General features: G+C 38.7%; 4 protein-coding genes across 6 annotated transcripts; 1 reads left to right on the forward strand and 3 right to left on the reverse strand.

Annotated features, from left to right (window-relative positions):
* Nucleotides 1-12,151: 12,151 nt before the first annotated feature.
* LOC142520330 (uncharacterized) lies at nucleotides 12,152-12,808 on the reverse strand. The gene has a single exon (XM_075623331.1). It carries the CDS (start codon nucleotides 12,806-12,808, stop codon nucleotides 12,152-12,154), a length of 657 nt encoding a protein of 218 aa, XP_075479446.1.
* Nucleotides 12,809-37,685: 24,877 nt separating this feature from the next.
* On the reverse strand, nucleotides 37,686-41,673 carry LOC142520592 (putative methyltransferase PMT2). Its single transcript, XM_075623638.1, has 6 exons — nucleotides 41,441-41,673; nucleotides 40,247-40,896; nucleotides 39,602-39,812; nucleotides 38,683-39,364; nucleotides 38,363-38,440; nucleotides 37,686-38,276 (listed from the first exon to the last, which is right to left on the reverse strand). The coding sequence occupies exons 2-6, from the start codon at nucleotides 40,886-40,888 to the stop codon at nucleotides 38,054-38,056; spliced, it is 1,836 nt and encodes a 611-aa protein (XP_075479753.1). The 5' UTR covers nucleotides 40,889-40,896; nucleotides 41,441-41,673; the 3' UTR covers nucleotides 37,686-38,053.
* A 15,906-nt stretch (nucleotides 41,674-57,579) lies between these two features.
* Nucleotides 57,580-58,008, reverse strand: LOC142520331 (uncharacterized). Its single transcript, XM_075623332.1, has one exon. The coding sequence runs from the start codon at nucleotides 58,006-58,008 to the stop codon at nucleotides 57,580-57,582; it is 429 nt and encodes a 142-aa protein (XP_075479447.1).
* Nucleotides 58,009-58,435: 427 nt separating this feature from the next.
* Nucleotides 58,436-60,566, forward strand: LOC142520936 (serine/threonine-protein phosphatase 7 long form homolog). Of its 3 annotated transcripts, none has more exons than XR_012814032.1 (4): nucleotides 58,436-59,351; nucleotides 59,429-59,541; nucleotides 59,625-59,712; nucleotides 59,784-60,566. XR_012814032.1 is itself a non-coding variant. In XM_075624099.1 (3 exons), the coding sequence occupies exons 1-3, from the start codon at nucleotides 58,593-58,595 to the stop codon at nucleotides 59,626-59,628; spliced, it is 876 nt and encodes a 291-aa protein (XP_075480214.1). In that variant the 5' UTR covers nucleotides 58,436-58,592; the 3' UTR covers nucleotides 59,629-59,775. The 3 variants fall into 3 exon arrangements, 1 of the variants encoding a protein (XP_075480214.1); XR_012814033.1 differs by having other exon boundaries at nucleotides 59,446-59,541; XM_075624099.1 differs by lacking the exon at nucleotides 59,784-60,566 and having other exon boundaries at nucleotides 59,625-59,775.
* Nucleotides 60,567-72,089: the final 11,523 nt, after the last annotated feature.

The raw sequence follows: 72,089 nt of genomic DNA on the forward strand, positions 1-72,089 counted from the left end.
AAATGAGGAAGTGAATCTGGGATCTCTGTCGGATACGATCGAAACTGGAATACCATGAAGTCGGACTATCTCTCGGATATACAACTCTGCATACTGAACCATGGTGAAAGTCGTCTTAATAGGCAAGAAGTGCGCTGATTTGGTAAGACGATCTACAATCACCCAGATGGCATTCGATCCTCTGGCTGACTTCGGCAAACCGGTCACAAAATCCATGGTAATGTTCTCCCACTTCCACTCGGGAATAGGAAGAGGCTTGAGCAAACCTGCTGGTCTCTGATGCTCGGCCTTCACTAACTGGCAAGTCAGGCACTCTGATACAAAACGCCTGATGTCCTTCTTCATCCCTGGCCACCAATACAATAGCTGCAGATCTTTGTACATCTTCGTACTCCCAGGGTGAATGGAGTACGGGGACGTATGGGCCTCTGATAAGATGTCTGCTCGGATAGAATCACTGCTAGGAACCCATATCCTATCTCGGTATCTCACAATACCGTCGCTGACTGTATACAAAACACTGCCCTTGGCTTCATCTCTCTTCTTCCACTGTGCCAATTGCTCATCTGCTGACTGACCACTGCGAATACGGTCCATAAGGGAAGACTGAATGGTCAAGGTAGATAGACGAGGAACTCTACCTCGAGGATAAGTCTCGAGATCAAACCTCTGTATCTCAAACTGAAGAGGTTTCTGAATCGTCAAATGAGCCATCACTGCGACTTTTCTCCTCAATGCATCCGTAACTACATTAGCTTTACCCGGGTGGTAGCTAATGTCACAATCGTAGTCTTTCACAAGCTCCAACCAACGCCTGTGACGCATGTTCAGCTCCTTCTGCGTAAAGAAATACTTGAGGCTCTTGTGGTCGGTAAAGATCTGGCATTTCTCTCCATACAGATAGTGCCTCCAAATCTTCAAAGCAAAAACTACGGCCGCTAACTTCAGATCATGGGTAGGGTAATTCTTCTCATGAATTTTCAGCTGTCGAGAAGCATACGCTATCACTCTCCCATGCTGCATCAAAACTGCACCTAAACCAAGCTTCGAAGCATCGGTATAAAGGACAAACTCACCAGATCCTGACGGTACAGCCAAAACGGGTGCTGAGATAAGAGCTTGCTTCAAAGTATCGAAGCTCTTCTGACACTCCTCGCTCCACACAAATTTCACATTTTTCTTGGTCAGTGCTGTGAGTGGAACGGCAATGGATGAGAATCCCTGAATGAACTTCCTGTAATATCCTGCCAACCCAAGAAAACTGCGGATCTCGGATGCATTCTGAGGCACAACCCAATCTCTGACTGCTGCAACTTTTGCGGGGTCTACCTCAATATCACTGCTAGAAACAATGTGGTCTAAGAACGCCACCTTCTCTAACCAGAATTCGCATTTACTGAACTTTGCGAATAATTTGTGCTTCTGCAATGTCTGCAACACTGTGGTCAGATGCCTGCTGTGCTCCTCCCGACTCTTGGAGTAGACGAGTATGTCATCTATGAACACTATCACAAAATGGTCGAGATACGGCTGAAATACGCGATTCTTGAGATCCATGAAGATCGCTGGCGCATTCGTCAGACCGAACGGCATCACAAGGAACTCGTAGTGGCCATAACGAGTCCTGAAAGCAGTCTTGGAAACATCAGCATCTCTCACCCTCAACTGGTGATAACCAGAGCGCAGATCAATCTTGGAGAAAATCGAAGCTCCCTGCAACTGGTCAAACAGATCCTCAATCCTCGGAAGTGGGTATTTATTCTTCACTGTAACCCTGTTCAACTCCCGATAGTCAATGCAAAGCCTCATCGAGCCATCCTTCTTTTTCACAAATAAGACCGGCGCGCCCCATGGTGAAAAGCTCGGGCGAATGAACTCCTTGTCGAGAAGTTCCTGAATCTGCTTCTTAAGCTCTGCCATCTCTGTCGGTACTAGTCGGTACGGCGCTTTGGATATCGGAGCCGTACCTGGCATAAGCTCAATGGAAAACTCCACCTCTCTCTCGGGTGGCATACCAGAGACGTCTTCGGGAAAAACGTCTAAGAAATCTCTGACAATCGGAACATCTGAGGCTGAATGGCTGGGTTCCTCGGGGACAGATAAAAAGGTCGCTAGAAATGCCCGACACCCTCTATGCATGAGCTTCCTGGCCTGAACATACGGAATAATGCGCGGTAAAGGAAAGTACATGTCCGGCTCAAATAAGAACTGCTCCATTCCAGGCGGTCGGACAAGGACAGATCTCCGCTGGAAGTCTATCAACACTCTGTTCTTCAATAGCCAGTCCATCCCTAGGATAATGTCAAGTTCCGGCATCGGTAGCACGATCAGATCCGCATAAACAAGATTACCGTGCAGCTCCAGGTCTATATCTCGGATAACATTGGTGGCTGCCATCTCCTCGCCTGACGGCAACACTACTGAAAAGGCTATGTCTAGCCCAATGGTCTTGATCTTGAGAAAGTTAGCAAAGACCTCCGAAATAAACAAGTGAGTGGCCCTGAATGTATCAAGGCCTTGGTAGCGGAACCAGATATAAAAATTCTCCCTGAAAGAGCGGAGCTCTAAGTTGAATCCAGTAGTTACAAGAACTAAACTTATAGACATGCAATGGTCAAAGTTCTTCTAACTTAAATCTCCAAAATACTATTGAGTAGAGCATGCAATCCTATCACAGTTCTAAGTTCAATCTTAATCCTTATTCCCAAAGCACGGAAATTCAAATAATAACTTAAAGTTTAAAGGTACCTGTCAACAACATAGTCTCAGGGTTGGTTTCCGCGGCATGGAGAGCAAAAACTCTGCCTTGGTTAGGCAGATTCCTCTGAGGGCACTGCAGCAACATGTGGTCTGGACTGCCACACTTAAAACACTTTCCTGAGCCAGACATACATGCTCCAGGATGGCGGTGTGAGCACCTGGGGCAGACTGGGTGCTCATAAGTCCTCGGGGCTGGGCGTCCCCGCTGCTGTTGCTGTTGCTGGCCTCTGATTCGAGGCGGTCCATAAAAAGGCCTCTTTTTCTGCTGCTGATGCTGATGAGGAGGAGGGCGGTGTGGTACCTGGACTGGGCGCTTGCCATGGCGATCCCTCTCGATATCCCGCAGATCCTGCGCTGCGGCTAGAGCTTTGGATACAGCAATCTCATAAGTAGCAGGGTCAGATACCCTAACATCCCGGCGCAAGATCGGCCGTAAACCCACTAGGAAGTGCATCAACTTGGCTCTGACATCATTCGCGATCAGGGGCACAAAGTAACAGCCCCTCTCGAACTTACGGATAAACTTCGTAACCGTCATATCCCCCTGTCTCAGACTCATGAACTTGGTGGTCAGCCTGGTGCGAACCTCCTCAGAAAAATACTTGGAGTAGAAATCTTCCGTAAAGCGGGTCCATGAAAGTGTAGCCAAGGTCAGGGCTACTGACGCTCCTTCCCACCATAAGCGGGCATCTCCACTGAACAGATAGGTGGCACAACGGACTCTGTCTGCATCTCCCAGCTCCATGAACTCGAAGATAACCTCGAGGGATTTGATCCATCCCTCAGCAACCATGGGGTCAGATGTCCCAGAGAATTCCTTCGGGCGCATCTTCATGAATCGCTCATAAACAGCCTCGGGCCCTGTCGGCCTGGCTGCGGCTGCGGCTACGGCATTGTTCCCCGCAAACTGTGCGAAGAACTGTGTCATCCCAGCTAGCATCTGGGCACTCATGTCCGGTGGGGGCGGTGGAGGAGGTGGTAGGTCTCCCTCCTGTCTATGCTCCTCTCTGTCCTCTCGGCGAGGCTCCTCCCTTCTATTGCGCTCTAGAATACGTCTAGGGGGCATACTATTCCAACATAACCCATACGTAACTAACATGCATAATTCCATAATTTATTTTAAATGAACACTGAAGTACTGAAAATCTGGAAGCATGCTGACAAAATAATTCATGCTTTAACTAAAATGCTGAACAAAATGCTGAACTGAAAAACTTACAGACCGAAGACGTGGCTTCGTGAGCTTCTCGCGGTCAGTAGTAGTGAAACCCTATACAGAACCACCGCTCTGATACCAATTGCAAAGGTCCTAGAACTTCTTGCTTGAAAATTTGCGGAAAATTAAAAATTTTCTTTTTAAGAGAACTTAAATGGCCTCATTCATAAAATCACTGGTGAATCAAGTTCAATATTTCAAAATATTGCAGCGGAAGAAAATAAAGTTTGCCAAAAATCACAATTTAAAAATATCCAACGACTGATAAAATGTTTGCGGAATAAAATAACAACTGCTGCTCTGAGGTCCTCGGGTGCCACTACTGCCGACCCAAGCTGGCTCACTGGTCCCCGCCCTCGGCCCTGGCCTCATCAGTACCTACAACAATCAAGTCTAGTGAGCCTAAAGACTCAGCATGCATATATCGCAGGTAATGAGTAAAAATCTGAATTAAAATATGCATGTGATAACATATCCTGTCCTGAGGCATGCTGAAAATAATCTGTACTGAGCAATTATAATACGTGCATAACTGAACTGATAATCACAGTAAAAAAATGTTTGCTCCTTAGAGCCTGTACTGAAATAACTGGTAAAATTTTCTGTTGAGATTATGTTTTACGCCTGTGGCCACTGCACTAAGCTGAACTGATCGGTAACTGGCTACCGGGGAGTCTGAAACTGAACTGAGCTGGCCGGTCACTGGCAACCGGGTGATACCAAACTGAACTGAGCGGTCACTGGCGACCGTATAAAATAATACTCCCACATAGTGAATGAACCACAAGCCATATCGCATAAATCTCAAAAATAATCATTTTCTATTTAATGCACGTAAAATAATTAACTGGCATAATGAAAATGTCCCGTAATTTTACCAACTGGATTGGATTGGATCGTCCCAAGGCTCGCTGCAACCTAACTGTGCCATGAAAAATATGCAATAGCTTAAACTTGACCAACTATGCAATTTAGTTCAAAAGATGCGACTATGACGCCTAATGACTTCGCATTTAATCATGACTCCGAGCCAACCTGAACCGACACCGAACCGACGTATAGTCATGATTAAAATACGCTGAAAAATCATAAAATAATGCTCCTAAAATGATAGGGTCGAAATCTAGGTGGAATGAAGGCCAAAACACGAAACGCTCTTTCGAGTGTCAATTTGGCACATCGCACCGTAAATTCTCGTACGACCTCAAAAATGATCCGAATCACAAACGGTAAAAAACATGACCTTCCCAACTCAAAGGGACACTGTCCAGTCCAAGGCCATAGGCTAAAAGCCAACCGAGAACTCGAACGAGCCACCGAATCAACACCGCAACTTGCTGTAAAATTCCAGCAACTGTATAATCGTGTAACTTGTGTTGTTTTCGAGACTACCGGCCATTGGGGCATGAACCACCGACCAGAGAGTCTTACCAACATCCCAAGGAGTGATTTGAACCATGGCTAAGGGCCCTAGGCCAGCCACAACCCGCATCACACCATAACTCAACCGAAACTCCAACCGAGAACCAACGTGCATGCGTGTGTAGTGTTTTGCTTAGATCGATGTCTTGGGTCGTTCCAGTGGCCATTTGATTGACCATGGCACGATCTAGACATATAGGGGCATGGTATGAACCGTGGCTAAGGGCCATAGGCCAACCAAGATCCATACCAAGCAACCAAAACCGAAATACATATGCTGAAAATTTGAAGGGGCCGAAGGGACATGGGGGCTGTTGTGATGTTTTTATTTAAAACCGAGGAGCCATGGACCAAGCCACCAAAAGGGCGAATTAGTCACGTCTTAGACATGATAGGGGAGTGGTCCAACCATGGCCATGAGCCCTGGGGCAGCCAAGATCAGATCCTTTCTCCTAGACAACCAAACTGAATTTTTGAAAAGCGTAAATGTATAGAAGTGAAGTTGCTGTCAATTTCTGAATTTCCAGCGACAAGGGGCTTGAACGAACGGACCAATCTAATCCTAATGCATCCTATTACGTGTATAGATGTCGCCTTGGGAGCCTGGAGTCGAACCAATAACCTGAAACCACAAAACTCAGAAAAACGTGAAGCTTGGTAAGGGAAGGGCCGAAATCTGCATGCTAAAATTTTCTGAAAATTTCTGTCATGTTTCGGTTTTTGCACATAAAAGATGATCACGTAATGTTAAATAGATGATAATAGGACTTGATTGAGGTTTTGAAAGAAAACTAGACATGCCTGGTTTCGTTTCGAAAGAAAACGAACGAAACGACGACGACGCGGCACGGAGGAGTGGAACGTTTCTTTCCTTTCTTGCTCTCGGGTTTTTCTCCCTTCTGTTTGGCTATGAAACTCACGACTTTTACCTCTGAAATACTCTAAATTTCGGTGGAGAGGGAGAGGGATTGAGTGGTTATGAAGGTGAGGAGAAGGGTGCACAATATAAGGAAGATCCAAGACCAAGTCTCCAAGCATTTGAATTTTGAATTTGAATTGTGGTTTGCTATCAACTCTTTGTTGGATGCTTCTAGAGTATAGTGGCCGAAATATAGAGCTTATTAGACTAGGATGATGCTAAATATTTACTTAATTAAGGTGGACTAAAAATAGAAAGATCATTATGCTAATTCAACCAAGAATGGGTCAAAGGGTGGTGAGTTGGCAAATGCATTGCCTAGCAACTATGGGGTGGGCCGAAATCCACTAATAGAAGGAATGGGGAGTGTTGTTTATTTACTAAATTAATAACTCTTAAAAGCCTCACTAATCCCTTAAATAATTTAGTGAATAAAACCATTAATTATGCAACTTAAATGAGCTTATTTCTTAATCACCTCAAGCATCTTAAATTAAATCCGCAAACCTCCTTTTTAACTTAAATGAACTTACTTGCTAGCTAAATTAACTTCTGAAAATATTTCTCGAATCTTAAATTCTATCTCCAAACTCCGACTCCAGTCCGGCCTCACTGAAATAACTGAAATGCTAAAAATCAAACTACTGAACTGAGATAATAAAATAATTAACTTCAAAGAAATGCATTTAAATAATCATGCAATGAAGTCAATTAAATTTAAAACACTAGAATTATGCATGGCCTATACGTCTACTTATTACGGGTTCTACAGCTACAGAGGTATTCGCGCATATGCGCGACCAAACTCGCGCATATGCGCGCATAGTTCTGCCCGCGCGTGCAGTTTTGCGCGGGTGCGCGCCTTGCTTTGTCCGAAACGCTATTTTAGGTTTTGAATTAGCAAAAATGGTAAACCAGAAAGTTGTAGATCTATGTCTTGGCTTTCATTTGCCACTGACCTCACTCAATTTGGATATCGGATGCGAGATTTATGCTCATTCTCCAGAACTGTGTCATTGTAGGAACTACAACGCACACGATACACTTCGAGATGATTTTGCCCATATTTCCAAATGGATTTGGACAAAAATCAAAACATGAAAGTTTTAGTATTATGTATTATCTTTCCAATGAAATTGGCTTCATGTCATTTGGACCAATACTCTGTTAATTATGCTAAAAACCATAACATGTGTCACTTTTCTGTTGCGGTTCATCACATGTTCCAAATACAAATCAATTTCTAATATAATCTTTCATCCTCACCACCTATTTTCTCACTTTCATTGTCATGATATACATCATATACTTAATCACATGACAATTTCTTGAATTATCGATAATCAACATATGATTTACGATAATTCGATACACGGTCCTTACAGGTGTAGTGCCCTGGGCTTATTAAGAACCAAGGAGCATGTCCTGGGACTTGGGAATGGTCGAGGTGTGGTGCCCCGAGCCAGGGTGTAGTGCCCTGAGCTTATCTTTAATATAGTATCTCCCGGGATAAGATAAAAGAAACACTCATAAGACTTTTTCTCTGAGAAAATAGATCTTTCATTTATTTCTTCTATCAAATAATTACACCTGTCGTGCATAGTACTTTTTCAAATTAAATACATTCCAAGGCCTTTTAAGAAGACAACCTTGGGCATCTTCTAGATAAAAAGATCTTGTACTGACCCTCCGAGTGATCTTATAGGGTCCTTCCCATCGTGCTTCCAATTTCCCAACATCCCCGGCAGGATTGACTTTCTTCATGACTAAATCTCCTATTTGGAAGTCTCGGATCCGAACTTTTCTGTTATATGATTTCATAACCCGACTCCGATATGCTTCCATTCGGATGAATGCTCGGTCTCTCTTTTCTTCCACCAAATCCAACTCCATAGCATGGCTTAGATCATTATCATCCGAGTAAGATTCTACCCGGGAAGAAGTTTGCCCGATCTCAACTGGAAGGACTGCTTCAGAACCATATACCAAGTTGAAAGGAGTTTCTTGAGTAGGTGCCCGGGGAGTAGTTCGGTAAGCCCAGAGAACACTGGGTAATTCTTCCACCCAATCTTTTCCTTTGCCTTGTAGCCTGGTTTTCAGTGCTTGTACAATAATTCTATTGACAACTTCTGTTTGGCCATTAGCATGAGGATAGGCAACAAAGGTGAAAGATTGAGTGATCTTCATTTTCCGGCACCACGACATAATTTCCTTGCCCTGAAACTGTCTTCCATTGTACGAGATCAGTCTTCTGGGCACTCCAAACCGGCACACAATGTTCTTCCATAGAAATTTTAAAACTTCCTGCTCAGTGATTTTAGCCAAGGGCTCAGCTTCTACCAACTTGGAAAAATAATCAACAGCTACTAGCGAGAATTTCTTCTGAGCCCGGGCAATTAGGAAAGAGCCTATAATATCCATGCCCCACTGATCAATGGGGCAAGATGTCCAGATAGGCTTCATGAGAGTGGCTGGGCTATGTCGAAAATTTGAATGATGTTGATAGCCCTCACAAGCTCGGACCACCCGAGCAGAATCTTGACTAAGATTTGGCCACCAGAACCCGGAAAGCATTGTCTTCCGGGCCAAGGATATTCCTCCGAGGTGCACAGCACAACACCCTTCATGAATCTCTCGGAGGACATAATCCACCTCTTTCTCTGATAAGCCTTTCAAAAGAGGTCCCTGGAATGATCTCCTGTACAAAATATTATTTAAGAGAACAAACCTGGGAGCTTGTCTCTTAATCTTTTGAGCTTGAGCTTTGTCCTCGGGTAGTTCATTATTCATAATGAACTTAATCAGAGGTTTCATCCAGGAGTCCTCGGGTACTGGTAATATTTCTTCCTCGGTGGAGAGGATCAGCCGAGAAATATGCAAGACATCCCTGGTGCTAACTTCTGACAAAGAAGCAGCCATTTTTGCCAGAGCGTCTGCCTCGCCATTCTCCTCCTGGGGTATTTGTTCAATACTCCAATCAGCAAAGATTTCTGCTAGGGCTCGAATGAGCTGTAAATATTTGAGCATCCTGTCATCCATAGATTCATAAACACATTTTATTTGTTGAGTGATGAGCTGCGAATCAGAATACAGGATAATCCGGGAAGCTCAAACTTCCCGGGCAGCTCGGATACCGGCGAGGACAGCTTCATACTCGGCCTCATTATTGGTTACCCGGAAATCAATCCTTAATGCCAACTTAATATTTTCTCCCGGGGGAGATATTATTATAACCCCTACCCCACAACCCGCAAGGCTAGATGCCCCATCCACAAATATTCTCCACACTTTTTCTTCCTCGGGTTGAATCATCTCGGATAAGAAATCTGATAAGGCTTGTGCTTTGATGGCAACCCGAGGTTTGTATTCAATGTCGTATTCTCCCAACTCTACTGTCCACTTGATCATCCTCCCAGATACTTCTGAATGAGTCATGATCCTGCCAAGAGGGCTATTGGTAAGAACAATGATTTGATGTGACAGGAAGTAAGGTCATAGCTTCCGGGCGGTCATGATCAAGGCTAAAGCAATCTTCTCTATTTCATTATAACGGAGTTCGGGGCCTCTGAGAGCATGGCTGACATAGTAGACAGGATTTTGATCAGAGCCTTCTTCTTTTATTATAACCGAGCTGACAGCACACTCCGTAGTAGACAGATAAACAAATAGCTTTTCCTCGGGCTCAGGCTTCACCAATACAGGGAGCTCTGCAAGGTGAATCTTCAAGTCCTGGAAGGCCTGTTCACATTTCTCATCCCACCCGAATTGTTGGACCTTCCTTAGAACCTGAAAAAAGGGATAACTCCTGTTTGCTGACCGGGATATAAATCGAGACAAGGAAGCGATCCTCCGGGTCAGCTTCTGTACTTCTTTGACAGATCGGGGAGATGTCATGCACAACACGGATTTGACTTTTTCTGATTTACCTCAATCCCCCGGTCTGTCACCATGAAACCCAAGAATTTTCCACTATTCACACCAAAAATGCATTTGGTAGGGTTGAGCTTTATCCCGTAGTGCATTAGAGTGGCAAAGGTCTCTTCCAGATCAATAATGAAATTTGCGACTTTTTTAGACTTGCCCAGGATGTCATCCACGTATACCTCCACATTCCGGCCCAGTTGCTTCTCGAAAACTTTGTTCATGAGACGCTGGTAAGTAGCCCCTGCATTCTTTAACCCGAAAGGCATTACAACATTGCAAAATGTACCTCCCGAGGTGATAAAGCTGGCTTTATCTTGATCACTCTTGGCCAAGGGAATTTGATGATACCCCTGGTAAGCATCCATGAAACTCAGTAGTTCAAAGCGCGAGGTGGAATCCACCAGTTGGTCAATCCTGGGCAGGGGGTAATGGTCTTTAGGGCAAGCCTTGTTGAGGTCGCAGAGATCTACACACATTCTCCACTTCCCGGTGGACTTAGGTACCAGCACCACATTCGAAACTCATGTAGGAAATTGAATTTCTCGAATGTGGCCGGCCTTCAGCAGCTCTTTCACCTGTTCATCAATAAATTTTTTCTTTTCAGGACCAAAGTGTCTCTTCTTCTGCTTTATCGGGTGAGAGCCCGGGAGAATATTCAATTGATGCTCCGATATCCGGGGTGAGATCCCTGTCAACTCCTGTTGGGACCAGGCAAACACTTGAATATTATCTTTTAAACAATTGATCAGACTAACCCGGGTGGATGTACTGAGTTCCCGAGCCACCCGGATTTGCTGCCCTGGTCCGACTTCTATCATCTCCTGCTCCTCTTCAACCACAAAATGAACATCTCCCTTCTCCAATACTATTCCTTCCATTTCATCAACTCTCGCTTTTTTCCCTTCCCTCCTGATTTTGCTCTGATCAGCCCGGACTGCCTCCACATAGCATTTTCGAGAAGATGGCTGATCTCCCCGGACTTCTCCTACCCGGGCTCCCACAGAAAATTTGATCTTTTGGTGGTAGGTGGAGGCCACGGCTCTTAATTCATTCATAGCTGGCCTCCCCATAATGATATTATATGAAGATGGGGAGTCCACTACAGTGAAAGAGTTCATTACTGTCTTTTTGAGATCTTGGGAACCTAGAGTAAGTGGCAAGACAATCTATCCTTCTGGGTAAACCTCATGGCCAGCAAAGCCAAAGAGTGCAGTTTCTACAGCTTCTAAATGATAACCCTGCAAATCCATCTGCACAAATGCATCTTTAAAAATTACATTTACAGAGATGTCCGAGTCAATAAAGACTCTCAGAATGTCATAATTGCCACCCGGGCTTGGATAATCAGGGCATCATTGTGAGGCAGATTCACCACCTTCAAATCCTCCGGGCCAAAACTGATGATCGCCTCGTTCCTCCTTGTTCCCTCTACCTCCATACATTCCCTCCTACTTCTTGATTTTCTTGCCCGATTGGAGTCTCCATCAGTGGAGCCTCTTGATATCATTTTGATTAACCCCATGGCAGGAGGCGAATTCTTTTTTCTCTCGGGCTCGGGCTCCCTCCTTTCCCCGGGCTCATTCCTTACATTTCCCCTTACATCTCCTCCCCGGGCATTAGATCCTGGCTGCCGAGATGTCCAAGGCAACAATCTCGGTCTTTTGTTGGCTTGACTGGGTCTCGTGGCGAGAGGCAGGGCATATTCTCCCTTCAATGTTTTACAATCCTCGGTGTTGTGGTAACACACTTTGTAGAGAGTGAAGAATCCTCTCTTATCGGGCCGAGATAGTGGATAATCCGAGGCCAGATCTCTACTGCATTCCTGGACCTCCCTCTCCCGGGCAATCTTGAGGGGCACATGATGAGAAAAATGCCCTGAATTACCCCTTCTCTGTCCTTTCTCCTCGGGCTTAGATACCCGATCTCCTCTCTCCTTCTTCATAGCCTCTCTCTTCTATATTGATATACTTCTCTGCCCGAGACAATAAGTCCTCGAAATCCCCGGGCACCTTCTTAGTTAATGATTTGAAAATTTCACCCTCCCTCAAGCCTTGGGTGAATGCGATAGTCTTTGTTTCAGTGGCACAAGTGGGGACATCCAAAGCCACTCTGTTGAATCTTCTGATATAAGCCCTTAAACTCTCATCCGGGCTCTGCTTGACCTCGAAAAGACTAAAAGCAGTCATCTTGTACTTTTTGCTGCTGCTGAAATGGTGTGAAAACACCTTTTGAAAGTCTTTGAAAGAACTAATACTTTGAGGAGCCAAACCCTCAAACCATCTTTGAGTCGAATCCACCAATGTTGTCAAGAACACCTTACACTTGATTCGATCAGTGTAACAGTGCAGCATGACCATATTTTCAAATCTGGCCAGGTGTTCTTCGGGGTCTGCGTTGCCATCGTAATCCTTCACTTTGGCAGATTTGAAATTCCCGGGAAGAGGTTCTCGGAAAATTATCTCAGCAAACGGGCATCCCTTGGTGACTGCCCTGGAAGTACTCCGGCTCTCCAACTGCCCTTCCAGTACCTTCATCTTCTGCCTTAACTCCAACAACTCTTCCGCCATAGTAGGAGATTTGGACCCGGCGCTGGACTCCTCGTCTTCTCCTCTTACCTCCTCCTCCTCCCTCAACTCCTGCTCTTGCTCCTGCTCACGCTCTTGTCTACCTCCGGGTGGTGTAACATGCTGAGAAACTTATTTTCTGGTCATAGCTTGCTTTACCGCATCGGATATAATTTTTTTTAACTCTTCCGGGGTCATGGTAATGAGATTTGGCCCGGTGTTATGAACACCACCCTGTCTCGAAGTCTGACCTCCATCTTCCTGAGCCCGAGAATTATCTTGGTTAGTTCTTCTTGTACGAGCCATATCAACGTCTTAGCCTCAAGTTTCCCACAGACAGCGCCAATGATGTGATCCCGCTGAAATGGGTGAGCCGGGTTAGGAGCTCCAACGGATCAAATCAACAATTTATAGTGTTTGGGAATTTTGAGTGAAGATAATGGCTGTGATAGCACCTGCAAACAATGAAAAGAACTCGTGAATGGGCGCTAGAGAGGTGTACGGCGTGGCCACTCCGATGCTAAAGTCAGCAGATTTTCAGATGAACACAAGCAATATTTGAGAGAAAATATGTAAGTGCTTTAGAGTTCAAAGATTTCAGAATCCTTAAATGATATTAATACCTGCTATTTATAGTAGGAAAATGAGGTAGGTACCTTGATTCTCGTGCCACCTACTAAGTATGGCAAGTCGGCTGCCCATACTTGTAGCTTCTGATGACTTCCAAAATACTCCAAGTCCAAGTTGCTCTGACAGATTTAGACGGCCTGTATCAATCACATTCGAGTGTGGTGCAATTCTCGAGATGGCCTGGATAGTAGGGTACCCGGGTATTTGCTTGAGAGCCCGAGATATGATGATAATTTCTTGGGAAGAAACGAAGTGCCCGAGTTCTGAAGAAAATGCCCGGCCTAATGGCTCTGATACGGACTATCCAAGTAATAAACCGGGTTAACAACAACTCGGATCCTTATGAAGGTATCACCAGTATCAAATTTTGTTTTCGAGGTCCCAAAATCCCCATTATTTTTTAAAAGAAAGCAAAATTATTACAAAATGAGAAACTCAAACATTGACTCTGAATCCAAACATTTTGCATCAATGTCTTATATCGAAGTCATATTTATTATGTGTACGTATTGCATGCAAGATTTACCATATATATAGGATTTGGGGGTTAAAAATAAGCAACCCTCTCTTCTTTTATTATACTCCATTTCAACATAATGAATTCTATCTATGGTCTCTTCTCTTATGATATCCTCATAAGAGTCCGGATCATAGATTGTTGGATCCCGGTTTTCTACACGCCCAAACGCAGCGGAAATTTTAAAATTTTTATTTTATTTTGACAATCAAAATATGATTTACTTTGGGCGCTCGTATGATTTTATCATAAACATTCATAGGATGTTAGAAAATTATACCTTTGTGAATTAATCACGTGGCTCCAACTAATCCGATATAAACGGATTAGCTCTTGATGAATCCCTTCGAACTTTCTTCAAGAACTCTTTATTTCAATCTTCTAATCAGGTCCACGACTAGATGATTTGTTCCTCTTCTAATTTGCACTAGAAAATATAGAAGAGATTTTACGTTGGAGACTAAAACGAGAGGCGGCTCAACCTTGGAAAGAATTAGAGGAGGCCGAAATTTGCAAGGTTGATGGAGGCTGATTTTCGAAAAATACTTATGGTGGTGGCTAGGGTTTTTGACTTGCATTCCCTATTTATGATTAAGTCATAGCCTAATTATATAATTAACATTAATGGGCTTGATTTAATTAATTGGGCTAGTCCAACTAGTTTAATTAATTTAATCAAAGTCCATTAAAACTTTAATTATTTAGTATGTTGGACTTGTACTCCTACAAGCCCATTAAACATATTATCCACCATATTTAATTAATTAATCAACTCAACTTTTGAGCTTAATAAATTAAATACACTATAAATTCAACATTTGAATTTAATTTTTAAATTATAAATTCAACTACTTGAATTTTCATCACCTCCAAAATTTAATATTTACTAAACCCAACTTTTAAGTTTAATAAATTAAATTATCAAATTTTATAAATTCAACTCCTTGAATTTATTATCTCCAAATTTCATAAATTCAATTTCTTGAATTTACTATATCATAAATTCAACTCCTTGAATTTATTTTCTCAAAATTTAATTATCATAAATTCAACTCATTGAATTTACTATATTATAATATAAATTCAACTCCTTGAATTTATTCTCTCAACGGGAACAAACGATCCAGTGCTTGTGTGACCCTCAATGGTTCAGGGATACAGCTAGTCGTGGGTTCACAACTCTTTGTGATTCAGAATAATATTTATTCTTATTCGGGCTTACCCTAGTTAGCCCCATTCTTTTCATCAACACCTTGATTAAGAATGTCAGAACTCATTTCTGATTGCACCCATCGGATCATGGTAAGAGCGTCTAGTAGCATCGTCCCATGATCCCCTAGGTATCACTGATAGTGACTGCAAGAACCAGTCGATTATGATTAGCGTACAGTACGGTCCCTTCATCTCATATATCCCGATCGAATCTGCAACCATTGGTTCATCGAGGGTTGCATATTAATTCGATAACTATGTGATAACTATAATAGTGGCATCGCATGTACTATTGGAGAACTCCTTCTCCAACGTACATCTCATACTCTGGCCAGAGATTCCATGCACTATTATTACATCAGATCACATAGGATATCCACACCCGCAGGTGAGCGGTGAATCCCCGACTACAATGCACTGGCTCCTATATGTGTCGCAACTGTACCCAACCTCGCCACCTGATGACTCTCCTGGAGCCGGTAAACGAGTCAAAGCACAGCCCTAGCATATAGAGCCTTAGTGTTGTCCCGGATCGTAAGGACTAATGGTGTACAATTATAACCACAGACTTATCCTCTCGATGAATGATAACCACTTGGAAAGTCCGAGGGAGGGTTGTTCGGTATAATCATCATATGACTACCCATCTGCATGTTTGGACATCTCTATGCCCTTACCAAGAAACGCAGTACACAACATCACAGATGCTAGTCTCGAGCTCAAGCGACCTTTATCCCTGTTTTAGGCGGCTGAATCGACTAGGAACGAATTTAGAATATGCAGTGTTTACAAATGAGTTTCAACATCGAATTACGATTCATTTGTATTAAAGCATAATCAAGGACTTTATCTATGCTACTTGCATGAGTATACAGATAAAGTATAACGAAACCATTAAATGTTAAGTTATATTAAAATAAAGATTGTTTATTTCACTTGAGTCAATAAATTCCCTAGCCAACCGTTGGCTTGCAGGGCATCTACTCTAACAATCTCCCACTTGCCCTAGAGCCAACTACCCTTAATCCCATTGCTTCGCGATGCTTTTCTAACAATGGTCCTGGCAAGGGAAAGGTAAGTGGATCAGCAACATTATCTGCAGAAGGGGCTCTTTCGACTGATATGTCTCCTCTTCCCACAATCTCCCATATGATGTGGAACTTCATTAGTACATGTTTGGATCGCTGATGAGACCTTGGTTCCTTTGCTTGCGCAACGGCACCAGTGTTGTCCCAGTACAACGGGACTGGATCAACTCCATTAGAAATAACGCCCAACTCTTGGGCAAAATTTCTCATCCAAACTACCTCTTTGGCTGAATCAGATACAGCAATGTATTCAGCTTCAGTGGTGGAATCCGCAACGGTGTCTTACTTGGAACTTTTCCAAGAGACAGCCGCACCATTAAGCATGAATACAAAGCCAGAGGTCGATTTCGAATCATCTACGTCACATTGGAAGCTAGAATCAGTGTAACCTTCCAATTTCAATTCTCCACCCTATAGACCATGAACAAGTTCTTAGTCCTTCTCAAGTACTTAAGAATATCTTTCACGGCCTTCCAATACATTGGACCAGGGTTTGCCTGATATCTGTTTGTAACACTCAGAGCGTAAGCAGCATCAGGACGTGTCTATATCACACCATATATGATACTACCAATGGCCGACACATATGGAATTCGTGTCATCATCTCTATCTCTTCATCAGTTTTGGGACACATTGCCTTAGATAGAGTAATACCATGACACATTGGTAAGTATCCTCTCTTGGACTCTTCCATAGAGAATCGTTTTATAATGGTATCGATATAGGTGGCTTGGGTGAGTCCGAGCATCCTATTTGATCTATCTCTGTAGATTTGTATTCTCAATACGTAGGATGCTTCACCCATGTCTTTCATGGAGAATTTACTGGCTAACCATACTTTAGTTGATTACAGTAATCCTACATCATTCCCAATGAGCAGGATATCATCAACATAAAGTACTAGGAATGTCACTGCACTCCTACTAACTTTCTTGTACACTCATGGTTCCTCAGGATTCTTAGTAAAACCAAACTCTTTGATAGTGCTATCAAATCTGAGGTTCCAACTCCTTGATGCCTGCTTGAGACCATATATTGATCTCTGAAGTTTGCATACCTTATGCTCACTTCATACTGATGTGTATCCCTCAGGTTGAGACATATAAATTTCTTCTTTGATGTCTCCATTGAGGAATGCGGTCTTCACATCCATTTGTCATATCTCATAGTCATACCATGATGCTATGGCTAGTAGTATTCTAATGGACTTAAACATAGCAACTGGTGAAAAAGTTTCCTCATAGTCAACTCCTTGTCTTTGAGTATAATCTTTTGCAACCAGCCTGCTTTGAAGGTCACTACCTTCCCATTCGCCCCAAGCTTTCTTTTGTAGATCCATTTGCACCCTATGGGAACGATTCCCTCAGGTTGATCCACCAATGTCCAGACTTGGTTTGAATACATAGAGTCCATTTCTGACTGCATGGCTTCAAGCCATTTGGTTGAATCAGTATCATATATTGCTTCTTTGAAATTCATTGGATCACATCCAACACAAGGCTCAACATGGCCTTGTTCATGAAGAAGTATATATCTTGCAGGTGGTCTAATAATCCTATCAGACCTTCTAGGAGCTTGTACTTCAACTACTGGTTCTTGGGGATTAGGTTCAACTACTATGTTGAAGGAGTATCTTGAATTTCTTCAAGTTCTATCATCTTGCCTTTTTCTATCTAATAGAAATTCCTTTTCCAAAAAGGTGGCATTTCTTGAAACAAACACTTTTGCTTCATTGGGATGATAGAAATAATATCCAACAGAATTCTTTGTATATCCTACAAAGTAGCACAAAGTGGATCTACTATCCAATTTGTCTCCCACTGTCTGCTTCACATAAACAGGACATCTCCATATTCTCTCGTAAGAATATTTGGGAGTTTTTCTCATCCATATCTCATATGATGTTTTATGCAATGCTTTAGTATGGACATTATTCAACAACATTGCCGCGGTTTCAAGCGCAAAGCCCCAAAACGATTTCGGCAATTCAGTAAATCCCATCATAGATCGAATCATGTCCAACAAGGTTTGATTACGACGTTCAGAAACACCATTCAATTGTGGTGCTGCTGGTGGAGTCCATTGTGAGAGAATCTCATTCTCTTTTAGATAACCGAAAAATTTAGTACTTAAGTATTCTCCACCTCGATCAGATCGAAGTGCCTTAATACTTGTTTGCAGCTGATTTTCTACTTCAGATCTGAACTCTTTGAACTTTTCAAATGCTTCAGATTTGTGTTTCATCAAATAAACATACCCATACCTCGAATGGTCATCAGTAATGATAATGAAGTAGGATTGCCCATATTTTGTGCTAACACTTAGTGGGCCACAAACGTCTGTGTGGATCAAATCCAACAGACCATGCTCACGTTCCACGTTTCCATCGAATGGAGTCTTAGTCGTTTTTCCTTTTAGACAAGACTCACAAGCAGGTAGAGAATTTATGTCTGACAAGTCAAACATGCCTTCTCCCACTAGTTTGTGCATCCTTCTTTGGAAAATGTGACATAGTCTAGCGTGCCATGTTTGTGTGGGATTTGGATCATCTAACTTTCTTTTGTTTGTTGTTGAAATCATGTTTATTTGGACATTCACTTATCATTTCCAGAACATTTCTGGCACATATAATTTCTTATGTCCGAAATTCTTGCAGTGAAATAAATATGTTCTAAATTATTGGGCTTTGTAGGCCTTTTAAGTGTCTTTCAGAGTTTGCCTTTTATTGGGATTGTTTTTCTTGTGAGGGGCAGAACATTTCTTTCCCTTACCTTGTGGGCCATTTTCGTCTGACGAGAGGCCCATTAGAAAAACAACGATTCTTTGTTTTATGGTGATATCATAAGTTATAAGCGTATTGACTAGCTCTTCAAAGCTATCATCTATCTTATCCAAATTGAAGTTCACCATAACCCCGTCAAATGAGGAAGAGAAAGACAACAAATTGATGTCATCAATTAACTCGTTAGGAATCACATATTCCAGGCCCACCACATTCTCAATAAGCCCAGTCATACGTACACCATGCTCATGGGCCATAACCCCATCTTGCATGCATGTAGTCATGAGCTTTTAAAAATGGTGTGCATCAAAGTACGGGTTTCATGTACCATGCAACTCTTGCATGTGTATTCGAATGTCAGCAGCATTCAAAATTTCCTCAAATTGTCCCTACAGTTCATTTGACATAGAAGCGAGCACATCACACTTTAGCTTGCGTACTATGGTCCTACCATCTTGCATGCTTTGTCAGTTCAGCGGGACTTACATTAGTGTGTATGTCATTTTCTCCGAATTTAGAACAATTTTTCCCAACCAGTCTTGAAAATTAGATTCGGTTAGCTTGTTAATAACAAAAATGGATTACGTGACGAAATCAAAAATATACTGATACGAAAACAGAATAATGGTTGCTGATTATTTTAAAATAATTTTAAGATATAAAATATGGATTTTATTTTATAAATTTTCCTCCCACTATTTTGACATTTTCACCACCCTCTGATGAAAAAGAGAAATCGTATTTCCTTAGTGGGCACGTAGAGTCCAATTAGCCAATTATAATCTCGAATAATATTAGCCAATTATAATTTCTAAAAGGTAGAATCCAATTGCATCCCTATGCAACCTCCGCGTGTTTTGCCTCACGTTTAATAAGGACCCAATAACATGACGCCGTTTATTTTCGCGTGTCAAACTGACCCATCAATATTGAATTGTAGTAGACGGTCGCCATGAGTTCCCCCAATAATATGAGCCGAAGTCATGGGAGTTCCACTCAATTCACATCATATGTCCGGTGGAAGTCACAGCTTTCCGGCGTATAGGCCTCCCCAATAATATGAGCCAGACACTGTCCGCGTGTAGCGATCAACATGCAACCACGGTTGATGGAAGGCAAGAAAAAATTAAACTCTTTTAATTTTTACTTTTTCGGTTTGATATAAATTTTGAATCATATTCAAAATGAGGGATTTTAATTTTAAAATTGTCTCATTATTTTAATTTAAAAATCGCGTGCCACGAGTTTGTATGTTTGCCGGATTCATGCAACTATATTATCTAATAATATACATACATGCATACTACTATATATCGCATATATCATAATATGACATTCAACAATAAATAAGGATGATCGATTGCCAACACTATTAGATCCACGTGAGCCATACATGGATCCGGGTCCAAAACCTAGGTGAATGCAGGGATGCAAATGCAACTATTACAAGAACTTCTAATATTTTACATGTCTTCATCTCGTTCATCGGGCCCACCATCTTCCAGTCTTGATCTCCCACTATTTCTAATAATTACATTTAAATAGCCATGGCACATAAGGGATACATCTCATGGGGTGGGAACAGGCCATAAACCAGGCCCACTTTAATAATATCAAATATTAACAAAATGAATAAAAAACAGTAAAATATCTAACATACACCTAACACATTGGTCAAGGCTCTCGATCATCCTTCATGCATTTAATATCAAATATCAAAATCAATTTAATTAAACAATTTAATTAATTAGTAAATCATATATCTAATAATTTTATCACTAACCACCACAATTATTAAAGAATTTAATAAATTGAATAAACTCATTTATTTAATTTCCAATTAAATTAATAATAATTGATTTCTTGTAAAACTCATTTTTAGCATAAATAATTAAAATCATATTTTAATTATTTATTTTACAAGAAAATTATTAATTTTCCAAAAAATAATTTTCCAAAATAAAAATTGAATCATTTTCCAAAAATATCAATTTTGCCCAAAAATTTGAAAAATCAGAAAATTGCACCCTGGGCCGAAACAATTCAAGCCCGCCATTCAGCACGCTTCCCGAGATGATCCCGGGAAGCCGCCCGCCCTGCCCGAACGTTTCGGGCAGTGGCGACAGCCCCTGTGCGCGCAGGGCGCTGCGCGCTGGCGTGCAGGACGCCGTGCGCGCTGCGCGCTGGCGTGCAGGACGCTGTGCGCGCTGCCCTGCTGCACGCGGGCGTCCGACGTCGTGCGCGTCACTACGCACACGACTGCCCGAAACAGTTCCGGGCAGATTAAAAAAAAAATTTTTTTTGTTATCTGGAAAAAATAAAATTTTTTATGGTGCATCAATTTTCTGAAAAATTTTCTTGTGTGGTTAGAAATAAATTTTTCAATATGATTTAAAACCATACGATTTAGAAAGCCCTGGCTCTGATACCACTGTTGGATCCCGGTTTTCTACACGCCAAACGCAGCGGAAGTTTTAAAACTTTTATTTTATTTTGACAATCAAAATATGATTTGCTTTGGGCGCTCGTATGATTTTATCATAAACATTCATAGGATGTTAGAAAATTATACATTTGTGAATTAATCACGTGGCTCCAACTAATCCGATATAAACGGATTAGCTCTTGATGAATCCCTTCGAACTTTCTTCAAGAACTCTTTATTTCAATCTTCTAATCAGGTCCACGACTAGATGATTTGTTCATCTTCTAATTTGCACTAGAAAATATAGAAGAGATTTTAGTTGGAGACTAAAACGAGAGGCGGCTCAACCTTGGAAAGAATTAGAGGAGGCCGAAATTTGCAAGGTTGATGGAGGCTGATTTTCGAAAAATACTTATGGTGGTGGCTAGGGTTTTTGACTTTCATTCCCAATTTATGATTAAGTCAAAGCCTAATTATATAATTAACATTAATGAGCTTGATTTAATTAATTGTGCTAGTCCAACTAGTTTAATTAATTTAATCAAAGTCCATTAAAACTTTAATTATTTAGTATGTTGGACTTGTACTCCTACAAGCCCATTAAACATATTATCCACCATATTTAATTAATTAATCAACTCAACTTTTGAGCTTAATAAATTAAATACACTATAAATTCAACATTTGAATTTAATTTTTAAATTATAAATTCAACTACTTGAATTTTCATCACCTCCAAAATTTAATATTTACTAAACCCAACTTTTGAGTTTAATAAATTAAATTATCAAATTTTATAAATTCAACTCCTTGAATTTATTATCTCCAAATTTTATAAATTCAACTTCTTGAATTTACTATATCATAAATTCAACTCCTTGAATTTATTTTCTCAAAATTTAATTATCATAAATTCAACTCCTTGAAATTACTATATTATAATATAAATTCAACTCCTTGAATTTATTCTCTCAACGGGAACAAACGATCCAGTGCTTGTGTGACCCTCAATGGTTCAGGGATACAGCTAGCCGTGGGTTCACAACTCTTTTTGATTCAGAATAATATTTATTCTTATTCGGGCTTACCCTAGTTAGCCCCATTCTTTTCATCAACACCTTGATTAAGAATGTCAGAACTCATTTCTGATTGCACCCATCGGATCATGGTAAGAGCGTCTAGTAGCATCGCCCCATGATCCCCTAGGTATCACTGATAGTGACTGCAAGAACCAGTCGATTATGATTAGCGTACAGTACGGTCCCTTCATCACATATATCCCGATCGAATCTGCAACCATTGGTTCATCGAGGGTTGCATATTAATTCGATAACTATGTGATAACTATAATAGTGGCATCGCGTGTACTATTGGAGAACTCCTTCTCCAACGTACATCTCATACTCTGGCCAGAGATTCCATGCACTATTATTACATCAGATCACATAGGATATCCACACCCGCAGGTGAGCGGTGAATCCCCGACTACAATGCACTGGCTCCTATATGTGTCGCAACTGTACCCAACCTCGCCACCTGATGACTCTCCTGGAGCCGGTAAACGAGTCAAAGCACAGCCCTAGCATATAGAGCCTCAGTGTTGTCCCGGGTCGTAAGGACTAATGGTGTACAATTATAACCACAGACTTATCCTCTCGATGAATGATAACACCTTGGAAAGTCCGAGGGAGGGTTGTTCGGTATAATCATCATATGACTACCCATCTGCATGTTTGGACATCTCTATGCCCTTACCAAGAAACGCAGTACACAACATCACAGATGCTAGTCTCGAGCTCAAGCGACCTTTATCCCTGTTTTAGGCGGCTGAATCGACTAGGAACGAATTTAGAATATGCAGTGTTTACAAATGAGTTTCAACATCGAATTACGATTCATTTTATTAAAGCATAATCAAGGACTTTATCTATGCTGCTTGCATGGGTATACAGATAAAGTATAACGAAACCATTAAAAGTTAAATTATATTAAAATAAAGATTGCTTATTTCACTTGAGTCAATAAATTCCCTAGCCAACCGTTGGCTTGCAGGGCATCCGAGATATTAAATGGATAGTCCAAATCAGAATCAGTGTGCAGGATGATTTCTTCAGCAGTCGGGCAGGTGAATGCTCGGGACGTCTTCTCCTCGGACAACCATAGGCCCAGGCTCTCATACAAGCTCCCGGGAACTTTATACCCGGACTACCTCGAGAAGCGCACCTCACTCGAGTGCATCAGTATGAACTACCTTATGCTTGGCAATCATTACTGTCAACTACAGAGGTTTGGCTTGTCAAAGAAATCATCAGAAGTAGGGTATGAGCAGCCATCTTACCATACTTGCAGGTGAACACTGAAAACAAGGTAATAATGGGATTTTCTCCTATAAATAGTAGGTCTACATCTCATTTAAAGGATTCTGGAATTTGGTATCTTGGAAGCACTCACATATATCCTCATATTTATTGTCATTTTTCTTCATCTTCAATCTGCTGACTTAAGCATCGAAGTGACCACGCCAGACACCCCTCCGGCGCCCATTCACGAGTTCATATTCTTGTTTGCAGGTTACGTTTGAAGTCATAGCCCTTGCTCATTTCCCCAATCAAAAACTCTTATTATCATCCGGTGGATCGCTCCGACCCAGCTCAACCAATTCACCTGATATCATCTTATATGCTAATTTGTTGCAGATTTTCGTTTTCATGAATATTGTCCCGCCAAAAACCCCGTGGCTTGATGTCATTACCTCTCCTACTCGGGTAGAGGACATAGGTTCTAATCTTCATCCTCGATGTTCATCAAATAAACTTGTTGTAGTTGGACTTGAATATTTTTTTTAAAAAAAATAGTAGTCCAAAGTTAACATAAAATACCTCATCGACCGATATTGACCAAGATTATTTTACAAATATCCCTCGATCGATTGATCATCTCAAACATCACGTCCATGGAGTCATCTGCTTAATCCTGAACAAACACGAGAGGGAGCTTCCCAATGGGCCCATCCGCCATCACTCTCCCTTTTATCCATTGACTGTTGCTGCTTGTTCTTAAGTTCTCGGGCACTCGCATTATTCACTGACTTACTCCTCTGTTTGCATCGATTTTCACGGTGAATCTTGGAACCCATGATGACATGTGCTAAAAGTTAATGTGTTGTATGAATTTTATATGGTCAATTCTAGTTCTGGTTGTCAGAGTAGATGTTAAGCGAGTCAACTTGTGGTTTCAGTTTTAATTGATTTTTATGTAAAAACAATATTTATTTTGATAATATTTTGTGGTTTTATCTAATAGTTCGAAATACGTAGGAGTCAACGCATTGTAGTCGAAAATTCACTGCTTGCCTACGGTGAAGATATCCTATGTGATCTGATGAGTTAATAGTGTAAGGAGTCTATTGCCAAAGCAAGATATGTACTTTAGGGAAAATGTTTTTCTAGTTGCACATATGATGTCATTACTTTTACTCAAAAACATATCACACTTTATCGAATTTATTTACAACTCTCGATATACCAGTGACTCGGATTTGGTTCAAATATATGAGTTGAAAGGATCGTACTGTACGCTAACCATAACTTAAGGTTCTTAGATGTATTATTAATGATACTTATGAGATCATGAGACGGTGTTACTAGAAACTCTTATCATGATCCAATGAGAGCAATTAGACTTGAGTTCTAATGTTCTTGATCAAGGGATTCCTGAAGAACCCCGACGATGGTTATTTCTTCGCGTTAGCCCTTTCTAACACTAAATTTTGGGACCATTGCCACATAAACATTAAATTATGGCCAACATTATTATTATTATTATTTATAAAATCCCCCACACCCTGGAGATGCTTCACCCAATGGCAAAATAGCCTCCCAACTCCTCCCAAACTCTCATGCCTTATTAGGTCCCATTCCAAAGTTTTTCATAGATGGAGCCAAGTGATTCTCCAAAGAAAATATCGGTGAACATTCTGGATAATCAACAAATGAATTGAATGTTGATTTTATGCACCAAATGCCCAAATTAAGAGATATGGACGACCTGCTAATATGAAACCAAAAAACGATCGTTAGAAAAGGGTCGGAGGTGTGCTCCAACGAATCCTCCTTGACATTTAAGTCAAATATTGGAAAATATATATGGATAAATGAGTACAGAACTCGTTAGTTTAAACCCTATACCGAACTTGATATTTATAAAAAGATAGAATACTATTCTTGGAAAAAAAATTGGGGTCAACTCCCCAAATCGAGGGTTATCTCCTACAAATTTGAGTGAGTTCACTATCCTAAGAGATACTTGTACAAAATGTGGATATTCGTTTTCAGAGCCAATCTTAACAATATTTGGGCCTGAGTCTAACTTTTAAAAAGTGGTCTCTGAATTATAATGTGTGTTCATATTTTTTTTTAGTTCCATAACAATTTTTCAAATTAAATTAATACCTTAAAGACAATATAAAAAACTAAATGAATAAAAATATCAAACATGTCTAAAATGATCACTAAAAAACAACCCGCCTAATAGTTTTAGAGCCAAAATCATTGAATACATCCACATCGACAGACTCAAGGACTTTTTTAGTATCAATCTTATTCTCATCCAATTCATTATCTTGTTCTCTGCTAATTGAATTATCAACCGTGTTTTCAACCTCTGCAACTATGTTTTTGTTTGAAACAAAGTACTTGTTGATATCTGCGGCTTGACTTTGAATCATTTCTTCAATCTTTAGCTTTCTTTCTTTTTTTTTTTTTTTTTGAGACCCAGATATGTACTTAGGAGGCATGATTAACCTCAGAATTCAAAAAATAATTCAATGAACAATTTAATAAATAAATGACAAAGAATTAAGATACAATCCACTGTTTATTCTAATTTTACACTTTCTCCAATATCCCTAAATTCTCAAAAGTGATTATGACTAAGTTAATCTATTTTTTTCATATAATTAATTCATCAATAGACCAAACCAATCACAGTAGTTACTAGAAACGTTTCACAATGTACTTGTAACTGTAACATTAAATGAGTTGACAGTCTTAGTTTTGGTGCGAATAATATAGATCCAGGATTAATAATTAGAGCCGAACTACATGGGCAACAAAGATTAATTTATTCCCATAAATTAATTTTTCGACCTTATAGTTTTAAATTATTGAAGATTAAAGTAAATCATTTAAAGTTATTTCTGCAGGGAGCACATCTTTGTGTGAAGTACTCCACTACAGGCTACAGTACTGCACGATTATTATTGGAAATCAGGTAAATTTATGGGAATAATGTGGCCCATAGTTCCATATCTGGATGCGTTACGCGTGTGCAAAACTGATTTACAAGCTTGAGTCAAACATCGACAAAGAATTCACAATGACAAGTACCTGAACAGGAGCAGGAGCGGCTGTCGGTGGTGAACTCACCGGCTCGGAAGCTAGCGGAGAAGTTGAGACCGTCGGTGGGGAACTTACGGGAGCTACTGCCGGAGGAACTGAAACAGAAGGAGCGACTGGAGGTGCAAAATTTTAAATCCCTTATAATACTTTAGTATTATATATATAATAATTTTTTTTTTAATTTTTGGGCCTCAAAAAAGAGATGGGTCTGAGTCATTGAACTCACTTGACTCCAAATAAGCACAGCCTGTTCGTTTTGTATCATGTGGGGAGATCGCCATTCCCGAACTCGGCCTGGTGGCTAACATCATTATTTTTGGACAAGTCACTTTCAAGTATCAGTTGTTATTTGTGTTGAAGAATTATTATTGAGGATTCATCTTCATATGTTAAAAACGGTCTATATCAAAACAAATCCATCGAGATCCTTAATTCAATTAAGAGCATAATGGGTATATTGGTCCACTTCCCCAAATTGATATACTGCCGATTTTGGTAAGATGTTTTGTCTTGAAACACACACATGATCTCCTTGTAAAGGAAAAAAATTTGTGTCAGACGGTCTCATGGGTCGTATTTTGTAAGACATATATCTTATTTGGGTCATCCATGAAAAATTATTACTTTTTTATGCTAAAAGTATTACTTTTTATTGTGAATATCGATAGAGTTAACTCGTCTCACAGATAAATATTCGTGAGACCGTCTCACAAGATACCTAGTTCCTTACAAAAGACCGGCCCAGAATACTCAGGGTGGGCTAAGAGGATTATATTTTAAATTTGTCATTAGAATTGGTAAATCATGATAGATATAAAGATAAATTTGTAATTAAAGTAATAAGTCGATCTCAAAATTAAAATAATCACAACTTATTATCATATTTGAGCTAGCCTGACGATGGTACACAAACTTCTCAAGCTTAGTAAAAGTCAATTTCCAATAGATGAGTTTATGTCCTTCGTATGCCGATAAAAAATGTGTACGTTTTTGTTCTTCACATGTATAAATGAACTGAGATGATGCACAATATTTTTTATTTGTCTCGAAAGATTAATACGAATTTGAATTTTATCAAATTTGAGAAAAATTAACATGTTCGAACTTTTTTTTTAATTTGAACTCAAGCACAAATTATTTTGGTCAATATTTTATAGGATCAATTGAGGGATAATCGTCGAGTTACAATAGTTCGGTTATTGAAATATTGAATTTTGATGAATTAAATCGATTTTGGTTTTCAAATCAAGAGGAAGACATTAAAAATAATTCTTCGAAGAAACAGATTAAACATTTTTTAAAATATTTAAAAGATATGCAATTTAATGAGAAAACTTTTTGGTTGAAACATTTTATTAAAAACTTGATATGTAATATTTTGGTATTTTAAGAACACATAAAATGCTTCAACAATGCATCTTTAAAACAGTAGAAATGATAAGTAAATGCAATATATAAATAGACACGAATTTATTTGTGGATATTCGCAAATTAACAACTCATATGTTATCATTTTTTCCATTTGGAAATGATCTACTAGAAGATTTGAATTTATACTACTCCTTGTACAAAATCATTTCAACTTAGGAATGATCTTTTGCTTAATTTGAACTCATAGTACACTCTCGATTGTTGGTCGCAATCTCATAATCCACAGAAGTTTAACGTCTCTTATACCAAGACAACAAACACGATCTTTAATGTCTTTATGTAAAGACTCACTCAACTAAATTTTGAAGCTCAACTCTCATGTATATATATGAGTGATTTTGTATGAGGATTTAATCTATTACAGTGTGTGTATTTATCAAATTTATCTTCACACTTGGGTTTGCTCTCATTTTAGCTTATTTCTTCATATAGACTGTACATGCTTTGAATCCCATTCAAAAGCTTGTATTTGATCTTCAAGATGTTGTATTTATAGGCTCCAAGAATGATATATATGTTATATACAAGAATATGACATTTTGGAAAGTTTCTGTAATGTTTCTGGTATTGAAACAGTCATTTTGCGCCTTGCTGATCACTTTTCCCGAGCTCAACTGATTTTGACGTTTTTTTCAGTTTTTGCTCATCTGCTCAACTAAACAAAACTGATGAGGTCTGCTGAAATCAGTAAGGTGCAGAACTTATATCTTCATCGTCATTTATCAGCATTTTACATTGCGATTCAAACTTTGACTTGTGAATATGATTTGTAGATCACCGTCTTAGCTTCGTAACTCATACGAAATTTTTTTATTTGGATAAACGAGTTGATCAGGCTGGCCAAAATACCACAACAGGTCATGCTCAACTGAATGTTGTTTTCATGCAATCAATTTGGTTTTGCAACCATCAGTTTGCCTAGATAACATCCGATTTAGCCTATTAACATGAAATAAAACTTGTTCCAAATTGGGTATTCTATTAAGTTGTCTTGGCGGCTAGTCATTCGGATCACAGAACTGTGAGACATCGTCAAAACACTGAAACGCGCCAAATTTTCAGTTTGCCTACAGTCGAGTTTCAGCTTTCATCTTGAGTTAACAACTTCACACTTGAATAAATATGTTAGAAACACAATAAAAAAATTTGTTATCATCAAAATCAAGATTGTTAGAGTTTCTAAACCCAACGATATTACAATCCATTGCGAGCCTTAATATTTTATTATGATAATATAATTATAATTATAAATTAAATAAATATATTTCGAGAGTTCGAGTATTAATTTTCAAGCAATAGTTCAAATAGTTTGCAAGAATGTTGAATTTTTCGTGCTTTAATTCAAACTGAATTCGAGAAAAAAAAAACTATTCAAACTCTGAATCGAACTTAAATATATCTAATTCGAGTCTTTAAAAATATTCATATTCAACTCAATTCGATTCGTTGTTCTAAGCCCCTACTGATAACATAGACTAAAAATATAATTTCATTACTCTACAATAAGTTAACAATTGATTTTTTTCCATAGTTTATTAATAAATTCTCACCCGCAAGAATTAAGTTAATTTAAATTATCATTTATTTATATCCCTTCCCCAAAATACAATTTTCCTCCATACATATTAATTTTTTTTTGTAAAAAATAACTTTAATACAAAAATTTAAATCAAGAAGCATTTATGAGATCAAGATACACATGCATAATTATTATTAGATAAATATGCAATTGATTTTACATGCCAATCAGTGGCAGAACCACGGATTCGTCTTAGAATACTTCAAAATCGCCATCTTAATAAAAATCTTCAAATATGATGTTGTCTAAACTTTATCTTATCATAATAAGTTGGAAAAATATATTAATTTATAGGAAAAAATAATAATTTATATTAGGGAGGTGATCATCTCAACTGTCGATTGATAATTCTGTTTAATTTAAATTTAATATGGTCATAATCATTATATATTATGTATATTTTAAGAAATGAAAAAATGCACATCAAGCGTTTGAGATAATATTTAGGGAAAATTGTTTTTTTTAATTTCGTATGTTTGTTTCTTTTTGATTTTGATTGTATATTTTTTCTTTTCGATTTTGATCTTTTATGTTATTAAATTTCATTTTTAGTCCGATATATTAGTGTTTTTGGCAAGTTCAGTAATTTTTCTATGTAATACTGACATGACATCAATTTAATGTTGATGTGATCCTGACGTGTGTAGTAAGTATCACCGCAACATGGAAAAATCCAATTATCCAAAAGATAGAGCTCAATAAGGTATTTTTAAGACTTGTGTTTCGAAATCTAGTGGTTATAATAAAATTGTTGGCAAAAAATAATGATACATGCTAGGAGAGTGATCAAAACATGATGATAAGTTGATGTATGATTTAAAATAGTAGAGTCACTTATCTATAACTTTTGATAAAACGACATACGCTGAATCTTAAGAAATCGACGAAAAATTGAAGAACACAAAAATTTAATGTGCTTAATTTGGTTGTAGTGGATGCACTTGTTTGTGAGTCCCATGTTACATATTCAATCCTGCCTGATACTTACGGGAAGTTTAGGGTCCGATCCAAGCAAGCGTCACTAATCCAGACACGGGCTTCAAAATTACCCTGGGCCTGAAATCACAAATAAAACCGTTAAGAGGGGGCCAGGAGGGTATCCTGGCGTAGCCCCTCCGACGCTCAAGTCAGAGACTGAGGATATATGGGGGGAGCAGCTAAGGGCGCTGCTGAAAACAATATAGTGAATGAATCTACTGAACACTCAAACCTGATATTTATAGGAGAATACCTGGGCCCTTGATGGGCCTGTCTTCCATTTGGGCTAGGGATGGGCCAGGGGTAATGGGCTCATCCATGGGGTATCACCAGTCTCCCCCTCCCGAGTCGAACTGAATCGCAGGTTCGAAGTTCGATTAGTCGTACTGTCCTCGGGTTACCGGGTGCGAGTTTTGCATTATCTTCCAGCCGTTCGTCAGTCCCCAAAAATTTGGAAACAAATCAAATCGTAATCCTAGCACCGCGTCAATTTATTCACAAGCTCTTTCCCGTCTACGCTCTACCTGTGCGCCAACCCTAGCACCACTCCACCATCAAACCGCACCACCATCCGCGACCCTCACACGTTCCCCACCACATCGCAGCGTCGAGCCACACCCCTGCCCTGCGCGCGCCTCACCATCGTCCGAGCACCCAGGCTCGCCGGCCGAGCCCATCGCCTCGCGCCGCGCCACGCCCTCATCGAGCAAACATTGTTCGTTAACGACAAACGAAATAAATTTTTCTAACACAGTATGCCCTCGTCGCCCCCATCTTCAAGGTCCTCTACTAAGCTTTTGAAGGGAAATAGTTTCCACTTCCCCGTGCCCTTGACTCCTCTGCTAAAATAGTTCATAGCAGAAAAATAAAATTCAACACTTCCACCCTCTAACTCCTCTGATAGGCGATGCCTTAGCATGAAAATAAAATTCAACGCGCCCACCCTCTAACTCCTCTGCTAGACGATGCCTTAGCAGGAAAATAAAATCAACACCTCCACCCTCTAACTCCTCTGCTAAGCCGCGCTTTAGCAGGAAAATAAAATCAACACCTCCACCCTCTAACTCCTCTGCTAAGCCGGGCCTTAGCCGAAAAATCAAACTCTCACCTCATCATCTCATAACTCCTCTGCTAAGTCGGGCCTTAGCAGGAAAATAAAATCAACACCTCCACCCTCTAACTCCTCTGCTAAGCGATGCCTTAGCAGGAAAATAAAATTCAACGCGCCCACCCTCTCACTCCTCTGCTAGGCGATGCCTTAGCAGGAAAATAAATATTCTCCACCCTCACCCTCAAACTCCTCTGCTAAGCCGGGACTTAGCAGGAAAATAAAATTCAACACGCACACCCTCTAACTCCTCTGCTAGGCGATGCCTTAGCAGGAAAATAAAATCAACACCTCCATCCTCTAACTCCTCTGCTAAGCCGGGCCTTAGCGGGAAAATAAAATTCAACGCGCACACCCTCTAACTCCTCTGCTAGGCGATGCCTTAGCAGGAAAATAAAATCAACACATCCACCCTCTAACTCATCTGCTAAGCCGGGCCTTAGCAGGAAATAAAATCAACACTTCCACCCTCTAACTCCTCTGCTAAGCGATGCCTTGGCAGGAAAATAAAATCAACACCTCCACCCTCTAACTCCTCTGCTAAGCCGGGCCTTAGCAGGAAAATAAAATCAACACCTCCACCTTCTAACTCCTCGGCTAAGCGATGCTTTAACAGGAAAATAAAATCAACACCTCCACCCTCTAACTCCTCTGCTAAGCCGGGCCTTAGCAGGAAAATAAAATCAACACCTCCACCCTCTAACTCCTCTGCTAAGCGATGCCTTAGTAGGAAAATAAAATTCAACGCGCCCATCCTCTAACTCCTCTGCTAGGCGATGCCTTAGCAGGAAAATAAATATTCTCCACCCTCACCCTCAAACTCCTCTGCTAGGCGAAACCTTAGCAGGAAATAAAATTTTTCTTCTCCCCAACTCTGCTCCTATGCTAGGCGATGCCTTAGCAGGAAAATAAATATTCTCCACCTCACCCTCTACTCCTCTGCTAGGCGATGCCTTAGCAGGAAAAATTTAACTTTTCTCCCCCCCCCCCACTCTTCTCCTCTACTAGGCGCAGCCTAAGTAGGTAAAACAAAATTCATATAATCCTCATAATACAAGAACAACCACGAACTTAATATAAGAACTTGGCTTTATTAAATATCAACTGATAACGTAAGACAAATTCAGGAACGAAATACATAAAAAATGAAGTAAAGATATTTTCTAAGGTGGTAAGCGTTCCCATACCTCTTTAGAGCCTTACCCCGCGCATTCTCCAACTTTCCTCTCAGCTCCCCTTGTACCTCCACAGGACAAAGTTACCCATTTAGAAGCTTCTCCGAATGACTCTACAACTGCAAGAGTGAGCTCAAGCTTCCATGCGAATGCTCGTGACCTCTCTTTTCTTCTTCCTTCACGATTTTTTCATAACAACGACGTGCGACTTTTTGGTCCCCGCACAGGACTCCAACTCCTTTTCCCACAGGAAACTTAAGCTTCTGATGATAACTGGAAGCTACTGCTCTAAAATCCTTCAGGGCTGGTCGTCCTAGAATTCCACTATACGCTGACGGGGTATCTACTATAGTGAAGGTTATCATCTTTGTTACCCGCCGAGGATCAGTCCCCAAGGATAGGGGAAGAACAATCTGACCCAAAGGCAACATGACGTGTTCTTCAAACCCATACAGCAGGGTGGATACCGGCTCAAACTCAAATCCTCTCATCTTCATTTGATCCAACGTGCTCTTGAACAAGACGTTCACGGAGCTTCCATTATCAATAAATATTTTCGCCACATCATAATTGGCAATGGTGGTCGTTACCACCAGGGCATCGTTATGTGGAGTTACAACGCCTCGGAGGTCTTCCGGCCCAAAGCTGATGACGGGGTCTTGTGGTAAGTCTGCACCCCTATATATCTCAAAGTTCTCCAACCTTCTCCCATGTGCTTTCCGAGCTCACCCAGAGTCTCCATCAGTAGCACCCCCCGAGATCTTATGAATCATTCCTCTCGTAGGGTGGTTATCCTCATTCATTCTCCTCCTCGGTTCCACGAGCTCCTGAGGGACATCTTGACATAGACCTTCCCCTCTCTGCTCACCCATCCTCTGATTTATCCATGGAGGGCCTTGACCACGCCTAGGAGGAGAGCGAGACCTTTGTCGACTCCTGAATGAGGATCCTTCTCGTCTATCCCGTGAAGGCAATCTAGCACTGCACCCAACCCTTCGCGACTTCTCCCACCTCCCCGCGGGCTCCCTCACCTCCATCACCTCGTCCCGACTCCTATCTAGGGGAACATGGGATGAGAATTGTCTTCTACTACTAGCTTTGTATTTCTCTCTTTCCCCCGCACCCCTCTTCCTTCCTCCTTTCTCCGCTCCCTCAACTCTACTTCCTCCGGGCCGGCTCTCCATCCTTCTGTACCGTTGGGCATCTTCCAAGTTTACATATTTCTCAGCTCGAGCCAACAGATCATCATAGCTCAACGGAGGCTTCTTGACCAGCGACTTGAAAAACTCCCCTCCCCTCAGTCCTTGTGTGAAGGCACTTATCATGATGTCAGAAGTGGCCGCTGGTATCTCTAACGCTGCGTTGTTGAAACGCTGAACAAACTCTCGCAAAGTTTCAGCTTCTTGTTCTTTCACCACAAACAGGCTCAAATAGTTTTTTTGGTGTTTTTTGCTGCTAGCGAATCTGTGCAAGAAAGCAGCTGAAAAATCCTCAAAAGATCGTATAGAGTTGGGCTGCAAGGTGTTAAACCATTGCTGAGCTGAATATTGATGTAATAGGGCTGCATTTTCAAATCTCCCCAAATGTTCTTCGGGGTCAGTATGTCCATCGTACTCTCCCACATTCGACTGTCGAAAATTTGGAGGAAGTCCTTCTTCTAAAATGGCTAGTGAAAAGGGACTTCCTCTCTTGGATGCCGGCGCTCTGCTTCCCAACTGCTGCCTCAACATCTGTATTTCCTTCCATATCTCTTCTATCTCACTAACTTCCCTGCTTTGGTGGGGCTGTGTCTCTTCAACCCTGCTCTGGTGGCCCTCAGCATGTTCCTCTTGCTCTTGGCGAGTGGCTTGCTCTTCAGCAAACATAGATTCTTGGTTCCTCTTCATAGCCTCATCCACTGTCCGAGTGATAAAGTGGCCCAACTGCTCCAGGGTCAAGTTCCCCACATTTTCATTAGGACGGGGTTGCTCGACCGTGTTCTCTTGACGAGGTTGTTCTGTTCTCGCCTCCTGATGGGGCTGTTCCTGCCTTGCCTCAGCATGAGACTGTTCGGGTCCCCTCTGAGGACGCCACGTTGCTGAGGTAGCTCTTCTACTCCATCTCTTCCCTACCATCTCTACGTCTCAACTCAAATGTTCCCACAGACGGCGCCAAGTGATACTCACGGGAAGTTTAGGGTCCGATCCACGCAAGCGTCACTAATCCAGACACGGGCTTCAAAATTACCCTGGGCCTGAAATCACAATAAAACCGTTAAGAGGGGGCCAGGAGGGTATCCTGGCGTAGCCCCTCCGACGCTCAAGTCAGAGACTGAAGATATATGGGGGGAGCAGCTAAGGGCGCTGCTGAAAACAATATAGTGAATGAATGAATTAACAATCAAACCTGGTATTTATAAGAGAATACATGAGCCCTTGATGGGCCTGTCTTCCATTTGGACTAGGGATGGGCCAGGGGTAATGGACTCATCCATAGGGTATCACTGCCCAAACCCTTTTGCAACCATGTGAAGAAATATTTGTTTATTCACAGCATTACAGCCAATGTCTGCCTGAATTTATAGCGTGTTTTAACCTGTTTTGTCCCAATAAGGGAGAGTGAGTCCATTTTCTCATGCCTTTTTGTCGCCAATTTTTTCAGTTATCAACAAATTATGTGTATTTTCACACTTTCCATCAATCCGATCTGGTTGGAGACAATATTTGAATTTTTAGTTTTATGTTTTTTTTTCCTTAAAAAAATGAATATTATTTTGGAAAAAGAAGTATTTTGGGAAAGAATTATCTGGTATTTTTTCCAAAGACAAAAAGTGGCAAAAACTTGTGTGAGACGGTCTGACTGGTCGTATTTTATGAGACAGATCTCTTATTTGGGTCTTCCATGAAAAATTATTACTTTTTATGCTAAGAGTATTACTTTTTATTGTAAATATCGGTAGGGTTGACTCGTATAACAGATAAATATTCGTGAGACCGTCTCACAAGAGACCTACTCAAATGTCTATTAGTGTAAGGAATTCAAGCTTTGTAACATAATATATACATAATCAACTGCACATTGAATGCATCTTATAGATTGTAAAATTAATAATTTTAAAGATGATTTTAATAATATTTTTATTAATTAAATAAATTAATTATTTAAGTAATATAATTATTGTAACCTTAATCCTTTGAATTTGTGTTTGAGTTTTTACTTTATTCGTCTCATAATAATAATAATATGGAGAAAGTGTATTTTGGGAAAAAAATTTTGATATATCATGAAAGAGAAAAACTAGCTACTTTTATGGTTCGCTTTATTTATAAAGTAGAGATAATATGATATATATTATCATTCAGTTTACTCAAATAATAAGCTTTTTTTAGAACTTTTTTTATTCGGTTTAATAAATATTCACTCAGACCAAAATAATTTATATAGAATTTATGAAAGATTGTCCATTTGTTCTAGTAATGAGCTAACTGCATCAACACCCTTGTAAAAAGTCAAAAAAAAAAAAAAAAAACCATTTGTAAAAGGTAAAAACTTGTGTGAGACGGTCTCACGAGTCATATTTGTGAGACATATATCTTATTTGGGTCATCTATGAAAAAATATTACTTTGTATGTTAAAAGTATTATTTTTTATTGTGAATATTGGTAGGGTTAACCCGTCTCACAGATAAAGATTTGTGAGATCGTCTCACAAGAGACCTATTCATTATGAAATTAATATTATTTCAAACATAGTATTTTTTAAAATCAGATAAAAGAAAAACTCTATTAAAGAGAGTAAATATGCAAGCGTTTTTATAACATATGAGTAAAATGTGTTTGATTGTAAAAATCAAATATTTATTAGTCTATTAATATTTTTTTATGAGATTTTATGTCTTCAGACTTTTCACTCTTGTAGGTGAAATTAGCCCCCGTTCCCGTTCCCGTTCCCGTTCCCGTTCATCCATTTAAATGCATGGTGCCCAATAAAATACAAAAACATAGAAGCCCAACTGCTAATGCTAGCTAGGCTATACCATGATTGAGATTAATGCCTAAAGATTTAGACAACATTGGTACCGAGGATCACATGTGATCTCCACAATTAATATTTTTGAACCCGGAAATGAATACCATTTTGATCCTATGTTTTCTTCTTGTTTGTACTTGAAGGAAAAACAGATTGCAACAGATCAACAGCATAAATGAGGTTTTCTTGGATTCTAAAATGTTACAAAACAGGGTATCATGGCTATGGTTTCTTGGATTCTGAAAGGATACAAAAGAGGGTATCATGGCTATGGTTTCTTGGATTCTGAAAGGATACAAAATAGGGTATCATGGCTATGGTTCGTAAGGATCGAACTCCCTGTCAGCTGGGGTTTTCGCGGGTCAGATTACTGTGAGGACTTAATGGAGCTTTAGCTGAACTTGAACAAGTTCGATAATTTGAAGCCTGATGCAAGTTGAAGCTTGGTGAAATAGGACTTCGTGTGAAGCATGGACATGCCAAACGGAGCACAATTTCACTCGGGGAGTGATTGTCTTTTGAGTTTTTTGAGCTCACTCGATCAAATTCAAGTTCAAACTCAGCATGGAAAATTGTTACTATGCATGATTCGTTCCACAAGAACCACGAGAAACTAACTGCAGCTAGAACGACAACTTAAGGAGGTTATTAGGAGAAATGGGCTCAGAAAGAGCAATAAATAGTATTAATATTACAAGAGCTTGACCAAGAACAACATACAGAACGATTTATTCATGGTTAAACATGCTAATCTACGCCCAACTAGAAGTACCCCGTCCCATTCTGAAGCGAATATGTGGCCCGGTCAAATGAAGAAGGAGCGAATATTTCCATTGATTTTGTACAAGAAATCAAAGCATCACATGCTTGGAACTAATCGTGTCAATTTCTGCAAATAATGACTCCACTGGCTCTTATTGTGTAGATGTGGAATTGCCCCAATATTGTTTAACAGCAACGAGTATTTTTTCTGGAACAAGGGGACCATCCTCGTGATCCATCATCTTGAAATCCCATCTCATATTTCCAATCATCTTCTTCACCTTGACAAGTACATCAACTTCATCTCGTAATATAACCGCACCTTCAGGACGTAAAATTCGGTCCATCTCTAGCAATATATCTTCAAACTCACACCTGTTTAATTGAAAATTTAAAATAATCCAGGCTTTTTTTAATGGTTTTAAAACACATACAGGGACACCTGATAGTTGGATACTCACTTGTCCTTGTACAAGCTAAAAACACCATTAGCATGGATAAGGTCATATGTTCTTGGATATGTAGAGAAGGCTTCACACCTGGATAAGAAAATTAAATTTAGCAAACCAAACATCTGTTTTCAAGGTCAAACTAATCAGATTTTTATAGAAAAATTATGCAATTTTAGTGTTATCAAAAAAAATTCCTTCAGGCATTCAAATAGAAGAAAATGTGTTTTTATCTCATCATGCTTAGAAGAAATAAAGAATGAGAAGCGAAAATTAATCAGAAAGTCATTAAATGTATGATTCTGGGAAAGAAGAAAGATATAGAAGCATACCAGTCATGGTAGATGCCAATCAATCCCCGATCATAAACAATGCCAAGGTCACTATTCTCAGCAACAGTAGGTACAACATTCATTACCCACAACTTAGGAGACTGAAGTGCAGCGGCAAAACCTCCAAAGCCAGCATTCATATCCATAATGTTACGGTATCTCCCAGTGTCAATAATTTTTATAATCTTTCTATAGGCATTGACATGCTTCTTCCATTTCTTGCTGTCCTCCAGGTATGCCTCAACGGAGACTCCGGAAACTGATCCACTGGCAATTCTGGGTGGAACAGCATGAAGCCTCTCTGGAAATGGTTTGAGATCGCCAGTAGGAACTTCATCAGTTTTAGCACTGTTATATGGAGTAACACATGGCTCCATTTTCTTATACCAGACATCGTTGGAGTTTTCAGATTTACAGAAAGTTACTCCCGCAATTTCTTGTGTAGCACGACAAGAATCGGCATCCATTCTCTTCTGCCATATTGCAATTTCACCGTCCTCAGACTTCTTTTCCCAGCAGAGAAGTTTAGCTACTTCCTCAATCTTTCTTTGTTCTTCTTGGAGTTCTTCCTTTGGACGTTTCCAGGCTTTATAGTTGGTATTCCAGTTGATTGGAGGGCCTGAAAGCACCCAGTAGCCACCATGTCTAAGCACACGATCAACTTCTTTCATATATAGTCCATCTATATAGAAAGTGAACCAAGTTACAAAAGCACGAACTCAGGTTAAAGATGATAGAAAATGTTATCTTAAAAAAATGTTGGCGAATTGTATCACATTCTAAGTTATCTCAAGTGGAATGTTGGCGAATTGTATCACATTCTGAGTTATCTCAAGTGGCATTTGTCAACGCATTTTATACACAGGTTACATTTTCCATCTTGTACAATTAAATGTATCATAAAACATGTGATTCTCACCATTTACGCCCCATGGTATAAGACAACGAGAGCAATGAGCCATGTCAAACGCCCTAGCGGGATATGGCATTTTTATCGTTCCAAGAACCCCAATGACTGCAGGTACACCCCTTTCAAGAGCAAATTGAACCTGGGCTTGGTGTGAATCTCTTGGTGCAAACGACATCGTTATGACATTTCTATTCCATAGATAAGCGCCCCAACTTGCTACCTAGCAATAAAATTGTTTATAAATTAATGCACTTGGGAAACTATCTTGCATTACACAAATAGATTTTTATGCAAAACTAATATTAGCCAGCCTCCTGTAAGATCCAGTTCAGTCCAAACGTTTCAAGCATTGCATTAGAGTCCAGACTCCGGAGGTCACAGTTTAATGCTTGTCATGCCCAAAAGCCTACATATTTCATGAAAGTATTCCTGAGAGCTTATAAGTTGGCATCCACTGCAAAAAGACTAACCGACATACACATATATTCCCTCGATATTAATTTCGGAGATGGCCATATACCCTACAGTCTCGAACTTACAAGTGAGCGGGCGTATTGATGCATAAAATTATTTTTAGACCATATTTTGAGATAAGTGGTTTCTAACCTAGATAAGAAATGCATACGTAATTTCCAAACAGACATAGCACTATACCCCACATCCAGTGTCCAATGCAGTCCTAACAGTTCCATTTTGGATGGGTATGACTGATGCAAGCTGATCGATGTACTTATCAGCCCCCTGCGGAAATTGTGTTCCTCCGCCAGGAAACTTAAACAAATTGCCTTCATACTGGATCCAATTTTGGATAGCCTTCTCCACTGTCAAGCTCTTATATGGAGCATTGGCATAAGGAACGAAATCACGACTCTTTGGCCATGGAAACGGGGTTATGTATCCGTTAGGCGCTGGAATAAGGCAATGCAGCTTCACTGAAGGACAGTGTCTTTCACGATACAGCATATTCTTCCTCGAAAAAGTCATCGCTCGTCTTTGATCTTGGCATGGTGTGTAATCCGTGTAGTGGCGATGGCATGGCTTATACACGTTCGATTTTGGATCAGAATCATCAATTATCCCAGCTTGACCAGAATGGTGGGTTTCAAAATTAAGTTTCGGCATAATATTACAGTTGGCTCCACTTGTGGTCATCTCAATCGCAATCCTATCTCCCTTCCCAAACCCGCTCCTCTGCCATGTTCCAAGTAAGAAGAAGAAACCACAAAGACCAGCAACTATAAAAATAGACATGGAACTCCTAGTCCTACTGTCCCCTGAATTAAGCTTGTTCGCCATTACAGGACCTGAAACAACAATCGAAATTAATAAATACACAAAAAGGGTAACCAGTGTTGAAATCAATTCCTTCCTGATTTCCAATATAAAAAAAGGCCTCCAGTAACATGATAAGAAAAAAGACAAATTTCTCTTTGCTCAAAATCCCATAACGGCAATACCAAAGATAATGCTGATAAATGCAAAAAATAAGGGCAGAAGTTAAATCCCCCCATATCATATATATCCATAAAAAATACCCCGAAAGCTACAGTGTAAACAGGCGTGGCTGTAGTCTAAGACATAAAAACAAGCATTCCTCGATTACGTTTCAAGAAAATCAAAAATAACATCAAACTCATGACCAGTAAACCCAAACTACACATCCACAATTCATCACTGAAACACTACAAGATTGCCCACAATAAGTTCAAAAACTTCGATGACACCCCATTTATTGTACTCAAGAACACTGGAAAACAAAAACCGTCGAACGACAACATATTGAATAGTGTTCATAAAAGAAAAATACTTGGAAAGATAATTAATATCAAAATAACCAATTTATCATACCTGTCGCACAACTGATGAGAACAGAGCTTAAACGAGCTACAAAGCTCGTGTCTTTTTTCCTTCTTCCACTGTAACTGCACCGGAATTTGGGAAAAGGAGCGATCAGCGGAAATATTTATTTGAAATATAAAAAACCCAAATCCAGTGACCAATTTAGAACCCTAACATTGATGTTTATCGTTATCTTTCTATATATAGTTCTAGTACACAAGCCTCTCTCATCTTGGCTCTCTCTTTTTAGTTAATGGATGAAAATATATACAACGATATTTATAATTTTTTATTATAAAATTTTTTAATTATGAAATTTTACATTAAATTTTATAATAAAATTTTGATAGATATAATTTTTGTTTTGAATTTTTTGTATTATAAAAGTTATTATAGAAATTTAATTATAAATTAATTACTTATTAATTAATGAACTAATGAATAGGGGGAAAATTTTGCATATGGCCCAATTTTTCCATTATGCTATGTGGTAGATTTCCCGTCGTAACCAAAGATGCACCTATTTTTTCAACACAATTTTTGTGATACCGACAAATATCGACTTGACTCACTTCATAAAAAAAATTATTTTTATATCAAAAATATTATTTTTCATTGTGAATAAATATCGATCGATTTGTGTCACGCATACAAATTCGTAATACTCTCTCACAAGATATCTACTTTTTTTTTTCAATCATGAGAAGTTTACGTTACTACATCATTAGAAATACTATGAAATTTTTTTCATTTTTCAAAAAATGGACTCGAGTCGAGACGATTAAAGAAAGTGACATAAAAGGTTATCAAACTCAAAATACAAGACTTCAAGCTTGGTTCACAAGTTAGATCGCAAACTTGTAATATGAGTTTGAATTTTGAATTTCAGCTCAATATTTGAGGTCTACATATAAAAATTATATTAATATTTGACTAATGATAATATGAATGTATTAATTTTATTTTATGTATTATGAATATAAACAATATTTCGAGCATAAAAAAAAACAACTGATTGAGATAATGAAGAACAAATTTTAAGTTTCAAACACGAGTTCATAAAAAGTGTTACTTTTCTTTACAAGTATGAAAAGGGTCAATCCGTTTTATGGATACAGAGTATGTCTCACATGAGACATACTCTGTATTTATATAACATCACTTGAATTATCATATTTAAACATAATAATGAATTGTATAAATTATTTATAGAGAGCATACACCTATTTAAAAGTGGGTCAATTTATGATAATACAAAATTTCCGATACTAATTATGTTTAATAACTGGAACTTTGCAAATAATTTAAGCAAACTATTTTTGTAACAATAAACGAGCTGGTTATATAGTCAAACAAGACAGTGCCATCGTCGCCTAGTTCTTCTAGACAGCGACGGCGCCAGAAAATAGAAGTCGATGAAGCAATTTTTTAAAAAAAAATTTAAGAGAACAGATCAAATATTAGGGGTAAATGAAAAAATATAATTATTTTAGGTCTCTAATCAATGAAATTAAAAAATTGAGAAGAGACGGTCGCACCCACCCGCCCCCTTTGGTTCCATCACTTATCGTCGATGTTGTCAAAATTGTATATTGATAATACCAATAATAAAAATTAGGTAGCTAAATTTTTTTATTACAGAACGAAAATTTTTTCCTTCTGTCAATATCGACTTAACTCAGAATTTGTCTAAAATGGTAGTGAATTCGTTATTTACTTTTAACTAATCTAATTTTTTTTCATGTCATTCTTTATATATTTATATATATAATAAAATAATTATATATATTAATTGTATATAATGTGTGTGAAATCACGAGATTGCTAAAAGTCATCAATGGAAAAAAATGATCTAGTAATTCTAGTGTTTTCTAATCTTGAACATAACATCCACATTTTTCGAATCTCGAGCACACATACATTTGTCTTTACGCGTGTTTTTCGGAGATATGTGTATTCAAGATTTCAAAACACGTGAAATTAATAGTCATTGAAATGTTTTCAGCAATCTCGGATATTTAATATAGATATAGATAATATATAATTAATAAGTTGTGGAACAATTACCAGATCTAGGTAGAATGATAATTTCTTTGGTCTGTAGAGCATTTGTTTAGTGGGTCTAAATTAAAGGCTAACGGGTCAGATATTGAATTACATATATCGGGCAATTGTTTGTTCCTTAAAAGGCGCATATTAATTACAGCACAAAATTAAAAGTGCTCTAAAATTTGCAGCATATTTCGATTTTTTTCGATACCAAATTCGAGCGAAACAAATCGGAAAGAGGTTTGAGTCCGAACCACACCCGATATTTTTGTTCAGGATTGACATTTTTTTTATGACATGAGAACCCACAATTGTCATATTTCGGTGCATAATATCTTACAAACCAAGCTAGACAAGTGGTGTGACACAATATTTTACGTATGTTATGTTAGGCATATGATTCATACCAATTGATTGTGAAATAACAGTTCGAAAATACGTCAATAAACTATACATTTGAACTAACCGAACGAAAAAATCAAATTATTGCCCAGACAAAATTCAATAACCGTTTAACCAAACCACATTGATCAACTACTATTCCTATATTTGTAAAACTACATGTGTACAAATGAATTGAACCAACTCGCGAGTTTTTTGAGCCGGTTGAAAATATATTTGATTTGTTTTGAAATGATGGAATTTGGACCGAATTTGAACATTTTTTAGCCGAAGTTGAATCCAAAATCATCTAAAGCTTCAAACATATTTGAATCTTTCTAACCAATCTTGAACTTGAGTTAAATTCAATCCTAGTTTGAGTAAAAAAAAGATTACAATTCAAGCTTCAAGTACAATTCAAATATATATAATTCGAGTCAAATTAAAATTTTTTCTTATTCGATTCGATTTCGTTACATTAGGCCCAGATTTCTAATCAGACATGCATGATGGGCTTGAGGTCAATCAATATCTAAAACTTGTATATGCAAGTTTGACAACATTTTTATTAGGTCCACCGAATTTATTATTCAAGTTATATGTATCCCAAAAGATGCATGTGATTCTAATGTTGTTTTCACAAGTTTCGATTTAAAAAATTCTAAATAAATTAATGAAAATAAAAGATAATATTAAATTAGGAAGTGTTGGAACATTTAATGTTCGCAATCTTAATTTTAATGTTAACAAAACTTGTTTGTTTGTTTTTAATAATATACCTTAGTGCGCAGATAGTTGAAACTGAAATAATCAGTTATGAGCCAAAACTGAAGCTGTCGAAGACGTCAACTGAAAGCATCAATTGATCAACCAAACTGAACTAGTTCAACTGAAGAGTTGTAAATAAGTTCAACTGATTATTCAGTTGATAGGTGGATTCAGCAGGAGAACCTCAGAAGCCCGGCCAGCCGAAGGAGTGTTTAACTGATGAAGAGCTCAACTAAGATCAGTTCAACTGAACAAGTATGAAATCAGTTCAACTGATGAGTCAACTGATTTCACCAGCCCAACTGAAGACCGGTTCAACTAACCAGTTCAGAACATCAGTTAGGAGCAATCAGTTGCAGATCAAGACAAGCTGAACTAAGTGGAATACAGCTGTGCGCAAAGTTACAATAAATTTTGTCCAGTCAAAGGACAATTATGGACGTTGCATCAGAGCTTAAAGACAAAAGTGTTCCAGAAAGGACAAGACAAATTTCGAGGAATAGATTCAAAATGCAACGGATACAATAATTGAGTCTCACTGTACTATCAAACTTCGCGTCTATAAATAGAGGGTGAAGATCAGTGAAGACACATACGATACAAGAGAGAAAAGAAAAGGGCACGCTTCAGAGTCATATCAGCTTAAAAAAGAAGCACTCAGCCCAATCGAGGGAATACTTAAACGTGTTATCAGCTTTAGATTAGAAGCATATTTCCCTCAGTGTGTGAGAACACTTTCGGGTAGTTTTCAGAGATCAGTTCTCTTACACACACACACCACCACTCAAATACAGTCTTGCACAAAGACGTTAAACTTGTGTATGTAGTCTTTCTCACATAGACATTAAAGAAGTGTTGACTGGGAGGTGCTGCCTTCAGTCGAGTCTAGGAGTTCAGTTTAGGCAGTAGTGTAAGTCCTAGCTGGGTAGGTTTGTACAAGTATTTGTATCGATCAAAGTCTTCTAGTGAATCCTACCCGAGGTGGTAGAAAGGGTGACGTAGGAGCAATTGAAGTCTCCGAACATCCATAAACATATCTTGTGTTATTTCTGTTTAACTGTTTGTTTTTGTTCTTAACTGATTTGATCAGGTCAATTGATATCAGTTCAGTTTTGTCCATAACACAACTGATATAAGCCAGAATTGATCCCTAGCTATTTTCAGTCGTTTAGTTACACAAGATATAAAATATATCAGTGTTTCTTAACGAAGGATTATTTCGACTGTTTTTCGCTTGAATTTTATTTCGTCTGCTAGTGGAGTAGCAATTTCCCTGACATTGGTTGATATGCTCAGATGTATAATACAAGGGACGCTTATTTGATTAAATAAACATCTTTTTCATCCAGTTACTCTTTACATAACTGAACTAATATTTTAAGTGAGAGGTGATCGATTAAGGTGCCTGAATGCGCAACGGAAGTTTCAAAATTATTTTCTAGCAAGAAAAATGAGCACCCTAAACTATAGTGTGTAGCAAATACAATAAAACACAAAATGACATTCATAGGGTGTTTTAGAAATTCTTACCTATCAATCTCTTAAGATTGATTATGGCTCCAACTAAGATGTAAACACCTTAGCTCTTGAATGGTAGACTATTCTACAAGCTTCCAATGAGCACTCCTTGCTCAAAAATTAAGCCCACCACCAACAAGGGAGATCCACCTTACACTTGCACTAGAAAATGTAAGGAATTTTTCTTTGAGAAGAGGGTGCATTCATCAAAAAGTGAAGAAGCAAAAATTGAAGAAAAATGCTTGTAAATTTCGGCCATAGTGTGTGGAGTGAAGTGGAGGACAAATTTTCTTGGTGTTTTCAAAAGTAAAAAGTAGCATATGCATGCCATGCTTTGTTTAATGAAAAAGTGGCTTCCAACCCTTCACCTTCCAAGCATGCAATTTGTTTGGGCTTATAACAATTACAAGGCCCATAGACTTTAATTTAAATAATTCAAACATATTTTAGTTGATTGCAACATCCCTACATTATTTCCAATGAGTAGATTGTCATCAACATAAAGCACCAGGAATGTCACAGCACTCTCATTGACCTTCTTATACACACAGGGTTCCTCATGATTCTTAGTAAAACCAAACTCTTTGATTGTACTATCGAATCTGAGGTTCCAACTCCTAGATGTCTGCTTTAGATCATAAATAGATCTCTGAAGTTTGTATACCATGTGCTCACTTCCGATAGATGTAAACCCTTCAGGTTGAGACATGTAAATATCTTCCTTAATATCCTCATTAAGAAAGGCTGTCTTGACATCCATCTGCCATATCTCATAGTCATACCATGCAGCTATGGCTAGAAATATCTTTATAGACTTGAACATTGCAACTGGAGAAAAGGTTTTCTCAAAGTCAACTCATTGTCTTTGAGTATATCCTTTTGCCACCAATCGTGCCTTGAAGGTCAATACCTTCCCATCCGCCCAAAGTTTCCTCTTGTAAATCCATTTACACCCTATGAGAACAGTTCCCTCAGGTGGATCCACAAGGTTCCACACTTGGTTCGAATGCATGGAATTCATCTCAGATTCCATTGCTTCAAGCCACTTGGATGAATCGGCATCAGATAACGCTTCCTTGAATGTCCTTGGATCATATCCATGGTTAGGCTCATCATGGACCTCTTCAAGAAGCAGACCATACCTCATAGGTGGTCTCGGGACTCTCTCGGATCTTCTAGGAGCTTGTATATCCTCTCTTGGCTCTTCGAGTGTGGGTTCTTCAATTGTGGGTGTCTCTCGAACCTCTTCGAGTTCTATCATCTCCCATTTTCTATCCAATAGAAATTCCTTTGGGATGATAGAAATAATATCAACTGAGTTCCTTGGATATCCCACAAAGTAACATAAAATGGATCGACTATTCAATTTATCTCTCACTACCTACTTCACATAAGCAGGGCATCCTCATATTCTAAGATAAGAATATTTGGGAGGCTTACCCATCCATATCTCATATGGTGTCTTATCAACTGCCTTTGAATAGACATTGTTCAACAACAATGCCGCTATCTCAAGCGCATATCCCCAAAAGGATGGCGGCAACTCCGTGAACCCCATCATAGACCGAACAATGTCTATCAAAGTCCGGTTACGACGCTCCGAAACACCATTCAACTTTGGTGTAGCAGGCGGAGTCCACTGCGAGGGAATCCCATTCTCTCTAAGATACTCTTGGAACTCGGCACTCAAGTACTCACCACCTCGATCCGATCGAAGTGACTTGATGCTTCGTTCCAACTGTTTCTCTACTTCACTTCTGAATTCTTTGAACCTTTCAAAGGCTCCAGACTTGTATTTCATAAAATACACATACCCATACCTCGGAAAGTCATCGGTAAAGATGATGAAGTAGGCATGTCCATGCTTAGTGGTGATTCTAAGCGGACTGCACACATCGGTATGGATCAAATCCAATAACCCTTTGGCTCGCTCCACATGACCCTTAAAGGGAATTTTGGTCATCTTTCCTTTTAGACAGGATTCACAAGTTGGGAGAGAATTAATATCAGACATATCAAACATGCCCACTCCCACTAGCTTGTTCATCCTTCTTAGGGAAATATGTCCTAATCTAACATACCATAATTGTGTCGTATTAAGAGTATCTTGCTTTCGCTTGTTTGTTGTTGTTATTGCTTGAACATTGTTAAGTGGAATATCTTTCAATTTTAAGTTATAGAGATCGTTTTCAAGTTCTCCAGTACCAATCAAACATTCATTCTTGTAAATGTTGCAAACACCTTTGCTAAATAAACAAGAATATCCATATTTATCTAGCATAGAAATGAAAACAATGTTTTTCACCAAATCAGGTACAAACAAAATATCTCTTAAAATTAACTTAAAATCATCGTTCAAAAGTAATTAAGCATCTCCTACGGCCTTGGCAGCAACTCTTGCTCCATTGCCCATCCTCAAGAAGGTCTCACCTTCCCTAAGTCTCCTACTTCTTTCCATCACCTGTAAATCATTACAGATATGTGAGCCACAGCCGATATCCAATACCCAAGAAGTAGAGTTAATTGAAATATTTACTTCAATATAGAACATACCATTTCCAAAACTCTTTGGGCAAGATATTCTCTACAATTACATCTCCAATGTCCAGGCTTCTTGCAATGATGACAAACATCAGCAGTCTTGTCAGCCTTTACTGGTGTGGCTACCACAACGGGATTCGGAGCTTGCCTCTTCAAGGGCACGTTCTTCTTGGGACGTTGGAAAGAACGCTTCTTTCCCTTCCCAGGTGGACCAGTCTTCGTACCAGATGAAGAGCCCGCATAAAGAACCGACTTATCTTTCTTGATGGTGGCTTCAAACATAATAAGCATATTCACCAACTCCTCAAGGGTAGGCTCTAGCTTGTTCATGTTGAAATTCACCACAAAAGGATCAAATGAGCTAGGCAGCGACAAGAGCAACACGTCTGTGGTCAACTCCGAAGGAAACGTAAGATCCATACCAACGAGCTTGTCCACGAACCCAATCATCTTTAGGCCATGCTCATGGACCGAAGCCCCATCTCGCATGCGTAAAGTGATCAGCTTCTTGACGGTAGCATGCCTAAGAGGCCGTTTTTTCTCACCAAAGAGCTCATTGAGATGCAAATCAATGTCAGCAGCACTCTTTGCATCCTCAAAACGTCTCTGCAGCTCATCATTCATAGAAGCCTGCATATAACACTTAGCTCGCAAGTCATGGTCACACCAATCCTTGCAAGTCTGCAATTCCTCAGAAGTGCAGCTAGTCGGAGCCTCAACAGGGAGCGACTCAGTAAGTGTATATGCTATTCTTTCCGAATTCAAGACGATGCTGAGGTTTCTTGGCCAATTGAGGTAATTAGGTCCAGTTAATACATGTTTGTCGAGTATTGCAGATAGCGGATTGCTTATTGAAGACATTGTCAAAAATGTACTGAAAGGTAAAACAGATAAATGTTAATGACTATTTTAAAATATTTAGTAAGATATAAAGTTTGGACTTTTATTTCATAAATTTTCGCTCTCACTGTTTTGACATTTTTCACGACCCTCAAGTGAAAACGGGAAACTCATTTCCTCATCAGTTACATAAGGTCCAATTAGCAAATTACGATCCCGAATAATATCAGCCAATCATAATTCCTAAAAGGTAGTTTCCAATTGCATCTCCATTCAACCCTTTACGTAAACTTTTGTCTCACGTTTGATTAGAACCCAATAATATGACGTCATTCATCTTTACGTGTCAAGCTTTACCCATCGATGTTGAACCTTAATGGACGGTCACCATGAGTTCCCCCAATAATATAAGCCGAAATCATGGGAGTTCCACGTAGTTCACATCACCATGTCAATGGATGTCACAGCTTTCCGGTGTCCAGGGCACCCCCAATAATATGAGCCGAGCCCCAAACACGGGCAACGTTCATCATGCACCCATTGTCGATAGAAGACATGGAAATTATAAACACCTTTATACTTCTATTTTTCGGGCTTGATATTAAATTTTAATCTTATTCAAAATGAGGGTTTTTAATTTTGAAAGATCTCATCATTAATTTTGTTTAAAAGCTCGCTATGTTTGATCGTATGTTTACCGGATTCATGCAACTTTGTTATTATCATAATAATAACGCACATACTCATTATTTATAACTTATCATGCATATATTATAAACAGTAAACAAAACAAGGATGATCAACCGCCCCAAAACTAATGGGCCGTGTGAGCTAAGCACGGGCCTAGGTCCAATCCTAGGAAATGCATGGGATGCAAATGCAACTTTTACGTAAGCCTCCAATATTTACATGTCTTCGATCTTCATAATCATCAAAGCCACCATCTTCCAATCTTGATCTTCCACTATAATAATATTTACAAATAAATATCTATGGCAAATATGGATACATCTCATGGGGTGGGAACGAGCCATAAACCAAGCCCACTTTATAAATTGATAATTATTACAATCATTCAACACAAAATATCCTAGCATACACCTAGCAAATTGGGCTTGGACTTTTGATCATCCTTCATGCATAATATCACATATCATACACCATCAATTAATTATCACAATAATCAATTAATCCAATATTATATATCTTGATCTAATCACTAACCGTCACGATTATAAACCAAATTAACAAAGTATACAAACTCCTTTGTCTACTTTCTAATTAATTTATTTATAACCAAATTTCTTGTAAATCACCATTTACTATAAATAATTAAAGTCCAACTTCAATTATTAATTTCATGAGAAAATATGTACAACTTTTGTAAATTTAAACTTAAGGGTCCAAAAAAATCATTTTTCACCAAAAAATTTTTGGCCCATTTAAATTCATAAATTGTATTAGCCATCTAATGGCCCAAAAACTTCAAGGCCCATGACACTTTGATATTCTAAAACACTTTTGGAAACCCTAGTCGTCATCACCGTCGCCGGATTCCGGCCAACTTACAAATTTTTTTTATTTTTTTATAAAAAAGATGGAGTTGTGGGGCTGCCCTTGCTGCCCGTTTCGGGTAGCTCCTCGGGCAACCGAAGCTGCCTGAAATGGGCAGCAACTTACTGCCCAAAACCACCCCAAAAATCGGCATTCGATTTGTCATTTTGATTGTCTCATGCTGTTAGAAATTGACCTCAATATAATATCATATATATGCTACACAAAATAGTATCCATAGCTCATGATGCCACTTGAAAGGTGATCGATTAAGGTGCTCGAATGCGCAACGGAAGTTTCAAAATTATTTTCTAGCAAGAAAAATGAGCACCCTAAACTATAGTGTGTAGCAAATACAATAAAACACAAAATGACATTCATATGGTGTTTTAGAAATTCTTAGCTATCAATCTATTAAGATTGATTATGGCTCCAACTAAGATGTAAACACCTTAGCTCTTGAATGGTAGACTATTCTACAAGCTTCCAATGAGCACTTCTTGCTAAAAAATTAAGCCCACCACCAACAAGGAATATTCAACTTACACTTGCACGAGAAAATGTAAGGCATTTTTTTTTGAGAAGAGGGTGCATTCATCAACAAGTGAAGAAGCAAAAATTGAAGAAAAATGCTTGTAAATTTCGGCCATAGTGTGTGGAGTGAAGTGGTGGAAAAATTTTCTTTGTGACACCCTGAACCGTTTTAAAATAATAAACTCTATAATGCGGAAGCTTTTAAAAATAGACTTGGAGGAAAGTAAGTGCTTTAAAAATTTTGACAGAGTTTCCCTGTAAAAAGGAACTCATATCCTGTCTCAAGCAATAAAACCAATATGCCAAAAAAATTTCCCACAACTAATACATAAAGATATACAAAATCAAAAGCATTTCAATTGATTACCAAAATAATTGAGACAAATTTAAACTCCCAAGATAACAGGTAGGTTACAACAAAATATATTAGCCAACTCCAACCATTACGAAACAAAATACTTTCTTAACCATCCATTGACAAAATAATCATTTCACCCTTCCTCCAAGCTTGGCACATTTCCTTCTTCCGTCTCGACACCACGCCGTATCAGTCTCGGTTACCAGCATCTGCATCTCATTAACATAACTTAAATGAGTTATAAAAACTCAGCAAGTAGACCTTTAAATAACAAGTACATATATCATTGAGTAAAGAAGGAATCCATACCATTTCTTAACCATAATATGCCATCAGTCAATAAAATGCGTATATAACAATTATAAGATGGCATCTATAGAACAATTCATTTCTTTTCATTCATATGGCATTGATAGGTCATCAGTCAATGGTACGCATGTACGTCTCAGTCAAAATCAGTCACAGTACATGTCATTATGTTGATCAACTTCAGTTAAGTGGGTTTAGAATTACCATAGGTAACACCACAATACCATATAACCATCAAGCCATAAAAACATTCATTGAAACATTTTATCAAACACGTGGTGTGTGTGCTAAAACCTTAGCTCCTTTACTTTGCCCTTGGCATCAATTCCATCTCTTTTCAATATATCAATACATACAATATACATAATCAATGATTTAAAGGAGCTAAAATCAATAGAAACTTCATTTATCATATACATAGATCATGAGATGCATTCAAAGGAAAAGTCTACTTACAACCTAATATACAAGTAGTTGCTTAGTTCTTGAGGGATTCCTACAACACAATATCAATAATAATACCATTATTCATTATATTAACAACCTTACCTCAACATTTAAACCAAACAACCCAATATCTTTCCTTCAATCACTAACCCAAGGAAAATAAGCTTTCTTACCTTGTTCCTAGACTCTTGAGGAGAAGAACTTCTAATCTCCAAGCAAAAATTAAGGCTTAAATCAAAGATTAATGTCTTGGAAGAAGTTGGATTGAAGGAGAAATGAAGAACCCTAGCTTCCAAGCCGATGGTGAGAAAAGAAGGAGAAGGAAAATGAGTAAAAAGATGATCCCACTCGATTTTATGCCATCCCAAACCTCAAAACACGTTTTTAACTTGATGGGCGCTTGGGCGGTCACATATTACCACCATAGCGCCGAACTTACTGCCCAAAACTAAAAAATCCAGAAGCAGTGGCGCTCGGGCGGTAGTTTCTTACCGCTCGGGCGCCGCTCTGCGTACAGCTACTGTAAAGATCTCTTCCGAAACGCCTCTTCCCGTCCGAATTGGAAAAAGTGGTAAACATGAAAGTTGTAGCCCTATGTCTTGGCTTTCATCTCCAATTGGCCTCATGCCATTTGAAGGTCTGAGTAAATAGTTATGCTCATTCTTCCAACATGTGTTATTGTAGGAACGACGATACGCACGACACACTTCGGGGCGCTTTTGGCTTGTCTTCCACAATGATTTGAACAAAACTCAAAACACGAAAGTTATAGCCTTATTTCTTATCTTTTTTAAAAAGTGGCCTCACATTAATCGGATCAATATACAAAACATTATGCTAAAAACCACAACTACTGCCACAGTTTCATACCGTTACATCACTTCCATTACCTATTTAACTCAATTTCAACATTCTATTCTACCCATCCATTATCTATTCCATTCTATAACATTCATATCATAATATAAAGCCATAAACCATCACAATAAAAATACCGTAATTCATAATAAAAGACATGAACGATCGGCTATTACAATTCTCCTCCCCTTATAAAATTTCGTCCCCGAAATTTACCTCAAGACGTAAACAAGTCAGGATAATGTTGCTTCATCTCTTCCTCAGGTTCCCATGTTGCTTCTTCGATGATATGATTACTCCATAACACCTTCACGATCCCAATATCTTTGTTTCTAAGCAATTTAACCTTTCGATCCAGTATTTTTACCGGTCGTTCATGATAACTCAAATTTGGCGTTAAGTCTAGTGGTTCGTGACGAAGTACATGAGTTGGATTCGATACATATTTACGAAGCATTGAGACATGAAATACATTATGCACTCTATCCAAATCCGGAGGCAAAGCCACTCGATAAGTTCGCTCGCCAATTCTGTCGAGAATCTCGAAAGATCCAATAAAACGAGGACTCAACTTCCCCTTCTTTCCAAATCTCATAACTCCCTTGAGAGGAGCTATCTTAACAAACATGTGATCACCTACCTCGAATGTCAAAGGCCTTCTTCGAACATCTGCATAGCTTTTCTGTCGAGACTGGGCAGTTTTCATTCTTTCTCGAATCAATGCTACAACATCAACCATTTGTTGAACCAACTCTGGTCCTAACATCTTTCTTTCACCTACTTCATCCCAAAACAAAGGTGAACGACACCTTCTCCCATACAGAGCTTCATAAGGTGCCATGCCAATCGAGGACTGATAGCTATTATTATATATGAATTCCACAAGAGGAAGCTTCAAATCCCAACTTTCAGGAAAATCAATAATGCAGGCTCTTAACATGTCCTCAAGAATCTGAATAACTCGTTCTGATTGTCCATCACTCTGAGGATGATAAGCTGTGCTGAAGGCCAACTTTGTACCCAGAGCTCTATGTAAACTCTTCCAGAATTCAGATGCAAATCTTGGATCACGATCAGAAACAATTGACACTGGTATCCCATGAAGTCTAACAATCTCTTGAACATATGCCTCAGCATATTGATTTATCGAATAAGTTGTCTTGACAGGAAGAAAATGTGATGACTTGGTTAAGCGATCAACAATAACCCAAATGGAATTATAACCTTTCTGCGTCTTCGGAAGTCCGACAACAAAGTCCATTGTGATGTGTTCCCATTTTCAATGAGGTATCGGCAATGACTGCAACAATCCTGCAGGTCTTTGGTGCTCAATCTTAACCTGCTGACATGTTAGACATTCAGAATTATACAACGCAATATCCTTTTTCACACCTGGCCACCAGAAAAGTCGACGAAGATCTTGATACATCTTGGTATTACCTGGATGTATCGAATATGGTGAGGTATGCGCCTCAATCAAAACATCTCGTCGAATATCATCGCCAATAGGAACACAGATTCGACCTCTGAAGGTCATCAACCCATCACTGTTTAAACCAAACTCAGAATTTCCTTTCAGCTCAGCATTAGATCTCATTTCCAGTAATTGCTTATCATTCTGTTGTCCATCTTTAATCCTATCATTCAAAGTAGGTCGAATCACCAAAACTGAAAGTCGAGCTATCGTACCTTTCTCGACCAAAGAGATCTCATTCCTTTACAAGTCCAACAATAAAGGATTTTGTATCATAGAACTCAACACAACTCCTGATTTCCGACTCAATGCATCTGCAACTACATTCGCCTTCCCAGAGTGGTAACTAATAGTACAATCATAATCCTTAACAAGTTCCAACCATCTCCTCTGACGCATGTTCAATTCCTTTTGAGTAAACAGATATTTAAGGCTTTTATGATCTGAGAAAATCTCACACTTTACTCCATACAAATAATGTCGCCAGATCTTCAAAGCGAATACCACAGCTGCCAACTCAAGATCGTGAGTCGGGTAATTCTTTTCATAATCCTTCAGCTGACGAGAGGCATACGCAATTACTTTACCACGCTGCATCAATATAGCACCGAGTCCTTTCTTAGAAGCATCAGTGAACACTAAAAAGTCCTCAACTCCTTGAGGAAGTGACAACACTGGAGCCGATGTTAATTTATCCTTCAACTCCTGAAAACTTTGTTGACACTCATTTGTCCATTCGAATTTAACTGTCTTTCTTGTCAATGTGGTCAATGGCAAGGCTATCTTTGAGAAATCGGCTATAAAACGACGATAGTAACCTCCCAAACCAAGAAAACTTCGTGCCTCAGAAACTGTCGTAGGAATAAGCCATTTCTTCACTGCTTCTATCTTTGTTGGATCCACGGTAATTCCATCTTTAGAAACAATATGGCCTAGGAAAGTCACTTGGTCTAACCAGAACTTGCACTTCTTTAACTTGGCATATAACTTGTTATCCCTCAATTGTTGCAACACGATTTTCAAATGTTCTCGATGAAGTTCTCGAGTCTTCGAATAAACCAGAATATCATCAATAAATACAATGACGAAACTATTCAAATAAGGCTTGAAGACTCGATTCATAAGATCCATAAAAACTGACGGCACATTAGTTAACCCAAAAGACATCACCAGAAATTCATAATGACCATACCTAGTTCGAAAAACAGTCTTAGGTATGTCATCTTCTTTCACCTTCAATTGGTGATATCCTGATCGCAGATCAATCTTAGAAAATACCGTTTCCCCTTGTAATTGATAAAAAAGATCATCAATTCGTGGCAAAAGATACCTGTTCTTAATGGTAACTTTGTTGATATCTCGGTAGTCAATACACAAACGTAGTGACCCATCTTTCTTTTTCACAAACAACACTGGTGCCCCCCCATGGTGAAGAACTCGGTCTAATAAAGCCCTTATCTAACAATATTGCAATTGGTTCTTTAATTCTTTCATTTCAGTCGGTGCCATTCGATAAGGGGCTTTAGAAAGAGGAGCAGTACCAGGTACAACATCAATGACAAATTCTACTTCCTTATCGGGTGGCAACCCCGGCACATCATCGGCAAAGACATCCGAATAATCTCGAACAATTTCGATATCATTCACATTCACATTATATTCCTTACTCACATCCATTACTGATGTCAGAAATCCCTGACACCCCTTAACCAACATCTTATTCACTTTCAAGCAAGAAATAAAAGAAGTGTCAAGCGAAGTACCTGAACACTTGAAGACCCTGTTGTCACCTTCCTCTGTCAAAAATCGCACCGTCTTATCAACACAATCTATTACTGCACGATACTCTGATAACCAATCCATACCCAAAATCACATCAAACTCTATCATAGGAATCACAATTAAATCAGCAAATAAGAGTCTCTCATTCACTTGAATAGGACAAGCTTTAATCACAATTGTAGGACAAATCACATCACCCGAAAGAAGCACAATATTAAACTGGAGAGGTTCAAATATAGGTGCAATACCCAACGATCTCATGAAAATTTCAGACATAAAGGAATGTGTAGCTCCAGTATCAATTAAAGTAAGAGCTACCTTGCCTGAAATCAGAATAGTACCTGATATAACCGACGTATCTGGATTAACACCCTCTTTGGTCAAAGAGAAGATGCGCCCTTGGATTCGTCCCGGCCTAAAGATTGGGTGCAGTTGATGGCAATGTGACATGCACCTCCACATTTGTAACATTTTTTACTCCCTACGAGACATTCACCCTTGTGTGGCTTGTTGCATTTGGGACATAAAGGCCTATTCGTCTCAGACTGAACCACAGGAGCTTTACCTCGATGTTCTTCTTTTCCTTTTCCTTTGTATCCCCCTTTCCAACTTTGACTCGAAGTTTGGATCTTTTCATTAAAGCTCTGTCTTCTCAATTGCCTTTCCTTCTCAATCTCTTTCTCGTCATGTTCCGCTAAAAGAGCTTTCTCCACGATCTCTTTGTATGTTGTGGCCTTAGACATTCTGACATCCCTCCATCTCAGCTCGCAAGCCTCTCATGAAGTGTTCCCCTCGATCTTTGTCATTCGAGGAAATGAAAGGAACAAACAAACAACCTTCTTCAAACTTCAAAATATAATCATTCACATTCAAGTTTCCCTGCTTTAGTTCCAAGAACTCCTTCACTTTCTGTGTCTTGACATTCGTGGAGAAATATTTGTCATAAAATAGCTCCTTGAACTCATTCCAGTGGAGGGTTTGAATGTTGACAGTTACCTTCGTGGCCTCCCACCAAATGCGTGCAGTCTTAGTCAGAAGAAACACTGCACAACTAACTCGATCATTATCCTCAAAGTGCAGGTAGTCAAAGATTGCTTCAATAGCTTTAACCCATTCCATAGCTATAAGAGGGTCCGCACTTCCCACGAACTCAGGTGGATTCATTCTTTTTAATCTGTCATACGCTCTCTCTGAACTGGACTCCTGTCTCACAAGACCTCTACCTCTCCCTTGTACTGGGTTATGCAATCTCAATAACTGTTGGATCTGATCTCCATGAACTTTGGCTTGCTCCTTGAGCAACTTACTAAACTCATCAACAACTCGTGATGAGGAACTATCTTCTCCCTCTACAGGGTTTTTTTTAAAACTAATTTAAATTTTAATTTTTTTTTCAAAAATAATGTAAAAAAAAAAGATTTGCAAATTTACGGCAAATCGTGCTTTGTAAGCACGGACGCTGCACACGTGGAGCAGCGTCCGTGCTTACATAGCACGGAGCATGCTCCACGTTGGCGCGGACGCTCCAACGTGCGCGGACGCTGCTCCACGTGCCTTTTTTTTTTGGTTTTTTTTGGTCCATTCCTTTTCTTCTATTGGACCGACACTTATCTAGTTGGATTCGTTCTCCTTCCTTCCTCCTCCTTCTACCTCTCATTTTCTCATTCACCTGTTTCTCCTTCCTCTTGGAAATTTTTTGAGATCGTTGCCGTAGAACAAAATTTAAAAGATCTATATCATATTTCAGAATGGCAGATAATCGAAGTCCAGAAGATCTCAGTGTCCTCTATTTACAAGCGACACATATGTCTTCAAATGTTTCTTCCTCAACCGTTGATGATATTGTCAAAGTGAAGAGGTCAGACAATTTGATTTGGAAGTTATTTACTGATAATTACGTACACAATCGTGTCATTGCATATTTAAATCATATGGGTTTTTATGGAGTTTTAGAATGTGGTTCACAAGTTTATGATAATCATCTGATTACTGCTCTTGTTGAACGTTGCCGACGTGAGACACACACGTTTCATTTTACATGTGGTGAAGCAACAATCACGTTAGAAGATGTTTCGATAATTTGGGGTCTACCAATTGATGGTGAAGCAGTAACAGGGGTAGATGTGTCAAATAAAGTTGAGGAATGGCAACACATATGTTTGGATATGTTGGGATTTTTGCCAGCCTCAAAATATTTGAAAGGTGGTTATCTGTCTATGACTGCACTATATGATCATTATATGTCTAACCTTGTTACTGATATTACTTCAGAAGTAGATGTTGTGAAATTTACACGTTGTGTAGTGTTAATGATTATTGGAGGAATAATGTTACCTGACTATCAAGGAGGGTCTGCTAGACTAATATTTTTGCAACTACTACGAGATATTGATACCGTGAAGTCGTATAGTTGGGGTAGTGCAGTTTTAGCATTTCTATACCGTGAGTTGTGTAACGCGTCACGTATAGAGAAGACAACAATTGCTGGACCTTTATATATCCTGCATGTATCGTTAATATAATGTGATTATTCAACACAATTTTTATCTTAATTTTGTTTAACTATTTTTATTATTATAAGTAGATATGGGCATGGAGCAGGATTAAATGTGTTAACCCCGACCGAGATGGGTTAACATTAGGTGTACCTCCCGTTGATCCAGATGCTTTTATTCCAATTTCTCCATATGGTGCACGGTAATTTGTAAAAAATAATTTTGTTAATATCATATATATCTTGTATAATTTTTTGATATGTAAGAATTTTTTTTAAATTGTAGGTGAAAGATTGAATTTAGTTACACACATTCGCCAACACATGCTGTAAGAATTATAAGAGATTCTCTAGATCGTATGAACAATAACGAGGTATTATGTAATTTTAATATTTTTTTTTTGAATATATGAATTTTTAATTTGAACATTATAATTTTTTACAGTTTAATTGGGTCGTTTACCAAAAAAATGACATAGATGTGAAGACGATTACCGATTCATACTAAACAAAATATGGCGATGTGTTTGTCCCCTTATATGCTTCGACATCGTGGAGATGCATCGTCCTAATCGGGTGATGCGACAATTTCGAAGACGTCAATCAATTCCAGAGTCTGCCGTGGACAATGATGATATGCATAATATCACCAGAATAGGACATCGTAACACCGATTGGAGAGATTATCATAGACATTGAATTGGATTGTGGAATAATAGGCGGAGATATGTTGCTAAAGGAGTGCGACACGGGCGATCGATGCAAACAGACGAAGACTACTTCCAATGGTATAATCGAATAACTGTGCGCACCATATCACCTGCAGTTACTGTTGTTGGTTTTCAACCACTTCCGTACAACACTTCTGTCGGACAACTTAATGTTCAACAAAATTTCAGTACGCCTTCTCCTTTCTCGCATCAGTCATCATTCGGGCAGGGAAGTGACATGGTTAGGCAACGAAGTGGGTTCGCAAGAAACTCTACTATTATTCCGTCAACTGAATTGAATGTTGCAGGAACCTCAACTTCTCAACCTGGTTTTTTCACTGATTTAGAATTTGTTGACTTTCTTTCGTTTGGTCAACCGGATTTTCAGACTCCTTATTGGTCGAACACACAAAGTTTTACGAATTTGCTTAATGTTGGTCCTCAGCATCTTGTGCATGACACTCGACCACAAAGGAATTTTATTTCACCTACCACTTTTCCAGGTTACTCGAACGAGGAAAATCCTGAGGATGTAAGACTGCGTAGAGGGACGAGGAGACGGATAATGTTTTTACAATTACACGTCTAAATACCAGATAATTACAAGTTTATATGAAGAATGGGGAAGAATGAGATAAGGGAGAGGAGGGAGGTTATATGTGTACGAGGGATCTGTAATTCGCGAATTGCGACGGTTTCTAAAATCGTCGCTAATAAGCGCAAGAGAGGTATTTTTTCACCGCGCGACCGCGGAGTGTTCTGGAGAACGCGGTCCGCTTTGGGAAATTCACCAGAACATACCGTGCCCGAGCGGTGAAATACCGATCGTGCGCGCATTTGCGACGGTTTTATAAACTCGTCGCAGATGGCGACGATATATATAAAACCGTCGCAAAAAGCGACAGAGTTTTAAAAACCGTCGCTAATTCCAGATCTCCAGAACACTCCGCGCTCGTGCGGTTAAAAAATACCGCTCGGGCGCGGTTAGAATGGGAGAAATTGTCCAAAATTAATAATGAGTTCCACAAACCAATTAAATCTTATGAACAATTGAACAAAATTAATAAAAAAAAAGGACAAAAGACATTAGTAGTCATTAAACATATCAAACTTCAGTACAAATTAACAAAATACTTCATCGACGTTGTCTATGTCTAGAAACGGCTGTGTCCATCTCATTCCTCAATCGCGTTGTTCTATCTCTACCAACTCTTCTTCTCTCACGTCTAACAGGGTTGTGGTGCAACTCAAAGGTTGGAGGATCCCAGTATCACTCATCTGCAAGTGGTTGAAATCTGTTGGAACTTTTCAAGTTCGCAATCTTGATTTTGATGTTAACAAAACTTGTTATTGTGTTTCTAACATATTTACTCAAGTGTGAAGTTGCAAACACAAGAAGCAAGCTGAAACTGAATTTTGCAGAAACTGAATTTCTGGCGAGCTTCGGTATTTTAATGATATTTCTCAACTGGATTATTCAAATGACAATCCGCCAATTGGACTTATTAGAAAACTAAATTTGGAACAAATCTTATTTCACATCAGTTGGGCAAAATCTGATGTTATCATGGTCTAACTGATCGCTCAATTACCAAACTGATCACACGAAAACAGCAATCAATTGGGTTTGAGCAGCTGCGGTATTTTGGTCATATCTCTCAGCTCGGTTATCGAAACGAAGCAAGTCAGTATGCGTTGGAAAGATAAGACGAAAATCTACAAATCACTTTCAGAAGTAAAAGTCTGAATCGAAGCTTAAGATACTGATAAATGACGATGAAACTACTGGTTCTGCACAAACTGAAATCAGCTAGGCTGATTTCAGCACACCAGTTGACCAGCTGAACTGAACTGAACTGAACTGAACTGAACCAGCAGTTGACCAACTGAACTGAACCAGTTGCTGACCAGTTGAACTGAACGACCAGTTGAGTTGACCAGAGTTGACCAGTCGGGAAAATGTCCAGCAAGACGAATTTGACCGTTGCAATTCCAGAAACAGTACAGAAACTTTCCAACGGTCATATTCTTGTGTCTAACGTATATATCAGTGTTGGAGCCTATAAATACAACATATTGAAGATCAAACAAGAGCTTTTGAAGATGATTCAAAGCATGGGCAGTTAGCATGAAGAAATCAGCTAGTTGAGAGCACAAGCCCTTGTGTGAGGATACATTTGAGATGTACACTCTAAATGATAAATTCCTCACACACAATCATTCACACATATACAGAGAGTTTGAGCTGAAAAGATTAGTTGAGTGAGTCTTGCACAAAGACATTAAACTTGTGTATGTAGTATTTGCATATGAGACATTAAACAATATGCTGATTGTGAGGTGCTGCCAACAATCTTGAGTGCTAGGAGTTCTAGTTGGGTGCTGCCCTTCCGGAATGGGTTTGTACAAGTAGTTGTATAAATCAAAGTCTTCTAGTGGATCCTTCCCAAGGGGAAGAAGGGGTGACGTAGGAGTGTTTGAAATCTCCGAACATCCATAAACAAATTCGTGTCTATTTGTTTATTGCATTTGCTTATCATTTTCACTTTTTTTAAAGATGTATTGTTGATGCATTTTATTTGTTCTTCAAATACCAAAATGTTGCATACCAAGTATTTGATAAAATGCTTCAACCAAAATATTTTTACTCATTCAACTTGCATATAATTTAAATGCTTTACAAAATATTTAATCAGTTTCTACGAAGGATTATTTCGAGTATTTTCCGCTTGGTTTGAACACCAAACTCGATTTAATTCATCGGTGTTCAATATTTCAAGAACCGAGCTATTGTAGCTCAACGGTGATCCCCCTAACCGATCCTAACAAGTGGTATCAGAGCGGGTGTTCTTGAAAAAACATTGAAACTGATTTTGATGTTTAAAATTCAAAATTTCAGATTTTTTACACATATATATGCAAAACTAAATTTTCGCGTAACTTGCAGCGACCGTGGGAAAAATGGCATATCTCCTTGGTCGAGTGTCCAAATGACGAACCGCTTTTTGCATTGCTAACTAGACTCGTAGAGGTTTACAGCGGTATAAAATTTGCAGCCTAATTATGTAGTGCCCAAATTCAGTACACGTATAACTCATGCATCTGCTTAATTATTAGATCATTTAATTAATTTTAAATGAGTTTTAGCCATGCATGATTTATGAAAATGCATTATTTTAAATTATTCATGTTTATGGTGATGCACATTAAAATGTTTTTCGAGTTTCACGTTTCAGGCGATTATTCGAGGCGGGATTGAGGAAAAGAGACCGGTGACGATTGGTGGCAATTTTAAATGTGGTATTTTATTTTAAGCTAAGTTCGGGGCGTTTTAAATAATTTATTGAGTTTTAGCATTTTTAAAGCTTAAAGCACTTATTTAGTAATTTTGAGAGTTTAAAACTTTTAAACTTGTTATTGTGTGGGTGTTATTTTAATTAAGGAGTTATTTAAACTAGTGTGTATTTTATTTCCAAGAAATTGTGAGTTAGTGCTTGATTAACTTTTAATTAGTTGTTAATTTATTTTTAAGCAATTTATTTCCCTAAATTCACCCCTAACTCACGCACACACACACATTATTTCACACACTACTCATTGGCTAAACACACACACTATCACAATTCACATTTTTATTATTTTAAAACAAGGAAAGACCTAGGGCTCTTGTTCCTAGAGCAGCCCCCCCCCCCCCCCCCTCCACTAGATTTCCAGCAGGTTTCATGTATTTTCTGGCAAGAAAATCGTTGCGCGATCGTCCCGGATCAACCTCGCTTCTATCTCCGCTTCGGTGACGCCGTTTCGGTAACGTTTGTTATCATAAGGCACGTATAATCTCTCTTTTGCTGCGTCGATCATGTCATAGTATGTGTTGCATTGTTTTTATGCGTAAAATCCATGTATGATGTGTAGTAGTTTGAGCGGTTAATTGTTTGGATCGATTTTGAAGGAAAATTTTTAGATCTAAACCACGTTTTTACTGTTCTTATTAAAACTGCAAATTTTCGGTCAAGAGTTTGGGAAAACTTTCAACGCAAAAAACGTAGAACTTTTTGATACCTTCAATATGATATAAGATTCGAAATTTTTGGATAAAAATTGAGTGAGTTATGGTGTTTTTCGTTGGTCTGCTCAAACTGCGTTTTCAGAAAATTATGATATTGATGCGTTCTTGAAGTTTATTTGTTGCAGGCTTCGTTGGGGATCGACGGGCGATCGTTGTTGCGTCTAGGTATGATTATTATGATGTTGGGTTGGTATTTTGTATGTCGTTTAGTGTCGATAGGTACTCGAGCACCTTAGTAGTCGTAGGAATCGAGTTGGTGTCGATTACCAAGTTTTTTGAATTGTATGTACCATAGGGTGAACATTGTTGCTTTGGATATCATACGAATTGGTTTGATGTTATAGCATGCTAGGATGGGTCTCGGGGTGTCGATTCATAGTCCGTGCAATCGAGTCTAGAAAGTTAAGCAAAACATGTACAAAAATTTTCGTAAGTTCGCGTTCACAGTAGGTACACGGACCCATACACGGACCATGACACGGGGTCCGTGACTTTGTTTCTTTTACGGTGTCATCCTTGCGAGCCTACACAGACCCCTAGACGGACCCTAGCACGGGGTCCGTGTCCTCACTTCTTCCCGAGTTTCACTTTTGCGCACCTACACGGACCCCCACCCGGACCTAAGCACGGGGTCCGTGCCTTCCCTTTTCTTCACGAGTCATTCCACCGCACCCACACGGACCCGGAGCCGGACCTGGGCACGGGGTCCGTGTACTTGAGTTTTGGGGAATATTATGGTATGCTTTAGGTTTGATGTCTTGGTTTAGTGCAATGTTTAACAATGTCGAGTCACGGGAATTTTAGAACGTCCTAAGGAAATGTATGAACTCGTGGGTAAGATTGACTGTTACGTTTAAGTTACACCCGTTAAGCTTATGAATTCACGTTAGTATGTTGCAGCAACGACCCCGGTCGAAGTCCAACGAATCCCTCGACGCCAAGTAAGTATGTTGACGTGCAAGAAAATATTTTAAGTTTTGAGGTATGCTAATTGTCTTGTGACCAAATTATAAATGGGTTTGGAAGTCGGTGAACGTGGCCGAGGACCTCTCCACCCCATTAAATTATGAACGGGTTAGATCGTGGTTGGAAAGCGTTAAATTATGAACGGGGACCAACCAGACCGTTAAATTATGAACGAGGATCTCATGTATGTGGCAGTGGATACGTCCCTGTCAGCCCAGTACTGTGGTTTGTCTGATCAGGCGTTTATTATGTATGGATCACTTGCTTTGAAACATCCTCTATGCAAAAATGAAGTCATGTATGGTTAAGTATGATCAAGTATGTAAGCATGTTTATGAAAGCTTTCAAGTTATGACACGTCTATGTACGTATGCAAGTTCAAGTTCATTTCAAATCCAATCTTCAAGTATGTATGTTCTATTTTAAAGTTGCATGTGGTTTTATTATGTAGTACTCGCTATTTCCAGTTTATACGTGTTGAGTCTTTAGACTCACTAGACTTGATCGATGCAGGTGAGGATGTCTATGAGGAGACCGGAGGTGGCGACCAAGGGGCAGTCTTGGACTGAGCGGAAGGCTAGACCCGAGGACCGCCCATGTTATTTTAACATTTTCATGCAATTTTAAAATTCTCTGATTTTTTTTTATGTTTCGGTGAGAGATATTTGGGACAAGTATTTTGTTAGCAAGTTTTATTGGTGTTGGATGATTTCAAAGATATTTTTATGAACGATGAGTTGACGACCGTATGGATGTATATATTCAAGAAAATTTTTAATTTTTCCGCAAATTTTAAGTAGTAAAGAATACGGATCGTTACAAATTATTCACGAGAAAATACAGTTTATTTGTTGAAGACAGAGCGTATGTGCTGCAGCAGAAAATGAGCCATGGAGAAAATTGGTTAGTTATCCTTCTTCTTTTATAATTTTCAAAATTTCAAAAATATAGGGGAAGAACTCATTGTAATTTTAATGGAGTTATTATTTTTAAATATTGAGGGGGAGAAAATTTTGTTTAAAATGTTTTGAAAATATGACTTTTTGATTCACACAAAAAGGGGGAGAAATATGTTAGTCGAGTTGATTGTTTATCCAAGTTTTGTGATCATCAAAAAGGGGGAGATTGTTGGAACTTTTCAAATTCGCAATCTTGATTTTGATGTTAACAAAACTTGTTATTGTGTTTCTAACATATTTACTCAAGTGTGAAGTTGCGAACACAAGAAGCAAGCTGAAACTGAATTTTGCACAAACTGAATTTCTGGCGAGCTTCGGTATTTTGATGATATCTCTCAACTGGATTATCCAAATGACAATCCGCCAAATGGACTGATTAGAAAACTCAATTTGGAACAAATCATATTTCACATCAGTTGGGCAAAATCGGATGTTATCATGGTCTAACTGATCGCTCAATTACCAAACTGATCACACGAAAACAGCAATCAATTGGGTTTGAGCAGATGCGGTATTTTGGTCATATCTCTCAGCTCGATTATCGAAACGAAGCGATTTAGTATGCGTTAAATTATGAACGGGGAGACCGGAGGTGGCGACCAAGGGGCAGGCTTGGAGTGAGCGGAAGACTAGACCCGAGGACCGCCCATGTTAATTTAACATTTTTATGCAAGTTTAAAATTCTCTGATTTTTTTTTATGTTTCGGTGAGAGATATTTGGGACAAGTATTTTGTTAGCAAGTTTTATTGGTGTTGGATGATTTCAAAGATATTTTTATGAACGATGAGTTGACGACCGTATGGATGTATATATTCAAGAAAATTTTTAATTTTTCCGAAAATTTTAAGTAGTAAAGAATACGGATCGTTTCAAATTATTCACGAGAAAATACAGTTTATTTGTTGAAGACAGAGCGTATGTGCTGCAGCAGAAAATGAGCCATGGAGAAAATTGGTTAATTATCCTTCTTCTTTTATAATTTTCAAAATTTCAAAAATATAGGGGAAGAACTCATTGTAATTTTAATGGAGTTATTATTTTTAAATATTGAGGGGGAGAAAATTTTGTTTAAAATATTTTGAAAATATGACTTTTTGATTCACACAAAAAGGGGGAGAAATATGTTAGTCGAGTTGATTGTTTATCCAAGTTTTGTGATCATCAAAAAGGGGGAGATTGTTGGAACTTTTCAAATTCGCAATCTTGATTTTGATGTTAACAAAACTTGTTATTGTGTTTCTAACATATTTACTCAAGTGTGAAGTTGCGAAGACAAGAAGCAAGCTGAAACTGAATTTTGCACAAACTGAATTTCTGGCGAGCTTCGGTATTTTGATGATATCTCTCAACAGGTTTATCCAAATGACAATCCGCCAATTGGACTGATTAGAAAACTCAATTTGGAACAAATCATATTTCACATCAGTTGGGCAAAATCGGATGTTATCATGGTCTAACTGATCGCTCAATTACCAAACTGATCACACGAAAACAGCAATCAATTGGGTTTGAGCAGCTGCGGTATTTTGGTCATATCTCTCAGCTCGATTATCGAAACGAAGCGATTTAGTATGCGTTAAATTATGAACGGGGAGACCGGAGGTGGCGACCAAGGGGCAGGCTTGGAGTGAGCGGAAGACTAGACCCGAGGACCGCCCATGTTATTTTAACATTTTTATGCAAGTTTAAAATTCTCTGATTTTTTTTTATGTTTCGGTGAGAGATATTTGGGACAAGTATTTTGTTAGCAAGTTTTATTGGTGTTGGATGATTTCAAAGATATTTTTATGAACGATGAGTTGACGACCGTATGGATGTATATATTCAAGAAAATTTTTAATTTTTCCGCAAATTTTAAATAGTAAAGAATACGGATCGTTTCAAATTATTCACGAGAAAATACAGTTTATTTGTTGAAGACAGAGCGTATGTGCTGCAGCAGAAAATGAGCCATGGAGAAAATTGGTTAATTATCCTTCTTCTTTTATAATTTTCAAAATTTCAAAAATATAGGGGAAGAACTCATTGTAATTTTAATGGAGTTATTATTTTTAAATATTGAGGGGGAGAAAATTTTGTTTAAAATATTTTGAAAATATGACTTTTTGATTCACACAAAAAAGGGGAGAAATATGTTAGTCGAGTTGATTGTTTATCCAAGTTTTGTGATCATCAAAAAGGGGGAGATTGTTGGAACTTTTCAAATTCGCAATCTTGATTTTGATGTTAACAAAACTTGTTATTGTGTTTCTAACATATTTACTCAAGTGTGAAGTTGCGAAGACAAGAAGCAAGCTGAAACTGAATTTTGCACAAACTGAATTTCTGGCGAGCTTCGGTATTTTGATGATATCTCTCAACTGGTTTATCCAAATGACAATCCGCCAATTGGACTGATTAGAAAACTCAATTTGGAACAAATCATATTTCACATCAGTTGGGCAAAATCGGATGTTATCATGGTCTAACTGATCGCTCAATTACCAAACTGATCACACGAAAACAGCAATCAATTGGGTTTGAGCAGCTGCGGTATTTTGGTCATATCTCTCAGCTCGATTATCGAAACGAAGCGATTTAGTATGCGTTAAATTATGAACGGGGAGACCGGAGGTGGCGACCAAGGGGCAGGCTTGGACTGAGCGGAAGACTAGACCCGAGGACCGCCCATGTTATTTTAACATTTTTATGCAAGTTTAAAATTCTCTGATTTTTTTTTATGTTTCGGTGAGAGATATTTGGGACAAGTATTTTGTTAGCAAGTTTTATTGGTGTTGGATGATTTCAAAGATATTTTTATGAACGATGAGTTGACGACCGTATGGATGTATATATTCAAGAAAATTTTTAATTTTTCCGAAAATTTTAAGTAGTAAAGAATACGGATCGTTTCAAATTATTCACGAGAAAATACAGTTTATTTGTTGAAGACAGAGCGTATGTGCTGCAGCAGAAAATGAGCCATGGAGAAAATTGGTTAATTATCCTTCTTCTTTTATAATTTTCAAAATTTCAAAAATATAGGGGAAGAACTCATTGTAATTTTAATGGAGTTATTATTTTTAAATATTGTGGGGGAGAAAATTTTGTTTAAAATGTTTTGAAAATATGACTTTTTGATTCACACAAAAAGGGGGAGAAATATGTTAGTCGAGTTGATTGTTTATCCAAGTTTTGTGATCATCAAAAAGGGGGAGATTGTTGGAACTTTTCAAATTCGCAATCTTGATTTTGATGTTAACAAAACTTGTTATTGTGTTTCTAACATATTTACTCAAGTGTGAAGTTGCGAACACAAGAAGCAAGCTGAAACTGAATTTTGCACAAACTGAATTTCTGGCGAGCTTCGGTATTTTGATGATATCTCTCAATTGGATTATCCAAATGACAATCCGCCAATTGGAATGATTAGAAAACTCAATTTGGAACAAATCATATTTCACATCAGTTGGGCAAAATCGGATGTTATCATGGTCTAACTGATCGCTCAATTACCAAACTGATCACACGAAAACAGCAATCAATTGGGTTTGAGTAGCTGCGGTATTTTGGTCATATCTCTCAGCTCGATTATCTAAACGAAGCGATTTAGTATGCGTTGGAAAGATAAGACGAAGATCTACAAATCACTTTGAGAAGTCAAAGTATGAATCGAAGCTTAAGATGCTAATAAATGACGATGAAACTACTGGTTCTGCACAAACTGAAATCAGCTAGGCTGATTTCAGCACACCAGTTGACCAGCTGAACTGAACTGAACTGAACCAGCAGTTGACCAACTGAACTGAACCAGTTGCTGACCAGTTGAACTGAACGACCAGTTGAGTTGACCAGAGTTGACTTGTCGGGAAAATGTCCAGCAAGACGAATTTGACCGTTGCAATTCCAGAAACAGTACAGAAACTTTCCAACGGTCATATTCTTGTGTCCAACGTATATATCAGTGTTGGAGCCTATAAATACAACTTATTGAAGATCAAACAAGAGCTTTTGAAGATGATTCAAAGCATGGGCAGTTAGCATGAAGAAATCAGCTAGTTGAGAGCACAAGCCCTTGTGTGAGGATACATTTGAGATGTACACTCTAAATGATAAATTCCTCACACACAATCACTCACACATATACAGAGAGTTTGAGCTGAAAAGATTAGTTGAGTGAGTCTTGCACAAAGACATTAAACTTGTGTATGTAGTATTTGCATATGAGACATTAAACAATATGCTGATTGTGAGGTGCTGCCAACAATCTTGAGTGCTAGGAGTTCTAGTTGGGTGCTGCCCTTCCGGAATGGGTTTGTACAAGTAGTTGTATAAATCAAAGTCTTCTAGTGGATCATTCCCAAGGGGAAGAAGGGGTGACGTAGGAGTGTTTGAAATCTCCGAACATCCATAAACAAATTCGTGTCTATTTGTTTATTGCATTTGCTTATCATTTTCACTTTTTTTAAAGATGTATTGTTGATGCATTTTATTTGTTCTTCAAATACCAAAATGTTGCATACCAAGTATTTGATAAAATGCTTCAACCAAAATATTTTTACTCATTCAACTTGCATATATTTTAAATGCTTTACAAATATTTAATCAGTTTCTACGAAGGATTATTTCGAGTATTTTCCGCTTGGTTTGAACACCAAACTCGATTTAATTCATCGGTGTTCAATATTTCAAGAACCGAGCTATTGTAGCTCAACGGTGATCCCCCTAACCGATCCTAACAAAATCGTCCTTCGTACGCTGCCAAATACTTAGATATGTTATATCAAGGCTGCACAAGTGTCGTGGGATCCAATGAGTGCCACTTAGCTGTGCAAATAGCATGGGAACATGGGATGCCAAAAATCATCCATTTACCACATGAACAATCACTGGTTAATAACTTGACGACCTGCATATGTTGGCCACGACTTGGTCTTCCTACAGTTGCGACCGAAGCAGTTTGCTCACGTACATCGTATTTGGCAACACGATGTTCACTAGATTTTCTCGACCATTTCTCAAACTTCCGACATGCATAATCTGACCACAGCTGATTTTCCTGAACCATACGACTACCTTTTGTCACACGCTCAATAAAATATTGTACGCACCTCAGAAGTGTCAGGTGTACTATGGCAGATATTGGAAGTCTACGAGCACCCTTCAACACACTGTTTAAACACTCCGACATATTGGTTGTCATCACCCCACGACGCCAACCACCGTCAGGAGCCAAGCTCCATTTCTCTTTTGCAATTCCATCCAAATATCGGTGAGCCAAAATGTTTTTTTGTTTGATCGCCTCCATTATTGATTCAAACTTACAAATTTGATTCTGTGTGCCTGCCACCCAGCATAAATCTTTCAAATGCACGTGTTTGAATTTAGTGTTGAAGTTTGAACAAACATGTCTCAAACAAAAACGATGCACACCGTGAGGAGGTTGAAAATACTGTAGATCTGCAGTTGCTCGAACGATTCCCTTATGCCTATCAGAAATAAGAAACACACCATTTTCACCACGAACAACATGTTTTCCTAGGTTCTCCAAGAACCATTTCCAAGAATCAATTGTCTCTTCATCAACAATAGCAAATGCTAGCGGTAGAACCTGATTGTTCGCATCGAGAGTAACAACGATCAACATTTTGTGCTTGTATTTGGTATATAAGTGTATACCATCGACACTAATTATTTTCCGACAATGCCGAAAACCATCAACACATTGCCTGAATGCCCAAAAAACATAGTTCAGTGTCTGACTCATTTCATTGTTGGCTCTGAGATGCTTCCACTCCACAGCTGTTCTCGGATTATATTTGCACAAAGCACACATATATTTGGGAAGTAATTGAACGGAGCTCTCCCATGTACCATAAGCAATTTCCATAGCACGTTTCAAACTGCGCCATGCCTTTGTGTACGAGATTTGATATCCATATTTATCTTCCACATTTTCGATGATATACTTAATCTCGTAAGCAGGATCACAACGAACAACTCCAAATAGCGTATGTGCCACCATATCACTGTTCAAATTCTTATGGTCTACACCAACAGAGGTAGATAT

Source organism: Primulina tabacum, chromosome 12, assembly GCF_025594145.1.
Source record: "Primulina tabacum isolate GXHZ01 chromosome 12, ASM2559414v2, whole genome shotgun sequence".
Taxonomy (NCBI): Eukaryota; Viridiplantae; Streptophyta; class Magnoliopsida; order Lamiales; family Gesneriaceae; genus Primulina; species Primulina tabacum.

Excerpts from the sequence above, each read along its gene's own strand:
- LOC142520330 (XM_075623331.1), bottom strand. The coding sequence starts at position 12,808 with ATGGCGGAAGAGTTGTTGGAGTTAAGGCAGAAGATGAAGGTACTGGAA.
- LOC142520331 (XM_075623332.1), bottom strand. The coding sequence starts at position 58,008 with ATGAATCCACCTGAGTTCGTGGGAAGTGCGGACCCTCTTATAGCTATG.
- LOC142520592 (XM_075623638.1), bottom strand. The coding sequence starts at position 40,888 with ATGGCGAACAAGCTTAATTCAGGGGACAGTAGGACTAGGAGTTCCATG. Across the intron at positions 39,813-40,246 it reads CATTGGACACTGGATGTGGG|GTAGCAAGTTGGGGCGCTTA; the intron begins GTATAGTGCTAT and ends TTTTATTGCTAG. Across the intron at positions 38,441-38,682 it reads ATTGGCATCTACCATGACTG|GTGTGAAGCCTTCTCTACAT; the intron begins GTATGCTTCTAT and ends TTTCTTATCCAG.
- LOC142520936 (XM_075624099.1), top strand. The coding sequence starts at position 58,593 with ATGGCAGATAATCGAAGTCCAGAAGATCTCAGTGTCCTCTATTTACAA. Across the intron at positions 59,352-59,428 it reads GACCTTTATATATCCTGCAT|ATATGGGCATGGAGCAGGAT; the intron begins GTATCGTTAATA and ends TATTATAAGTAG.